This window comes from Micromys minutus, assembly GCF_963924665.1.
Source record: "Micromys minutus genome assembly, chromosome: 1".
Taxonomy (NCBI): Eukaryota; Metazoa; Chordata; class Mammalia; order Rodentia; family Muridae; genus Micromys; species Micromys minutus.
Genome location: NC_137969.1, coordinates 200,052,102 through 200,123,421, shown reverse-complemented (window position 1 = coordinate 200,123,421; position 71,320 = coordinate 200,052,102). Strand labels below are relative to the sequence as shown.

The 71,320-nt window shown below is 44.5% G+C and overlaps 1 protein-coding gene and 3 pseudogenes across 4 annotated transcripts; 1 reads left to right on the top strand and 3 right to left on the bottom strand.

Moving 5' to 3' along the window:
• The first annotated feature begins 15,981 nt into the window (after positions 1-15,981).
• On the top strand, positions 15,982-44,966 carry LOC308413275 (sorting nexin-6-like). Its single transcript, XM_080908196.1, has 11 exons — positions 15,982-16,076; positions 18,748-18,869; positions 21,192-21,315; positions 26,194-26,289; positions 28,180-28,285; positions 31,192-31,267; positions 34,277-34,316; positions 37,014-37,100; positions 38,812-38,971; positions 39,046-39,131; positions 43,622-44,966. The coding sequence occupies exons 2-11, from the start codon at positions 18,826-18,828 to the stop codon at positions 43,673-43,675; spliced, it is 873 nt and encodes a 290-aa protein (XP_080764322.1). The 5' UTR covers positions 15,982-16,076; positions 18,748-18,825; the 3' UTR covers positions 43,676-44,966.
• Positions 44,967-48,555: 3,589 nt separating this feature from the next.
• Positions 48,556-48,847, bottom strand: LOC308423029 (cytochrome c oxidase subunit NDUFA4-like; annotated as a pseudogene). The gene has a single exon. The product of its transcript is annotated as a cytochrome c oxidase subunit NDUFA4-like (transcript).
• A 7,384-nt stretch (positions 48,848-56,231) lies between these two features.
• On the bottom strand, positions 56,232-56,599 carry LOC308430565 (cytochrome c oxidase subunit NDUFA4-like; annotated as a pseudogene). Its single transcript has one exon. The product of its transcript is annotated as a cytochrome c oxidase subunit NDUFA4-like (transcript).
• Positions 56,600-64,025: 7,426 nt separating this feature from the next.
• On the bottom strand, positions 64,026-64,350 carry LOC308423718 (cytochrome c oxidase subunit NDUFA4-like; annotated as a pseudogene). Its single transcript has one exon. The product of its transcript is annotated as a cytochrome c oxidase subunit NDUFA4-like (transcript).
• Positions 64,351-71,320: the final 6,970 nt, after the last annotated feature.

Genomic DNA, 71,320 nt, shown 5'->3' with positions numbered 1-71,320 from the left:
AGGAGGGCATGGCAAGTCGAAAGGTATTGAAACAGGGAGGGCTTAGAACTGCAGGCTGAACAGTTTGGACGGTTACAGCGCGGTGGTGGAGGGCGGAGTGCTTGCTATGCAAGATCAGTGATCTGAATTTGAACCCCAGCAGTTACATTAAAAAAAGGTGGACATGAACATGGTACCATGAACCTATAATCCCAGGACTATAGGGATTATAGGACTATAGGAGAGGCACCGACAGGAGTATCATGGGGTTTGATGGACAGACAGCCTAGCCAATAGGTGAACTCCAGGTTCAGTGAGAGACCCTGTCTTTAGCAATGAAGAAGAGCATGGTAGAGGAAGATAATGCCCTTCAACCTCTGACTGTTTCCACATGTACACAGACATGCAACACATGTAGACAGCCATAGCTTGAACACATGAATTATTGAGCAGAGTATCCTTGCCACCATCCACATCTGTGCTGTATGATGACATCTGGAAGCAGTGTGCAAGAAGGTAAATGACAGAGACGGGAGCATAAGAAAAACTAGGAGGTATTCCATAGTATTCTGGCACACTATATTTTGGGATTCTATAAACCCCACCCCACAGTTACCTGGCAACAGCCAGGTATGCTCCACTCCAGTGACCTGGCACTATAAAGGGGGCTGCATGCCCCTCCTCCTCACTCTCTTCTCTCTCTTTTCTCTTATTCTCTTGCTCTCTTGACCTCTTCTCCTCTTCCTCTCCTCTGCCCTCTGCCCCTCCTCTTTCCATTCCCTTCCCCCTCTCTCCACGTGCTCATGGCAGGCCTCTTCTACTTTTCCATTCCTCTCTTCTCTCTCTCTCTCTCTCTCTCGCTCTCTCTCTCTGCCTTTACTACCCTCTTAACTCCCCTCCCCATGCCCTGAATAAACCCTATTCTGTATTATACCATCATGTGACTGGCCCCTCAGGGGGAAGGGATTCCCAACATGGGACCCCTAGAGGCACCGCCCTTGCCCCCCGCACCTTACCACACCTCGGTGGAGCATATCCCCCCACTCTCTTCATCTTTTAACTAACTCTATAATCCTAGCACTGAGTCGGAAGGATCACAAGCCTGAGGACAACCTGGGCTACACAGTGACCTGGAAAGACTTGGGAAAAGAAAACTGATAATTGCAAATGGCCAGAGAAGAGGCATGAACGGTGACTACTGTGGGAGTGGAAAGTGGGACCAATCCAAACCATACTATGGAAATAAACAAAGAAAACACACACAAACCACAAAAATAATCCAGGTGTGGTAGTAGGCACTTATAACCCTGGCATCTGGAGGAGCTCTGCAAGTTCAAGGCCAGCTTGGTCCACACAGGTCACATTGGCCAGTCAGAGGTACATGTCTCAAAAAAACTATAAAGTGAAAGCATGGCCTGTAACTTTATTTTTTTTTCCAAATCCTATTTTTAAAGACTTTATTTAATTTATGTATATGAGTACACTGTTATTGTCTTCAGATACACCCAAAGAGAGCATTGGATCCTTATACTGATGATTGTGAGCCACCACGTACCCCTTAATGATGGTTCTTAAATGCTTTAACCTTCCTTGTAACCCACAGCCCACCAGAGGTAGTGGGAAAGAAAGGATACAGAGGAAGTGGACCTGTTTAGGAAGGTTCTTTGGAGCAACACCCATCTGTGTTGTCTGGAAATCGGCAGTTCAGTTCACAGTCAGCAGGCGTGGCAGCTCGTTCCACTCACAAACACTTCACGGATTCACCAGCAGTGCAGTTCTGCAGAGTCCGATTAGCAACAGTGGTGACACAACCTAACAGAGACAACCTGGCCTCAAGCCTCTCCTCGAGTTAGCAGGAGAGATAAACAAGAACCCCAGAAGTTGTTGGCTGTGCCTCTCTCAGGGAAGCAAAGATCAGCAAAGACGTGAAACCCACAAGCGTTGCACATCGAGCTGCACCAGCCAAGCTCTGTCTCTATCATTCCATGGAGTCCTATTTATACCCTCCAAACATCACGTGTCCTCCACGTGCCTTGCCTGGACACAGCTCCTGCCTCAGCACGTGCATCCATCCAATCAGCCTTAGAAGTCCTTAGAAGCAGTAACAAACTGTAATACGACACCAGAAGTGTTTCAGTGCTTTTCTCTCTATGGAGTCCTGACAAATGCAGCTCAACTACGCAGTGTAAAGCAGATCAGTACATGTGCGTTGTTAGGAAAGAAGCTTTCGTCACCTGTCCTTTCATGGGCTTGCTTTAGCAGAGCATCCTCTCTCCTGTGTCTGCTTCAGCCAAACGTTCCTTCATGTGTTTTCCCCAGCAAACCACCATCCAACCAACTCTCCAAAGAACCCTTAAAGTTTCTGCTTCAATGGTCTCTCCAAGGCATGGTTGAGGGGAGGTTCTTATTGTAGATACAAGGGAGGGCACAGGCATCTGGAAAAGTCCAGAACAAGGAGAGAAAGTAGATTGAACGTGAGCAGCAAACTGGACCAGGCCATGAAAGGAAAAAGGGGGAATGGGGAGAGTGAAAGAGGGAGGGAAGAGAAAAACCAAAAGAGAGGGGACCAAGAGAGCACATAGTCAGGATGGCAGGGCTATGTAGGAATGGAAAGTGGGGAGGGGAAGCCCGTGAGCTGGAGATGTTTAGGGTAGGGTTGGGAAGAGCTGAGAGGAGCCAGGCTGCCAGCATGGGCCCTGTAGCAGGTGTGTGAGCTGACAGACTGGTGGCCAGCATACACTTTGCTATGTTAATAGGTACCACAGTTAGGCTTTTTTTTTTTTTTTTTTTTTGATATGACATTTAAACTTTCGTTGATGATAAGAAGCAATTTAATCTCTCTGTAACTGTTTCATAGCTGAAATTAGAGTGTCATTGTTAGGGCCCAGGAAGGCTGAGATGCTGGTAAGGCCAGGGGTGGGGAGAAGATTCAGGACAGGGCATGGATATATACATGCATATGTGTAGGAAGGGAGGTGGAGAAAAATGAATCAATTGCAGACACAGTGGCATTTGTTTGGATGCGAGGAGTAAGGAGATGAAGGCTATGAACAGGACAAGGAGAAACCTGGCTTGAACCTTTCAAAGTGACAGTGCCATTAGATGGAGCTTTGTTTGAGTGGCCCTTTGTAGAAGTGAGGCGTGGTAAGTTAGAAATGACTATTTCTTATATTTATTAGTTGTATGTGTGCGTGTGTTTGTGTGTGTGTGTGTGAAAGAACAACTTGCAGTACCTTTCTACCTGTGGATCAGACCCTATCTCTGAGAGAGGGAAAGGGAGGGAGAGGGAGAAGAGAAAGAGAGAGGGAGAGAGAGAGAGAAAGTTTATGGATGAATGTCAGCTGCAGTACCATTCTATCTTGTGGGTCAGTCCTAGGAATTGAACTTAGGTCTCCAGGTCTTAGCAGCAAGTACTTTTCCTCACTGCTAAGCTATCATGCTGGCCCAAGGGATTATTTTCTTGAAGTGTCTGTGGATACTGGTTTGGTGCTATTCAGCTGGACAGTTAGATCAGGTCTGGGGATCGTTCTTAGTATAATAAAGACAAGGAACACTCTTGTAATGAGAACAGCTCTGTTTTTATAGCACTCGTCATTAGCACCCCAAACTGAGGTAGTTATTACTTCCCCTGTAGTAAAAACTTGATTATAGCCCCTGACTGCTTACTTTGTGAAGACTCATGGTTCCTAAAACTTCCACAGGCAATATTGTATTAATGGTGATTAATCATCATGTAACTTAATACAAAGAATATTTACTGTGACTTACTGAGAGTGTTTGTACAGTTTTTATGGGCCCTCGGGGCAAGGGAACTGAACCGTTCTCTGGGTGGCCCCGGGGCATTACTAAGCCTGAGCTCCCAGCAGTGAGTGGCGACTATTGCTCCTGGGCGATCCTTCCTCTCACCTGGAGCAAAGGATCCTTGCGTCCTTTCCCGTTCAGGGACAGCTTCTCCTCCTAGAGCAGGCAGGGGGCGGGGCTGGCCTCGGCTCCGCCCTCGGCCCCACCCGCGCGGCCGGCTCGGTTCGTGGCCTTGCTTGTGCGTCTGCGCGAGCCCTGGACTCGAAGCAGCCATGATGGTGGGTGTTCACGGCGGCGCCGAACTCGGGGCGCGCGGTGGGGGTGGCGGGCGCGGGGACAGCGCGGGCTGGGCGCTAATGTCTCTCTTTGTGTCTCCCCCCTTCCCTTTCTCCCTTTCGGTGTGCTGGGCCCGTCGACCCCGCAGGAAGGCCTGGATGACGGCCCCGACTTCCTCTCGGAGGAAGACCGCGGAGTAAGTTGTGTCTTCTGTCGTCTAGGACCCTCGGTCCCTCCCCCGCCATGGCCTGAGGAGGGGTCCCAGGCTGCGCAGCCGCCCCGCGTCGCCCTTCCGACCTCCGTGGGCGCCCCGCCCTTCTTGCAGCCCTTCTTCCCTGGGGTCGGACGCTTCTCGGTTCCGCTGGTCCCGTGGCTGCTTTCTCGCCTTGGGCGGGCGAGCCAACCCTGTGCTGAGCTTGCTTTTCCCAGGCCCCGCTGCAGGTGGGGTGGCGAAGGTAGTGGCCGGCTTGGAACGCCCCCATCCTTGACTCTCTGGGCCAGGAAACCCATTTTCAGACCTTCCCAGTGGTACCGTCAAAATCTTCTTTCTGTGGTTTTCTGGAACCTTGTTTCTCCTTTCTCTGCTGAATGGTTTGGATTTGGTCTAAATTTACTCTTTTGTAATGATTTTTGGTTTTTTTTTTTTTTTTTGCAACCAGCAAATCTCAGTAGTGCCCTAAAAGATTTTGCAAACTGATAACCTTCAGTATCTTTACTTTTTCTAGTATATTCCTCAACCCCCATCCTTTTCAGGGTTCTCTCGGTATTGTTTCCCGTCTCTAGCTCGATTAAGGTACGACTTACAAAATAATAATTTATATAAAGATGTACAGTGTGATATTTTGAAGCATGTAGAGGTTGTGAAATAATTGCCACTGTCAAGTTAATTAGCATAGACCTCACTCAGGTACCTTCATTTTCTTTTTGATGAAAACACTTGGTCTACTCTCAGCAGTTTCAAGTATACATTATTAATCACTTCACTGTACATTAAGTATCCAGAACTTAAAACTGAAAGTTTGTATCTTTTGGCCACTCCCCCTTCCTGCCCCTTGTTTAAAGGTCTGATTTCCAACTTCACTCCCCCCCCCATCGCTCCATTTGTCTTAGTGAAGGCTAACATGTATAGAGTGCCTTGTACAGGTTCAGGATTGAAAAATACTGCTACAGATATGTGACTGTCACTAAGCAGAGTTTAATTGTCACCATTTTATCATTCAACAGCTCACACTTTGTGGATGATAGGTACATGCCACCCAGCCTAGTTTTTCTTTTGCTTTTACTCATTTGTCCTAAATAATGTGAGAGGAGAGATCCAGGTGTTAGAGGGTTTGGGAAAGATGAGAAACATTGCAGGATGTTGTTGGTAGGTGCATCTGTGTGCAAGTGCCTGTAGAGGCTACAGTGTCAGATCCCAGAGGCTGGAGTTACATACGGGTGGTTGAGAGCAGTCTCTGAAGATGCTGGGAACTAAAGTCAGGTCTGTAAGAGCAGTGTGCTCTAGCTACTGAAGTCATCTCACCAGCCCCTGAGGCAGAGTTTTTAAAAGTTAGTATCATAGAAGAGCACGTACTACTTCGGATCAGCCTCCTTCCTGTGAAGAGTCCCCTTCTGCTTTCCTGTCATATGTGTATTCCATTGCAGAGAACAGCTTCTGTTTATACATGGGTTCTGGGATTGAACTTGGGTTGTTAGCTAACACTTCCTAAAGCCATCTTGCAGGCCACGGTTGGGGTTTAATAATGATATTTGATACAGGCTTAAGCATAAGGGTTAGAAAAGAGCCATTCTCTCAGAAAAAGTCACACCCAAGAGCATGGGATAGAAGTTTGTCTAAGGTGTCTTTAAAAGACTTGTGGGATGAATATAGACTCATCGAGGGGACTTGAGAGTAGCAGCCATATGCTTCTGTAAATGATAAATTAATTCCCTCAGTTTACAGAGCAGCATCATATGACTTCTGGTTTAACTAAAAAACAATGTTTATGTGTATTAATTACAAAACTCTGTGTGTGTGTGTGTGTGTGTGTGTGTGTGTGTGTGTGTGTGTGATTTTTTTGGATAAGATGATTAAAATTTATTAATTGTATTTTGGGGTTTGTTTATTTGATGTTTTGAGACAGGGGTTGCAGCTATGACTGGTCAGGAACTCAGATAATTGCTTGCCTCTGCCCCTCAATACTAAAGTTAAAGGCATGAACTACTGTTTCGCTTAGTTTGGAATTTAAGAGAAAAGGAGCGGTGTTGAAAATCAGTGGTGAGTGTAAGACCTTGGCCTTGACCCTTGGTACTGGAAATAAAATAGGAGAAACTAGCACCTATTGATGAAATGAGATAAGTCTTAGTTCAGTTAAACTGACTATTCTAAAAGCATGTAGGCTTTGTTTAGATTTTAAAGGTCTTTTGTAAGTCAAACCGTAAAAAGCGAACAGGAATTGTTCAAGTGTTAATTTTTTTGTTTGGTTGGGTTTTTTTGAAGATATATTTATTATATTTATTTTAGTACACTGTAGCTGTTTTCATACAGACCAGAAGAGAGCATTGGATCCCATTACAGATGGTTATGAGCCACCATGTGGTTGCTGGGAATTGAACTCAAGACCTCTGGAAGAGCAGCCAGTGCTCTTAACCACTGAGCCATCTCTCCAGCCCCCAGTTTTGGCTTTTCAAAACAGGGTTTCTCTGTGTGGCCCCAGCCATGCTGGAGCTTGCTCTGTAGACTAGGTTGGCCTCACACTCAGCTCTATCTCTGCCTCCTAATCTCTGCTGGGATAAAGGTCATGTACCACCACAGCCTGGCTAAAGTGTTAATATTTTTAAATATTTTTTAACATTAATGATTTGAAAAGTGGGATGTTTTCTAACGCATACTTCTGTTGGCGGCTTTCCCTTTGTAAAATTTGTGTACAGAACTGAAAGTACTTCAGTGATATGTCTGAGAACTTTTCATGTCACAGAATTAGACAGCAAAGAACATTACTGCCCCGGGGTAATTGTGGAATGCTGTGAATGAAAATGGGTACTTCTTTTTAGTAAAGCAAGTGTCAGTTTATTAAGGAAAAGAGAATAGAAGAGGTTTCAAGGAGGTATACTCTAAGTGGAAAAACAAACACAAAGAGGGCACAGGTTGGAGGTCTGGTCCAGTGGTGCAGCTTGCCCTGCAAAGTTCTGTGGCTGGGTCAAACTTCCCTCTCCTAAGTGGAAAAAGGCATGAGTTAGAAATTGTGTTCTGCAAGCATGGTTCCTCCGAGGCTGAAGACCTGAGTTCAGTCCTGGGTTGCAGATGATGGAGAGAAAGCCAGTTCTCACAAAGTTGTCCAGTTACTGACCTCCACATGCATTCCGTGGCTTGTCTCATCCCTTAGTTAGAAAAAAAGTAAAATGTTTAAAAAAAAAGAAAAAGAGAAGAAATTCTGAATCTCTAAAGAAACAAATGCTTTAGATGTGCTGGTGGCTGTGTACACTGTCCAGTCCTTACTGTGGGGACTGGTGAGTCCGCAGTTAAGGCTGGCCGCTGTGTTAAGCACTATGCAGACTGTTCAGTCTGTATCTGAAGTCTAGTTTTTCTCTCCTTTTACATTTATTTGGGTAGAGTGAGTTTGTAGCAGGTCATGGCGTTGACGGCACAAGCAGGAACCAATCACAGGTCTCCTGGAAGAGCAGCAGACATGTGGAGCCACGCAGCCATCCCTCCAGCCCAGTGTACAGAGGTCAGAAGACAACCTTCAGGAGTCGGTTCTGTGCTAGACAGTGGGGCCCTGGTTAAACTCAGGTCAGCAGCCCTGCACAGCACATGGTTCACTTACCGAGCCCTTTCTCTCTGGCCCTAACAACGCATGAAGAAGTTTCTTGTTCACTAAAGTTTGATTACTGTTGCGCCATTAGTTTGCAGTTTCCTCATTTTAGGAATAGAAATGTCTAGCTTGTTTAAATTTGCATGTGTCATGTCTGTCTTTTTAGAAGTAGATCCCAGCGGTCAGAGCTTAAGGCATTGCAGTTTTTGTTAGATCAGCAGTTCCCAACCAGTGGGTTGTGAGTCCTTAGTGGGAAATCTAAGAACCCTTTCACAGGGTCTCCTAAGACTATCAGAAAACACAGAACTTTTAGCCTCACCTCTTCAGAGGTTACCACGACAAAAAGAACTATATTAAAGGGTCAAGGCATTAGGAAGGTTGGGAACTACTGCTTTAGATCATTTTGCTCAGCCTATAGAGAAGGGACTCTCTTTTACCCCTCTTCTCATTGTATTTGTTTGTTTGGGTGTTTTTGTTTTTGGTGGGGTGCACATGTGAGGTCAAAGGACCACTAGTGGATGTTGGTTTTCTTCTACCATGTGGGAACTCATGTTCTTGGACTCCTTCACCCACTGAGCCATTGTACCAGCCTTTCTCTCCCCACCTTCCTTTGGTTTGTTCCTCACATAGGGCTCCCTTTTCTCCTCCCCCTCCCAAGTACTGGGACTGCCTGTGTGCACCATCACATCCAGCTTTTTGAAAAGGAGTCTGAAAGAAAAGTATAAAGTGAGCGTTTGATCTAGGTTACAAAAAGAGACATTAAAGATTCAGAAACAACACAGGCATGTAGAATAATGAGATAAAAGTGAAGCCAGTGTTTTAAAGGAAATCTTTGAAAGCAGACGCAGGGTTTCATTTTGGTATTTTTATCAGGACAGGCTCTGAGGACAAAAAGAAATTGTTTTATGGAGACTAAAAAAAAAAAGGCTTAAAATAGTATATTTGGTGACACATACAGTAATGCATGTTCTTGAGAGAACTGAGGCAAAGGGATGGCCGGGTTAAGAGTGTGAGACACACTATCTCAGGGTGTTCCCTACCCTCAAAAAGTTAATCAACAAAACCTCACAGCATTACAGCTAAAGCCTAAGCCTTGTTTTCTTTAGCCCCACCTCTTTAGAAGTCACACAGAAATGAAGGACAGTAACATAACATTTAATAAACAAATGAGTTCTTTGAACTATGTTGCTGTGCAGTGCTTGTCTGAGTGAGGGCCTAATTCGATTAGCATATGCTTTCAATTCTAAATGGCATGCTGTTTTAAAACAACAACTTCAGTGGGTGGGGCAGCTGCATCTTCTGACTCCCATCTTAGTGGTGTCATATTCCAGCTGTGCAAAGAGCTCAGTCACACTCTGGTCTTCCAGTCAGAACAGTCAGCTTAATTTTACCTTGGAAATATTTGCTGTATCTTTTTTAAAAATTGTAAAACTTTTATGTATTGTTAATTGATGTGTGGAGGTCACGAGGACAACTTCATGAAGTTGATTTTTCACCTTTACACAGGCTCCAGAGTAGCTCACCAGTCTCTCATTGTCGAGTGGGGCTCTGTTTTGCTTTCTGTTGTGACACAGCACTCATCAGAGCCACCCTGGGAAGGAGAGACAATCCGTCATTGTCAGGGAAGCCAGGGCAGGAGCTCAAGGCAGGAACTGAAGCAGAGCTGTGGAGGAATGCTGCTTGCTGGCCTGTTCAGTGGCTTTTACTTAACCACCCAAGTTCACCTGAGTCGGTTGGCCAGTGGGCTAGTCTGATAAAGTCAGTTCCTCAGTTAAGTTTGTTCTTTTCTAGTGACTCTTAACTTGAATTGACAAAAACCAGCATAGGTGGCAAGTGCTGTCATCCACTGGCATCTCATTGCACCCCCCCCCCCCCCACCGTTTTCTCTTCTGCAGGCTTGGTGTTTCTCTGGATGGTAGCAGAGCTCACCGCTGCTCCTCCATCCTTCTGGCTTCCATTTCCCCTCATTGTTTTCTCACCGGTTCATAATTAAAATCATTAAATCATTTCATTTCCCAAAAGGACTTTCCTGTACCCCATTTCTTTTGGAGTTAAGTCCAGACATCTTATGCTCTATTTAGCACAGTTGACAACCCTTTGTGGCTGACCGGCCCATACCTCTTCCTCCCCACAAGCTCTGTCTGCCTGCCTTTGAAGCGCTTCTGCACTTTGTCTACTTGGTATATGCAAGTTCAGTGCTGTAACGGGCTCCTCACACATTTTCTTTGACTGGACTCTTAAAACCTGGGACAAATATTTGCATTATATGTGTGCCTGTATAGTATTTACACAGATTCAGAAAGATTAAAGAACTGGTTGTGGTCATATATAGCTTGTAGGAGCTGTTGTCAGTCACACTATTGAGTTCTAGTTTCTGGACTCCTAACTTTTTTGTTGCCAACAAAATTAGCTAATTCCTGAATATTGAGTGGAATATTGTAGAGTCTGAGAGAGGGAGGGAGGAGAGATGAATGGATTGTGTGTGTGTACACGCACGCTCATTAGTTTTCTGTAGAGTGCCTGACCTGCCTGAGGCACGGGTTGTGAAGGCAGTTATGGGGAGAAGACATAAAACATAATAGCAAAAACTATAGGCCCTGAGGAGTGCTTAGGGGTTTTAAGTTATAGACACTGATGGTGTTGTAGCTTCTAACATGGAGAGCAGATTGATGCCTCCTTTCAGAAAGGCAGCAGTTGGAATATTAGTGAGGTATTAGAAGAACAGAACTGAGGCTAAAGGAGTCCGGGGATGGAGAAGGCAGTGAGTTCCAAACAAGATTTATTTTATTTTAATTACATGTTTGTGTGTGTATCTTTGTACACATGAGGCTGTAAGAATATTCTAGATCCCCTGGAGCTGGAGCGAGAAGCAGTTGTGAGCCTCCTGACTTATGTGTTGAGAACTAGACTGGAGGCTTTTACAAGAGCAGTGAATGCTCTTAGTAACGGAGACATCTCTCTAACCCCTATTTTTATTTGGTTAAAACAAGCATTTTATTTCTGTAAAAGTTAAACATACATATAACTAAAATTAGCACACATTCTAGACTGTTGTGTGTATACATATGACTGAAATTCAACTTGTGATAATTATGATGCTCACTTAATACCAACAAATGTTGCCAACTTGATTTTTGAAAAATTATAGACTCAGCAACATGAACATAATATATACAGAAATTATGGTCCGATTGATACACAAAAATATATGAAAAAAGTTTATTAGCATACATAATAGGTTTTATTATGTCATTTTTTTTCTTTTTTTAAAAAGATTACATGTATTTATTTTGTATGTAAGGAAGGAAAAGGACACACACGTACAGTATTCCTGTGGAGATAAAGAGTAACTTGTAGGAACCAGTTTTCTCTTTCTACCATGTAGGTACTAAGGACCAAGCTCAGGTCATTATGCTTGGTAGCAAGGGGCCTTATCTACTGAGCCATCTCTCTGGCCCACTTTAGTATTTTGATACATATATTTAATGTTTTTTTAATATATTTGCCATTAGTTATCCTCTCTTGTATCCCTACTCAACTCCCAGGACCTCTTTCCTCTTCCCAACTAGTCCCTCCCTTCTCCTTTCATGTACAAGGTGATTTCTATTTAATTTCTTTATTTGAGGGCTTTCTGAGACAGAGTCTTACTATGTAGCTTTGGCTAGCCTGAAATGTGTCATGTAGACCAGGCTGGACTCACATAATCCACATATCTGTCTGTCTGTCTGTCTGTCTGTCTGTCTATCTATCTATCTATCTATCTATCTATCTATATGTGTGTGGGTTCTCTGCATGTATGCCTGCATGACAGAAAAGGACAGCAGATCCATTTACAGATGGTTGTGAGCCACCATGTGGTTGATGGGAAATTGAACTCAGGACCTCTGGAAGAGCAGCCAGTGCTCTTAATCGCTAAGTCATCTTCCCAATCTTTAGTTTAATTTTCTATTAAAGATTTATTTTTATTTATTTTTGTTTTTTTAAGACAAAGTGTGTATGTGTGTAGTCTTGGTTGTCCTAGAACCAGCTCTATAGATATGGCTGGCCTTGAACTCACAGAGATCTGCTTGTCTATTCTTCCCAAGTGCTAAAGTCAAAGGTATGCACCACTGCTGCCAGGCTTATGGATTTATTTTTTATTTAATGTGTATGAATAAGTATTTTACCTGCCCGTATGTAGTATATTTTGTGCATTTTGGTACCTGTGGAGGCAAAAAGAGAGTGGCAGACACTTGGAACTGGAGTTAAGAGCAGTTGTAAGTGGTCATGTAAGTACTGGGAACTGAACCTGGGTCCGAGAACAGCAAATGCTATTAACTGCTGAGCCAGTTCTTTAGACAAAGTGTATAAGGCAATTTTAGGGGCTAGCAATATGGTTTAGCAAGTAAAGGTGTTTGCTACTAAGCTTTATGACCTGAATTTAATCCAGGACCAGCAAGGCGGGAGAAAACTATGAGAGTGGTATGAGGTAGAAGAGTATACACACACACACACACACACACACACACAAAACATAAACACACACAAATAAAAATATAGTAAAAGGAAATACATTTTTTAAAATACATTTTTTAAAAGATTTATTTTATTTATGTGAGTACACTGTAGCTGTTTTCAGACACACCAGAAAAGGGTATCGGATCCCATTACAGATGGTTGTGAGCCACTGTGTGGTTGCTGGGAATTGAACTCAGGACCTTTGGAAGAGTAGTCAGTGCTCTTAACCACTGAGCCAAGTCTCCAGCCCTTAAAAGTATACTTAATTTGTGCATGTATGAGACCTGGTAGTAGTGATAGTCAGGAAATACCTTGCTGGAGTTGATTCTGTTTGTACAAGTAGAATCTAGGAGTAGAACTTGGTCATATGGCTTGGTGCCAAGCCTTTATACCCACTGAGCCATCTTATAAGCCTAGGAAAGAAAATTTTAATTATGAACATTTAGCAATCTTGCTCATGAATTTAGCTCCCCACCCCACCCTCCCTTTAAATAAACATAACTTTGTTTATGAGACAGGGTCTTACTATGTAACCCAGGATTCCTCTAACTCAGAGATCTGCTTGCCTCTGTCTTTGGAGTGCTGGGATTAAAGGTATGTCCACCATGGTCATCTTAGTTTTATTTAGTTTTTGTTGTATAGTCCAGACTAGCCTCAAACTCACAGCATTTCTCCTGAAGGCTGGGATTTGTTTTCCTTAGAATACAAAGCTTTGGGTTCCCTTGGGGTATGGTACAAAGACTTTGTAGTGGTAACTTGCTCGTATGTTCTAGAGATGACAAGGACCCATGGCAGGACTGAAGTAGGCCAGAGTCATAGTGGATTAGAGATGATGTCAGGTGAGATATTAGAGTGCCTGGTGGGTTGCTATAGTGACATTGGCTTTTCCAAGTGGAAACCTTTTTGAACTCAGGAATAATATCTAGTGTAATGAGAGTGTAGCGGTGGGTTTATAAGGAACATATTACTGAAGGGCAAACAGACATAAGAGACCAGCAAGAGATTGCAATAATTGTTATTTTTCTCCCTCACATCCATCTCTATACATTTACCAATGCTAATGCTTTTCTAGCAAAAGAAACTGATTAATTTTTTAATATTTATTGTGTGTGTTTACACATGTGTATGACAACTTGCTGAAGTCAACTTTCTCCTTCCGGTATGTGGGTTCCAGGTATCAGACTTAGGTCATCAGGTGACAACAAGCACATCTACCCACTGAGCCATCTCTCCATCCTGAAAATGTCTTTTTGTCTAAGTAGTTGACACGTGGAGAATTAACCACCCAGCAACTGATCAGTGTCTTTTTCTTTTTGTGTTCTGGTGCTTAGAGCCTGGTTCATGTACAGCATTAGGTTGGCTTCAGCTTTAAGTGTGTGTGTGTTTGTACAAGTACCCTTAAAAGCCAGAAGAAGGTGTTGGACCTTCTGGAGCTGGAAGAATTATCAGTAGTTGTGAATCACAATGTGTGTGTTAGAAATCAAATTTTTGTCCTCTATTCTCTGGGAAAATGGCACATACTCTTAAATGGCTGAATCATCTCTCTATCCCAAAATCTTTATAAATTTTTATTTTATTTGTATGTATTTTTTGAAGCATGTAGTCTTACTATGTAGACCAGGCTGGCCTCAAATTTCCAGAGATCTGCCTGGTGCTGCCTCCAGCCCTGGAATTCAAGGTGTGCACCACTTCCCTGGCCTTTTAAGTTATTTTTAATGATACTGTACTTTTTGTCGCCTAACTTGTGCGTCCTTGTCTTTCTTATGAAGAACAACACCAATGTTTAACCCACTCTGTCTCTAAAGTACAAAGTTTATTGGTCTAAAATAGATTAAGCCAGTTAAAGTATAGTTAGAAATTTCCTCAAACTAAACTAACTAGTTTCATAATTCAACAGGACAGAAGTCAGCATGACTGCCCTGACACCCAGGACCTTCCCTCCAGAGTCCTATAGGGTCTTATTCTTTCTCTTTCAACTTAGAAGTAGCTGCCAGCAATCTTATGGGAACAGCACTGCTCTGAGCTTTGCAGTCATGTTGCCTTCCCTTAGTTGGATGAGTTGTTCTTGTTTTGAGACAGGATCTCAAAACCATATAGCCCTGGCTGGCTTGAAACTTAATCTGTCGATCAGGCTGCCTCTGACTCACAGAGCTTCACCTGCTTCTTCCTCCAGAGTCTAAGGATAACCATGCAAAGTTGTTTGTCCTTGAAGACTTAAAAGACTCTGGATTTATGGCTCAGAGGTTAAGAGCCCTGACTGCCCTTCCAGAGATCCTGAGTTCAATTCCTAGCAATTGCATGGTGGCTCACAATCATCTATAATGGGATCTGATGCCCTCTTCTGGTATATTTGAAGACAGCCACAGTGTACTCACATACATAAAATAAATAAGATTTAAGGTAAACTCTTAAGTGAATCACATCTGCAAAATCCTTTTGGCCATATAAGACCCATTTACAGATTGTGGTTATAGATACCTTTTGGAAGTCATTAGCCAGCCTGCCACAGTAATTATTTTAAAAGTGGCTTGAACATGAGTTAAAAAACAAACCAAAAAGGAAAAAGAGTCCCTATGTTGGTGGTGGAGGTCAAGATGGGGTTTAGCTATCTTGTATTTGCCATTCTGCCTCAGCCTCCTTTTTGCTAGAACCACAGGAGAGTGCAGGCCTGTTTTTATGTTGTCGTATTAGAAGAAGAATGAAATTACTTAAAAGTATACAGAACTAAGTTTGGTATTATATATCTTTCATTCCAGCCCTCAGGAGGCAGCAGGAAGAGAATCACAAGTTTGAGGTCAACCTATCTGTCTTTTTAAAAATGACTGAAAAGGTCCTTGGTTAAGACCACATAACGGCCAGTAATGCAGCTCAAAGAGGGCCCTACACCCCCCCTAACCTTCTTGGGCTTCTCCATACACACACACACACACACACACACACACACAGATAAAATAGAGACGTTTTTCTTTATGTTGTATTTTCTCTTTTTTAGCTTAAAGCAATAAATGTAGATCTCCAAAGTGATGCTGCTCTACAAGTGGACATTTCAGACGCTCTTAGTGAAAGGGATAAAGTCAAATTCACTGTTCACACAAAGGTAAAGTGGGTCTTTGTATTTTGTGTTACTTTAGAAAGGCTGTTACTTTTGTCATATGTTGATTGGAACTTAGATCTTAAATATATTGGAAAGAGTTGTAGGTCTTAATTGACTACTATTTTAACAAACAAGATGTGGAAAGTTATTGGTTTTTTTTTTTTGAACTTGGAACTGCCTATGTAGACAAGGCTGGAGAAGTTACTTATTTAATGATTTCAGGAATTATCATAGAACCTAGACATAAGTTCTATTTCTGCCTTCGTCTGTGTGTGTGTGTGTACACACGTCTAACCAAGTAGCTTTGGCTGTCCAGGAACTCATTGTGTAGACTTGGCTCACCTCAACTCCTGGGTCTGCCTACCTCAGCCTCTGGACTGCTGGGATTAGCGAGCACCTCCACACCCAGCTAAAAAATAATTTTAAGGGATGATAGCAGTACAATATATAAGTGCCTATTAACTTGTTTTTCAAAGATCTGAGGATAATTTTACTTTTATTCAAGAAAATTGCTGTCTTTACAGAGTTCATTGCCAAATTTTAAGCAAAATGAATTTTCAGTCGTTCGACAACATGAGGAATTTATCTGGCTTCATGATTCCTTTGTTGAAAATGAAGACTATGCAGGTTACATTGTAAGTATGTGGGGGGGGGGTGTTGTTTTCTTTCTTTCTTTCTTTCTTTTTTTTTTTTTGATGTGCATGTATCTAGGTGTTGTGTGTGCAGGTACCACAGAGGCCAGAAGATGCCCTAGAATTTAAGTTACGTTAAGTTGTAAGCTGCCTAGCATGGGTGCTAGGAGCCAAACTCAGGTCCTATAGAGGAGTACCAAACTGCTGAATCACCTCTCCAGCTCTAAGTTTATTTTCAGTGATGTGTATGTGTATCTGTGTGTGTGCGCGCATGTGAGTACAGGTGCCTGTGGAGGCCAGAGGCATCGGATGTCCATAGAGCTGGATTTATAGGTGGTTGTGAGCCAGCCAACAGTATCAGGAACTGATCTTGAGTCCTTTGCCAGACACTGATGTCTTTACTGCTAAGCATCTCCCCAGCCTGAGTTTCCATTTTCTAAGAGCATTTCAGTAACTGATGTGACTTACAAGATGGCAGCTGTGAGGCCTTGGCTTACTACCTTTTACCCTGGGCTGTATGTCTTACTTTGAGTCTGTTACATTTCCTACTGGATCTTGAAATCTTTGTTTTTTTTAAAGTAGAGTCTTGCTGTGTTACCTAGCCCCTTCCTTGCCTGGAACTCACAATGTAGTCCAGGCTGACCTTGAACCTGCAACAGTCTTGATCTGCCTGTCAAGTTCTAGGATTATAAACAGAAGCCCTTCTGAGCTTGGATAGATACTGATGTATTGGAGTAGGTAATTAATGAGGAAATGTTTTCTGGATTTGGGGCTTTGAGTGGTCAGATATTTAAAGGTTAGAAGGTTCCTGAAGACATTGTGATCAAGAGTAAGTGGTTATTCTTCCCCAGTTGTTGATTTATGAATTTCCTGAGGTCACCACGACTTCATTGTGTCACCATCCTGAGACCGGCACCCCCTTGATGTGTGTAGCTCAGATTTTGGTGATGAGCAGTAGTACCTTCTTTTTGCATTCTAATCCCATCTTTTCCCTCAACCTCTCATATGATGGTGCCTTTTTTTCTGCTTTCTCTACCAGGAGGCTAACTATTCCTCATCAATTAAGACTATCTTGGTTATCCTTAGACTCTACGCTCCCCGTGGTACCTGCTGTATAGAAGCTGTTTAATGTGTATATCCTGAACTGTATCTGATGCTGTCTGACTCTGTCCCTTCTCTCAGAGCAGTTTGTTGTTGTTTGTTTTGTTTTTGTTTGTAACTCAGGGAGACTGGAGCGATGGTTCAATAGTTAGGAGCACTTGCTGCTCTTGCAGAGACCCAAGTTCAGTTCCCAGTACCCACATGGCAGCTCACAAATATCTGGGAACTGCAGGGATCCAAGCCTCCTTCTGCCCCTATGGGCACTAGACATGCATGCGGTGTGCAGACATAGAGGCAAAACACCAATGCACATCAAGTATTTTAATTAAAAAATTCAATGCATATTTATTTATTTAAGTGTTTTTAAGAATTATTTATTTCATGTATGTAAGTATATTATAGCCATCTTCAGATACACCAGATGAGGGCATCTGGATCCCATTACAGATGATTATGAGCCACCATGTGGTTGCTGGGACTTGAACTCAGGACCTCTGGAAGAGCAGTTGGTGCTCTTAACTACTGAGCCATTTCTCCGTATTTGGGTTTTTTTAAGATTCAAAATAGATTTTTTTCATGCAATATATTCTAATCATGGTTTCTCTTTCCTCAGTGCCTCCCAGATCCTCCCCAACTCCCCATCCATCCATCCCCACACCGATTCATATCTATGCACAGTCCAGTTGTGACTCTCTATATTTGTCCCCATCAGCTTCTCTGATGGCTGACCAAGACACTAATCTGCTTCCCAGAGCACTGCCACTGTTGTTGAAGCAAGATTGTTTGCAGCCAAGGCTGGCCTTTGGTTTGCTGTATAGAGAGCACAAGCTCTCCTGTGCTGGGATTAAAGGTGTACAGCACCATGCCTAGCCTTTCAATGTGTCAGAGCTTTTACCCCAAGCCATCTCTCCACCCTTTGAGGACTGTGCTAAAACAAACAAACAAACAGGCAAGCAAACCAAGTATGATGGGGACTGGCCACTTGGAGGGGTGAGGCAAGAGGGTTTGGTTTTTCAAGATTGGCTTATTCTATATAGCTCACTCTGTGAGCCAGCCAGGCTGACCTTGAACTTACAAAGATTAACCTACTTCTTCCTCTGAAGGGCTGGGTTGAAGATGTGTACCACCACTACCAGTAGAACCCTTGATTTCTAGAACTGGAGACCTTTTCTATCTGAATTTTGAAATCTCTGATATTCAGTTTATTTTTATACTTTGGCATTATCAACACAGTGTTGTATTTTGTTTGAGTCAGGGTTTCACTTGTAATTAAGGCTGTACTCAGAGGTATTAGGGTCGGCCTCCAATTTGCAGCCATCTACTTCAGTCTCCTGAGTGCTGGAGCCATCATCCTCAGATACCGTGGCACAGTACTGACAGAAGGGGACTGGGGCTGCTGAGGTGAAGGCCTGAGCCCAGGTCTCAGAGGGTGGGAGAGGAGAACCAGGTCCTGCAAGTTCAGTACACATGCTAGGATTAGTGTGTACCCATGTACACACACACACACACACACACACACAAGTTTAAAAACATGGAATTGTTCCTTAAAGTTAGTTATTTGGTTTTGTTTTAGATCCCACCAGCACCACCAAGACCTGATTTTGATGCTTCACGAGAAAAACTGCAGAAGCTTGGAGAAGGGGAAGGGTCAATGACAAAGGAAGAATTCACAAAGATGAAACAGGAACTAGAAGCGTATGTGATATTTTTTGTTGTTGTTGTTGTTGTTATTTTTATTAACTGTGCTCTCTGATACCCATTTTACCACAGTGACTGAAAAAGCCTGGGTAAGTCATAATAGTCTGTTAATGACCATGATCAGAGCCTCTTCAGGAAAAGTATACTTTTGTCTCCATTGTCAGATCTTAAATTATTTAAATAGACTTTGAAAATTGAGGTTTTAAAACCTTATTGAAGTAGTAGGAAGGCAATATGACTTTAATACACATTTTCTAAAAGTTATAAGGCCTCAGTCATACTAGCCTACAGGCGTGGTGGTGCATGCCTTTGAACCCAGCACTTGGGAAACAAAAGCAGGTGTATCTCAGATCAAGAACAGCCCAGTCTACACAGTGAATTCCAGGCTGGAGGAGGCTACATAGTGACTTCTTGTCTAAACAAAACAAAACAAAACAAATCAATCAACCAAATACAAAGAGCCTAATTATAGTAGCACAAGCCAGCTAGGTCTGCTGTCAGAAGCCTTCAATCCCCGCACTGTGGAAGCAGAAGTAGTCAGATTTCTGTGAGTTTGAGGCCAGCCTGCTCCACAGAGTGAGTTCCAGGTCAGCCAGATCTGTTACAAACAAAAATAGTCTCAAAAACAAGCAGGGGTGGGGGAGTAGCACAGACCTCTAATCCCAGTACTTAGATGGTAAAGGCAGGAGGGTTAGGAGTTCAGGACCAGCCTCATCTATATAGTGATTTTAAAGCCAACCTGAGCCACATAAAATCCTGTCTGAGAACTACAACAGTAATGAAGTGTGCAGTACATATATTTCATTTCCTTTCCTCTGCCAGCTCTAGGTGACTTCAAGACTTAGGACCACACTAATGAGGATAGCTAGACAAGTTTGGTTTTTTTCTCATTAATTTCTTTTAGGGGGCTGGAGAGATGACTCAGAGGCTAGAGTGCTTGCAGCACTTGCTGAGGACCAGAGCATGTCAGATGGCTTACAACTGTAACTCCAGCTTTGGGGTATCTGACAGCCTCTCTGGTCTCCCTGGCACTCGAACACATGCACACAAAATTATTTTTATATACACTCAGACATATTAAGTCCTTGAAATTTTAATAACTTTTAATATATTTAACAAACAGTTTCGTTCTCTTTTGAACTTGGTAGTCTTGGGAGCAGTGGAAACTTACTTTAGTTTTTATGATAGTAGGCATTGTCATCATGTGTGATCTTAAATCCCAGAGCATTATCAGCTGCCTGCAACAGAGGTACTTGCCAGCCACCTTTCCAGATCAGCACAATGTGGCCATCTCTCCCTTTGTGCATTTTGTTTAAGTTTGCTTTCAAGCATCTAATCACAGTGCTACTAAACTTCTTTTTAGAATGCTGAGTAAGTTATTTTGAAGCAATAAATGAGCAAAAGTAGATTGTTAAAATGTAAAGTGACACATTAGAATTCTGTCAGTTCTGGGAGCAGCAGTAGTCCCATAAGATAGAAGGTAGAAACTAGCAGAAGTGTTACAGTTGAAGCCTCTGGCTTCCTTGTGGCCCTGATCACGGTTCTTCTGTGGATAGCAGAACACTGGGTTTGTCCTGCTGCCCCCTGCATCCTCTGCACCCTTGTTTATGTCTTCACTGAGTGACCCGCCCTCCCAGAGGTCACACTGCTCCCAACACTGACCCTGCTGGGGTGCTGGTACGTAAAGCTTAGCTTCTTGCACGAAGTAGAAGCAAGAATATCAGGCTTTTCCCTTGATTGGTTCCCACCACTGCATGCACACACAAGCACACACACACACACACACACACACACACAGGCATGCACAAACTCATGCCCACGTGCACATATGTAACAAAGCTGTTATGTGCTTGAGTTCATTGATAATACAACTTAAACACATTTTTTCAATGTAGTGTCATAAATAGTTGCTCTGTGGTGTATGTATGTGAGAATAATATTAATGCTAAAAAATGATTAATGAGATTGGGTATTTTTTTTGCAAATATATTTTCAGGTTGTAATATATAAAAATTGTGTTGTTAAGGTGTATCAAATAATTACTCTATACCTAAAAATCAAATATCCCAACCTAACATTAACTTGCATAATAGAAAAGTTTGTTAAGATTTGAGATTTTAACATTTAGATACAGTAAATACTAAAATAGCATGAGGCTTTCTCAGAAATAAACCTTAAACTTATCGGTTCAACTAAAAGTTTTGATATGGATGATGTCTTTGCATTTTTAGTTTTACAGTTGGAATGCTCCAGATACTGGAGCACGGGATGACTTTCTAGTTGGTGCATTGTCTACTCTTAATTTTGTGTTGTTTCTAGTGAATACCTGGCAATCTTCAAGAAGACAGTTGCGATGCATGAGGTGTTCCTGTGCCGCGTTGCAGCACATCCTATTCTGAGAAAAGATTTAAATTTCCACGTTTTCTTGGAATATAACCAAGATGTGAGTGTCAAAAGAACGCAGCAATGAAAGTTGTTGCAGCTGTCTGTTGTTTTTGTAATGGTTTGGAAGGTGGGAGAGGAGCACTGCCCTGGTCCAGCTGGGCTTGATGATGGCATCAAATGCTTTTTTTGTTTGTTTTTGGTTTTGTTGTTGGAGTTTTTGTTGTTGTTGGTGGTGGTGGTGGGTTTTTGTTTTGTTTTGTTTGTTTTTTTCCATCGAACGCTTTAAAGTGAGGGAGCGTTAACTTCCACCACATGAGAATGTGGGACCTGGAAGTCACATTGCAGTTGCCAATGGGCACCTTTAACTGCAGAGCAACTGCAAAGTTCAAATGCTTTGATTTTTCAAGGCAGTTAAAGTGCCACATTTTCAGTAGCAGAGTTTCAGTAGAGTTTAAGTGGACCAGTTAAATCAAGTTATAAATTGAACTTCCATAAACTGAAAGCCTAAAATCAAAAGCTTTATTTGCTTCTCTGAAACAGAAGCCAAAGAATTCCAGACTCTGTGTAGCCCTGGATGGTATAGGATGTCTGATGTCTCTTTCCCCACCATGATTGCTGTGATTATAGGCATGTGCTACTGTGCCTAGTTTGAATGGTTTGGGAGATAGAACCTAGAGATTTTTTTAGCCTCCCTGAACTGAGCTACATCCCCAAATTTTTTTTTCTTTCTGCTTTTTAGTCTTTATTTCAGGCTAGCCTCAAACTCAATACTGTATCTGCTTGCTTACTTAGTACTTAAAATTACAGGCATGCATCATCAAAGCCAGACTGAAATCCAAACCTTTTTATTTTTTTTAAGCCATTTTGATACTACAGTAAGTTTCAGGGCCTGTGAGATACCTCAGAGAAGACACCTGATGTGAGCTCTATTCCCTGAGTTTCATATAACCTTTTTCTTAATACCAAGCCCCCAGCTGCCCTGGGCCAGATAGTTTGATATTCAAGTATTCTAAGTTTTAGTTATATTTATTAACCTAAGGCCAAATGCTTATTTTTGAGATGAAAGAAGTTTCTTTTGGACAGGCAATAATCCCAGGACTTGGAAGCAGAGGCAAGTGGATTTCTGTGAGTTCATGGCCAATCTATTTTACAGAGTGAGTTCTAGGGTAGCCAGGGCTACACAGAGAAGCTGTCTTGAAAAACAAAACAACCATAACAACTAAATAGAAACTGAGGGAAGTTTCTTCTGTAAATTCAGCTAATGATGATATTCAATTTTGGTGGCTCTAAGTATACTGTTTGCTCTTAAGTAAAGTATGCCAATATGAAAGCAAAATGTAATTTTAAAAGTACTTATAAGAATAAATAACTGTGGCTTGGAGAGATGGCTCAGCAGTTAAGAGCACTAGCTGCTCTTCCAGAGGACCTGAGTTTAATTCCCAGCAACCACATGGCAACTCACAACTGTCTATAACTCCAGACCCAGGGGATTAGACACTCTGAACAGACATACATGCAGGCAAAACATCAGTGCACACGAAATAAAAATAAAGTTTTTAAAAAGTAAATAATTGTAAAAGGGTAAAGATAGAACTGAGATGTAGGTGCTCATCTGGCATGGGATACTGGGTTCTTGAACTCCCAGCTCTGCTGGCTGGTCTAGAACTTCATACATAGGAAGTTGGCCAGATTGTCTCCTGAGTGCTGGGATTAACGGGGCACGCCATTACACCTGACTCCAGCACTTTTTAAAGAATTTTTAATTATTTATTTATTGTATGTGGGTACACTTGTGGAGGTCACAGGATGATTTGTGAAAGGCCTTTCCTTCCACCGGAATTGAAGGCAGGTTGCTAGATTCAGTAGAAAGTTCCTTTACCTACTTAACCATCTTCCTGGTTTGATAATGTGAGTTTGTCCTTTAATACAGTTTGTTACTCAAGCCTTTCATTTTGACCAATATTTGAAACAGCTGTTGGTGACATTTGAGTTGTCAGAGAAAGGAAGTTGTACACTTTTTTTTTAAACAAAGCCATGTAGTAGACTAAGAAGAAGCAGGTGGCTCTCTCAGGGCCAGGCTGGGCTGTGCAGAGAGACCTGTCCCTCCGCACTAAAAAAGGAATAGAGATTAGGTTTTCATCTTATTTTGGCCTTTTGAAACAGGATCAGTTAGCCTCAAACTTGCATAATCTTCCTGCCTGGTGTTCCCAGTATTAGGATGTAGGCACACATGACCACCACACCTGGTTAGAGATTAGATATAGTTAGCATCTTCTAAAATACTGACCATTCAGTGTACCTTTCATGGTGCTCATTTAGAGAGGCAGAGCAAAGAGAATGATTTATTTTGCACTTCTGTATGTTTTTAGACAGTCTCCTTATGCAGCCCTAGCTGTCTTGGAACTAGTTTATAGACCAGTCAGGTCTCTTAACTCAAAGATCTCTGTGTTGCTCTGGCTGTTCTGAAACTCATTAATACAGACCAGGCTAGCCTGGGAGAGATTTATCTGCCACTGCCTCCCAATTCGAGATCAGAGGTGTATGCCACCACACCCAGCTCAGTTCTGGGTTTGTTTTTCTTTGCTGTTGGTCTTTTTGTTTGTGAGCCTGCTGTGCCATCTTTTCAGCCCCCCCTTTTTAAATAATTTTATTAGTTGGGTTTTTTTCTTTATGTTTAAGGTTTGTTTCTCTGTTTTTAACATTATATTTGTAGCACTTTTCCCTTTCCTTTCCTCTCTCCAAAACTCCCATGTACTCTTCCCCAGTCTCCTTCAAACTCATGACCTCTCTTTTTTTTTTTTTTTTTTTAAGATTTATTTATTTTATGTATATGGGTACACTGTAGCTGTCTTCAAACACACCAGAAGAGGGCATCAGATCCCACTACAGATGGTTGTGAGCCACCATGTGGTTGCTGGGGTTTGACCTCAGGACCTCTGGAAGAGCAGTCAGTGCTCTTAACCACTGAACCATCTCACCAGCTTTCATGACCTCTTTTTGTCACTCGTGGTTGTTGCAGACATCTGTGTATTTGCATATTATACATGTATTTTTAGACCTGTTGAGTTCATATAGTGTTACTTTATGTATGTTTTCAGGGCAGACCTTTGGTTGATGTGCTGTTCTCTAGGGAGAGCCACTTCTCTGAGCTTTACACAGTTGTCTTAGTTGGGGTTTCTATTACTGTAAAGAGACACTATGACCACATCAACTTTTATAAAGGAAACTTCAAATGGCTCTGACTTACAGGCTCAGAAAGGCAGGAAGCATGGTGGCATACAGGCAGACATGGTGCTGGGAGTTCTACATCTGGAAGAGAAAAATGACACTGGGGCTAGCTTGAGCATCTAAAAACCTCAAAGCATACCCGCAGTGACACACTTCCTCCAACAAGGCCACACCTAATGCCACTTCCTAAGCATTCAAATCTATGAGCCTGCGGGACTCAAATTCAAAGCACTGCAGTTGCCTATAATTCTTTGTGTAGGGTTGAGGCCTCGTGGGCTTTCCCCATCCAGTTTGGTACATTCATTGTATTTCATGTCATAATTGGGCAGTCAAGTTGGTAAGATTGGGGTGGGGGTGGGGCTTCTGGAGTTACTAGAAAACACAACCTTATAGCAAACTCCCTGATCCTCTGGCTATTAAAATGTTTGTACCCCACTTCTGAAATGTTGTACCCGTTAGGATTGGGCTTCACAGTTCTATATTTTGATTGGTTTTGTTTTTCTATAGTGGTCTCCCTCTATTACAAAGATGGGTTTGCTTGATGAAGGGTGAGAACTACAATTATCTATAGATATAAGAACATGTTTATAGGGCTGGAGAGATGGCTCAGTGGTTAAGAGCACTGACTGTTCTTCCAGAGGTCCTGAGTTCAATTCCCAGCAACCACATGGTGGCTCACAACCATCTGTAATGGGATCTGATGCCCTCTTCTGGTATGTCTGAAGAGAGTAACATTGTACTCCCATACATTAAATAAATAAAGCTTTAAAAAAAGAACTTGTTGTTAGGGACTATACTGGCTTAGTAAATTAATAGTGAAGTTGTAGATTCTCCTGCAATAACCATGATTTCATTAGCTCTGAGTGTTAGCTAAGTTTTCAGTACCAGGCATGATCCCTCTTGTTGAATTGGTCTTAAGTTCAATTAGAGAGTTGTTGGTTACCTTCAAAATATGTGTGCCACTACTGGACCCATAGGGTTATCATGCCATGCTGGCTGTTGATGTGGTTCATAGGCATCAACAACTCAAAAGGCTTCTCATGTTTGGTGTGGGGATTTTTGTTAGTTTTGCCCAGTAATCATTCATGCTGTTCAAAGTTATCTTTTGTCTTCCTTGTACTACTTTAAGTTGCTAACCCCAACACAAGACAAGAAGTCCTGTTCAGAGTAAGGGGAATAAGAAATTTGCCTTGGGCTGGAGAGATGGCTTAGTGGTTAGGAACACTGACTACTCTTCCAAAGGTTCTGAGTTCAGTTTCCAGCAACCACATGGTGGCTCACAACCATCTGTAATGGAATCTGATGCCCTCTTCTGATATGTGTGTGAAGACAGATACAGTGTAGTCATATAAGATAAATACATAAATCTTTAAAAAAAGAAATTTGCCTAATGTATTTCAGAGCTAGTATAGAGTCATTACAATGTGTTATTGTTTACTATATTTCTTTTTTTAAAGATTTATTATATACAGTGTTCTGCCTACATGTATGCCTGCACTCCAGAAGAGGGCCACAGACCACATTACAGATGGTCATGGGCCACCATGTGGTTGCTGGGATTTTAATTCAGGACTTCTGAAAGAACAATCAGTGTTCTCAACCTCTGAGCCATCTCTCCAGCCCACGCTACATTTCTTATGTATAAAGGAATTAATTTTACTTACTTTTAAAATTAAATTTACTTACTTTTTTAAAAATTCTCTTTTAGTTGAGTGTTCGAGGAAAAAATAAAAAAGAAAAACTCGAGGATTTCTTTAAAAACATGGTTAAGTCAGCGGATGGAGTGATTGTTTCAGGAGTAAAGGTAAGATTTATACTTGATAAGCAGCGTTAGTGGAGAATATAAGCTTTGTTTTGTAGCTAGGCTCTTACTGTATAGCCCTTGTTAGACTGGAATTCACAGATCCACTTGCTTGTTCCTCTCAGATTCTGGGATTAAAGGTGTGTACCCCTATACTTGGCTGCCCTATGTATTTTATGAATGCTCTGGAGGTCTGACCATGAGTCAGCTGGGTAGAGGAGAGAGATAAGGGAAAATGTCTGTAAAGATGGACTTTAAATCCCATGCTCATGTGCCTTCAGGGTGCAAGACAGAGCTGTAGGGTGGGCTGCCACCGAGCACTTGCTCTTGCTTGCAAATGTTGGGGCAGACCTGGCTTGGGTTTAGTTAGATGCCAGCTAAGGTTTCAGTAGTGTCTTCAAACAAAGTATGATCTGGGAAAACTGCCTTCTGAATTTGTTTATCTTCAGATGAAGTAACATCACTTGGTTCATGGGATTGTGGGAAAGATAAATAGTTACTAAGTAGTAACAGTTTCTTTTTTCTTAATGATGTTTTTAAATGGTAGGAGAATTTACTTGTCTGGCATCTTTTTTCTGTAAATGTTGCAATATCAGTAAGTATTAGGATAAATAATGCTTCTGTTTCATTGTTACTGCCCGCTTTTGAGTCTTCAGGAAGTTTGTGTGCCATTTGTCTTACTGTCCGAGCTGGTGCTGACAGTCCAGGTGCTGACTGCTCACCCATGGAGTCTGCGCCCTCTCCACTGCTGCTGTACATCCATAGTTAACGTTTTTCTTAGCTAGTAAATATAAACCACTATTAGCTAGAATTCTGGTCATCAGTGGACATTTTTGAACATGTATAATATATTCATTTGAGGCTGTGCTTACAGTCTTCATTATAACCCTACAAGTTAGGTATGTTTATCCTCATTTTCTTTTCTTTCTTTCTTTTTTTTAAGATTTATTTATTTATTTATTTAATGTGAGTACACTGTAGCTGTCTTCAGACACACCAGAAGAGGGCATCGGATCCCATTACAGATGGTTGTGAGCCACCATGAGGTTGCTGGGAATTGAACTCAGAACCTTTGGAAGAACAGTCAGTACTCTTAACCACTGAGCCATCTCTCCATCCCCTTATTCTTATTTTCATGGTTAAGAAAAGTGGTACGTTTGAAGTGATGGTTAAATGGCACTTTCTTTAGAGTAGACTCTTGCTCAGATCCTGTTGCTATAAATGCTAAATTATATCAGTAACTCAAAGAACAGTTGCTAGAAATCACAAATAGTGAGTTTTTTTTAAACATATATCTAGCCTTTTTTTCAAGAAGAGATTGGGGACTGGAGAAATGATTTGTTCAGTGTTAATACCACTGGCTGTCTTCCAGTGGACCCACGTTTGATTCTTGGTATCCACATGTCTGCAATTCAGTTTCAGGGGATTTAATGCCCTCTTTTGTCCTCTGTGAGCACTAGACACACAGGTGGCACGCATTCATGCAAGCATAACACCAATACACGTGAAAGAAAAATAGGTAAATGTTAATAAAAAAAAAATGAAAGAAAGAAAGTGATGTTTAGTTGTATTGGTGTCCCAGAGCTCATTGGGGGTTTGTCTAGACAGCCCGAGTGACTGTAAAGTGTGTAATAGACGAGGAAAAATAGCTTTCTCATTTATAGATACCAGAACTTCCCCACTTTCCTCTCGAGCGTTTGTTCTCTCATCCTGCAGTGATGTCTGTGGCAGCAGACACTGTAGCCTTCGGCTGTAAACCACGGCCTGTCTGCTAAAGTCTCCCTGTGCATTGGGTAAAGCAGAGTGCTCCTTCCTGACTGAAATGACAGGTTTTAGATCACAGTAGAGCAAGCATTCGTAAACAGCTTTCTCATCTCTTTCCTCACCCCAAAGGACGTGGATGACTTCTTCGAGCATGAACGAACATTCCTTTTAGAATATCACAACCGAGTTAAGGATGCATCTGCGAAATCTGACAGAATGACAAGATCTCACAAAAGTAAGGCTTCTGTGTTAAAGCTGGTTTTTAAAGATTTGTTTGTTTGCTGGCCATGGTGATGCATGTCTTTAATTCCATCACTCAGAAGGCAGTCTGTTAGTTCAAGACCAGCCTGGTCTATATAGTGAGTTGTAGGACAGCCAGGCTTGTAGAGAGACCCTGCCTCAACTGCCCCCCCCCCAAATCTGTGTGTCTGTGTATGCCTTGGTGAATGCATGTGCACCGTGGAGGCCAGAAGAGGAACTAGAGCTGTAGGTGGCTATGAGCCACCTGATATGGGTGCTGGGACCTCTACAGGACCAGCAGATGCTCTGAACCACTCCCTCATGTCACTCACTACCCTCTAAACTTAGATTTTAACTGAGATAATTATAAAGTCAACATGTTACTTACAATTCAAAAGTCTGAATATGTAACAGTGGCCTATGACATTCAGGCTCCTAAGTGTCTTCTTTGAGTCAGAATGTAGCTGTTCTTGAAATCACTATGTAACCAAGAATGTCCTTGAGACTCTGACCCTCCTGCCGTCGCTTTGCCTAAACTGAGATTACAGGTATGTGCTCCATGCAGTTTATATGTGGTGCTGGCCATCAAACCCAGTGCTCTGTGGATGGTAAAAAGCACACTCCCAGTTAAGCCACAGTCCTAGCCTCCACTGTTGTGACCCACTCTGGCCTCTTCCCGTCTCAGCTGTCCCCAAGACCTTTTAAAGATGTGTCTGTTTTAATGGTATATACTGGTAATCCCGTTGCTTGAGGGTCAGTCTGGACTATGTAGCAAGTGAGATGAGATGGCTCAGTGGGTAAAGGTCCTCACCGTACAAGCACAATGATTTCAGTTCAATCCTAGGAACCCACATAAAGGTGGACGAAGAGAATCAGTTCCATAAAGTTGTCCTCTGGCCTGCACACTTGTGCTGTGACATGTCTGTACCCATACTCAAAACACACACATCACACACACTTAAACAATAATGTTTAATTTCTTTTTTATTATTTTTTAAAGATTTATTCATTTATTTTATGTGTGTGAGTACACTGTAACTGCCTTTAGACATACCAGAAGAGGGCATTGGATTCCATTACAGATTTTTTTTTTGAGCCACCATGTGGTTGCTAGGAATTGAACTTAGGAAGGACCTCTGGAAGAGCAGTGACCTTAACCACTGAGCCATCTCTCCAGCCCCTAATGATAAAGTCTAAATAAATAAATTTTTAAAGACGAGAAAGGGAAGGAATGAATTGAAGAAAATATTAGTGATTTGTATTAATTTGGCCAAATAGATGGTGCCTAAAGAGAAATTATGATGAGTGTGTATTTCTAGTTGATAATCACAAAATAAAACAAAGCAGGTCATGGTAGCACCTATAATCCCAGAACTATGCAGGCAGAGGCTTGAGGACTGAGTGAGCCTTGGGTCACCTCATAATAACTTCTGGAATTACAGATATGCACCATAAAACCTAATTTAATAGACATGTTGAGGCTGGAGAGGTAGATCAGTGGCTAAGAGCACTTGCTGTACTTCTAGAGGGCCTAAGTAAGTTTGATTCCTGTACCCTTGGTGGGCAGCTCACAATCACCTGTAACTCTAACTCCAGGGGACTTGAAGGAGATGTGCACTCAAGAATACATACCCTTACACACATACACATAATTTAAAATGTTCTTAAACTGTAAAAAATATAGAGCAGTTCTAATTTCAATAATCAAGTGTTAATTTTTGCAGCATAAGTATAATGTAAGGATTATTGTTTTGTTAAGAGACAGACACTAGTAAAAACACTGCTACTGTGTTCCCAGAGAGCAGTCTTGTTTATCACTAGCTAATACATGGTTATTACTTTGTGCTCTGTTCTCGTGTAGCATGTAATTTATATTCTAGACACTTTGTAATATTGAGAAACTCATTAAATTCTCCACATGAATTTTGGTATGGGTACCATTGTTATTCTCATTTCCATATTAGGCTGCTGGCATGGGGATGCACCCGAGATCATAGAGTGGTTGCATGATGTACTGCATTTCTTTCATGCTGAACTAGAAGAAGCACTTGTGTATATATATATATATATGCCTCTCGCAGCAAGTGAGCTGCCTGTGAGGGAAATCCCTGGGATTGTGCTCAAATTCAGTCCTTTGCCATGTAGCATCTGTGAATGTCTGTGTGTGTCCCCTATGTATATCAAATCTCTTGTTTCTAATTCCTACCTGTCAGGCCTTCTCAGTGACTTTCATCTTGGCTAGTATCTAGTACCATATCATTGTGCCTTTTTCTTGGTTGGCCATTCTGCCTTTTCAGTCTTTCTACTTTTAGACTGTAGATAGCAGACTTTTCTGGATAGGTAGAGAACTCTAAAATCCTTTTTATGTTGATTTTGCCACCTTTTGGCATAAATACTTAGTGATATTTATTGCCCAAATTCTTGTGGTTTGTAAGACCTTGACCTCCAGAATGCTTCCGTTTTTTCCGTCTTCTTTGCTCCCGTTTGTTTCCAGCAGTAGAGTCACACATGCTCTCTGGTGTGTTGTTCTCCATTGCTCTGACCCTTCTTCATGCAGTTCCCTTTTGTCAGGGTGTACTCTCTTCCCCTGGTAAAGAATTGCTCATCTACAGTGTGTGTGTGTGTGTGTGTGTGTGTGTGTGTGTGTGTGTGTGTGTGTGTGTGTGTGTGTGAGATATGTGCATGTATGTGTATATATACACTTGTGCTCCCATCCATCCTAAAGCAGTTTTCACATGTCCGATGTTAACCAGTGTACTATATTACAATTGCTTGTTCCTTTACTGGGTGTCTTATATTACTTTTTGCAGATAGGTGATCAGTAAATATTTTAAGATCAACAGGTTTAAAAACGTTATTAAATATAAACTTGTATTTTAATTCTTAAAACTTTCTCCGTAGGTGCTGCTGATGATTACAATAGAATTGGGTCTTCGTTATATGCTTTAGGAACTCAGGATTCTACAGATATATGCAAGTAAGAATGTAGTGTTATATAAGTAATATATGCAAGTTAAGAACATTAATATAAGTAAAGCAGACAAAGGGCTTTGCTGACAGCAAAGAAAATGGTACTTGTAATTTCCATAGGCATTTTAGGATATTTTTATCAACCCTATTTTTTATAAACTGGATTTTGTTGTTGATGTTGTTGTTGTATTTTTTTTCTCTTTTTTTATTGGATACTCTGTATTTACATTTGAGATGTTATCCCTTTATCCCACCCCACTCCATCCCCCCTCCCCCTCCAGTTGCCTTCACAAAAGTGTACTTCCTTCTGATCCTCCTCTGTACCCCATAAACTGGATTTTTATTATTATAAAATACTTGGTTTCTTTTTTGTCTTCCTATTATTTTAAAATGTTCAACATTTCAGGCTGAGCATGGTAGTACATCCTTTAATCCCAGCACCTAAGAAATAAAGGCAGGCAGATATCTGTGAGTATGAGGCTAGCATGATCTACATAGTTCCAGGCCAGCTCAGTCTACAAAGTGAAACCTTCTCTATAGATAGATAGATAGATAGATAGATAGATAGATAGATAGATAGATAGATAGATAGATAGATAGATAGATAGATAGATAGAATGAACCTCTTGATAGACATTGGATACTTCAAGTTTGCTATATATTTCATTGGAAGTCAGACTAAATTTTTTTATAATGCCTTGGTTCCCTCTACCCACCCCACCCCCCAGCGGTAGGGCCAACCCTTAAAATGTTAAACAATTAAAGTACTGTACACTGAGCTAAATACCCAGTGCCCTGCCTCCCACTCCTGACACCCTTCTCAACACTTTGTCACAAGGTCATATGTAGCCCAGGCAGGCTTCAAACTTACTATGTAGCCAAGAATGACCTTGGATTCTGGATTTTCCTGCTTCTGCTACCTGAATGCTGGCTACTGGGACCTACAGGCATGTACTACCATTCCTTGTACTGACATGAAAATTTAAACATTTCTTTAACATTTATTTATTTTGTGTATGTATGTGTGATAGGGATGTATATCACAGCACATCATAGAATTAGAATTAGAATTAGAATCTGGATGAAGTTTGGTATACATGATACCTTGTCTCAAAAACCAAACTGGGAGTAGATGTGATATACATTTTGTCCTATTACTAGTGTCTGGGGCAAAACAATTTCGAATTCTAGGCTAGCCTGGACTACATAGTAAGACCCTGTCTCATAAAACCAAGAAGGAGGGGGGAAAGTTAAATCTTGGGACTGGAGAACTGGCTCAGTTTGGTTCTCAGCATATATGTTTGTGGCTTACAGTAATTTTAGTTCCAGGAGAGCCAACATCTACTTCTGCACATATATAGAATACTCACACAACATACCTACATTCAAATTTAAAAATTTAGGGGGCTGGTAAGATGGTACAGCAGTTAAGAGCATTCTTCCAGAGATCCTGAGTTCAATTTTCAGCAACCACATGGTGGCTCACAACTATCTATCTATAAGAGAATCTGGTTCCCTCTTCTGGCCTGCAGGTATATATGCAGCAGAGCACTCATACATTGAATGAATGAATGAATGAATGAATGAATGAATGAATGAATGAATGAATGAATGAACAAATAAATAAATAAATTTAAATTATATATATTTACATTCAACCAAAACACCCACATGCATAAAAATAAGTAATTTAAGATATATATATATATATATATATATATATATATATATATATATATATATATATAGTATGTTCTATATGTTTTTTCTTTTCATTTGTATATATGTGTAGGCCTGTGAGTGTATGACAGCTGTGTGCTAGTGCCCTCAGAGAACAAGGAGTGTGTCAGTTCCCCTGGACCTGCAGTTACAGATAGTTGGGAATTGCCTGACCTGGTGCTAGAACAGAACTCAGGTCCTCTGGTAGAGTAGCCAATGCTCTTAACTGCTGAGCCATCTACTACAGGCTCCTCCCACTTCAACCCTCTTTTTGTTGAGATAGATTCTTAACTATGTAACTGGTAGTCTTATAACTCAGAGATCTGCCTGCCTCTGCCTCCCAAGTGCTGTGATTTGAGGGTTGAGCTACCACACCCAGCCTAGAGTATTGAAATTTGATGTTTAGACTTGCCACACTACCTATTTGAAAGTGAATTCTGAGAGAGCAATTGCTTATTTATTTTTATTTTCAGAACAAAGCTGCTATCAGAAGTGCTAAACTGGCCTGTAGTTTGGTAGTAGAGCCCTTGCCTAGTGTGCAATTTTCTTAAATGCCAAAAATAACCAAACAGTTTTTTAAAATATTTACTTATTTTATGTATATGAGTATGCTGTAGCAGTCTTCAGACACACCAGAAGAGGGCATCAGATCCCATTACAGATGGTTGTGATGTGGTTGCTGGGAATTGAACTCAAGACCTCTTGAAGAGGAGTCAGTGCTCTTAACCACTGAGCTATCTCTCCAGCCCCAAACAGTATTATCAGAGGATTCTAAAAACTGTTCTGACTACAGTATTTCTCATTAATTGCTTGCTTTAAATTTTTTTTAATCTGTTTTTTGTTTTTGGAAACAGTGTCTCACTCTCACTGTATCTCTGTAGATCTTTGTAGACCACACTGGCTTGGAACTCACAAAAATCCACCTGCCTCTGCCTCTTGAGCTTTGGGATTAAAGGTGTGCACCACCACACTTGGCTATCTATCCATTTGTTTGGAAGACACGCACTCGTATGTGTGCATAAGTGTAGAGATCAAAGAACAACTTGGGATTTTTTCTCTCCTTAACACCATATAGATTCTAGGAAATCAAAATAATACTATTCTGGGTTTTAAATAAGCAGCTTCTTGTTATAAGTGCAGGTTTTGTTACTGTTGAAGTCTTCAGTTAACAAGACTCAGATGTTTTATGTGATGAAACAAAAATGTCCTTTATTAATATGGTTTGGAGTCATTATCTCTAAACAGAGTGAAAAATTAATCAAATTATGCTTCTGATGAAAGTATTTTTCCTTTGCAGGTTTTTCCTCAAAGTTTCAGAACTGTTTGATAAGACAAGAGTAAGTACTGAGCTTGAGAGAAGTGCTGCATAGATTGTGCTTGTTTCAACACTGCTGCACTGTTAAACATTGTAGCACACTGTAAAATAGTGTGGCAGAAGAGACCCTCACACTTCTCACACTTCCACACATGCATCCATGCATGGTGGCACAGAGTCAAAATATCAGCTGTGGTAACCTGGGGTCCCAAGGTAGAGCCTCATTGACAGTGGGTACAAGGCTTAGTCAGCCAATGCACAATTAATTCAGAGTTTCAGCTTCTTTTAAAGCAAAGCAGAATAAAGATTTCCCACAGTTTGCAGTTCTCACCAGGTGCTGCTTCTCAAGCCTCCTTGCAGACTGAGGAATCTGTCTGCAGTCCATCTCTTAGATGTGTTGCTTCTTATAATTAAAAACAAAGTTACTTTCTCATGAGGAAAGGATCAGAAGGCCACTTTCAGGCGTGGCTGACTTGGCAGAATGTCAGGATTCTCTGAAGAGAAACAGTGCTCACTCTTTGTCCCCTGCTGGGATGCTCATGTCCCTTCAGTCTGCTCATGCCAGGTCTCTACAGTGACCCATTCCAATAATCCTAGCACCCAGGAAGCTGAGGCCAGAGGATTTTTAATTCAAGACCAAACTGGACTACATAGCATGACCTGTGAGGAAAAAACATCTGACAGGAGTGGTGAGATGGCTCAGGGGCTAGAAGTGCAGGCCTTTGCTGTCATGACCTGAGTTTGACCCTTGGAACCTACATGATGGAAGAAGAAAACCAACTTCTAAAGGCTGACCTCTGACCTTCAATACTAGTACCACATGTGGTTCCATTTTACCACATTTTGTTCCCATTTGAATAACTGAGCATTCAGGATGCTCTGTGAGCTTGCTCACACTGGTGTTTTTTTATCACCTGTGTTTTAGCTACTTGGTAAGTGTGCCTTTAAGAAATAAACAGACTATTTTATTTTTTTAAGATTACTGTTGCTGTCTTCAGACACACCAGAAGAGGGCATCAGATCCCATTACAGATGTTTGTGAGCCACCATGTGCTTGCTGAGATTTGAACTCAGGATCTCTGGAAGAGCAGTCAGTGCTGTTAACCACTGAGCCATCTCACCAGCCCACAGACAGACAATTTTAAGAGTAATTTTAGATATATTTTTTGAGTCATGGTCTAGCTTTGGCTGTTTTTAGACTCTCTGCAGCTGAGGATAACCTTGGAATACTAATCATCCTGTCTCCACCTTTCAAGTGCTGGTATTACATTTGTGTACACCTGTCCTTATTTCAGATGTAGGGAGGTATATAGAATAGTAAGTATAGTATAGAGAAGTATGGAGTAGTAGAAAATGTCACGTACACATTACCAAGGCTCCCTGAAAAACATCATTCCTATGCTGCTTTTTATTTAAAGTTGAATTATTTTTAATATAGCCAGTACTAAAAGGGAAAAAAAAAGGAAAAGCCAGGTAGTGATGGTGCACACCTTTAGTCCCAGCACTTAGGAGACAGAAGCAGGTGGATCTCTGAGTTCAAGGCCATCCTGGTCTACAGAGAGAGTTCTAGGACAGCCAGGGCTACACAGAGACTCTGCCTCAAACAAACAAAAAAATATAGCCAGTAATACTGTTTTTCTCAATGCCACCAAATACAGATTTCTCATTTTACTTTCCAAGTAATTAAGTGACTTTTAAGCCAGGAGACACATTATTAGATCCTGTATTGCACTTAGCATAAAACATCTCTTTGGACAGATGTTTGATGTACATATCTAATCCCAGCACTCAAGAATTAGAGGTAAGTGAATCTCTGAGTTCCAGGTCAGCCAGGGCTGCACAGTGAAACACTCGCTATCTCAGGAAATAAATCAGCAACATCTCTAAGCTAGGTCTGACGGTGCAGTGCATACCGTAATTCCAACACTTGAGAGCAGCAGCAGTAGGGTCCTAAGTTCAAGGGCTTTCTAGGCTTTTGAGTAAGACCCTGTCTTGGGGGTGGAGGGATGAACTGGGAGGAAGAAACTGGTAAGATGACTTAGAAAGTAAAGGCTTTCCAAAATTCCTAAAAACCAATGTAAAGTTGAAAGCAGGAAACCAATTTACAAGAGTTCTCTGACCTCCATACATGTCGTAGTGTGTATGCTTACATACACATATGTACAGTAATAATAATTTTTTAAAAACTACCTTCTCCAAAAGTATACGAGCCAGATGTAATGGGCATGCACTCGGAGGCTGGGGCAGGGGAATCATGAGTTCAGGTCGTCCTGGGCTACATCGTCATCTGTCATCTTTTTGGAGGGGGTGGCCTCTGTGTAGTCCTTGATGTTCTAGAACTTGATCTGAAGACCAGGCTGGCCTTGAACTCAGAGACCCACCGGCCTCTGCCTCAGTGTTGGGATTAAAGATGTGAGCCATCACCACCATTACTTGTCTTCCCATCTTGTTTCAATAGCTCCATCTATTGATGAGCACCTACCAGTGCCATTTCAGTAGATTCTATAATGGTGATGCTAAGAATGGTAGGAAGACCCGTTTTCAAATATAGAAATAATTCTATTCTATAAATTCATTAATGCTATTTGATTTTTCTGTTCATTTCTTGTTGTGATTAAAAAAGACACCCCAAAAGCAGAATGGGGTCTGTAGATCTTCAGTGTTTTTACTTAAAGTAGAATGTAGCAGGTGATCTAATACACAGGTCCCCCTTTTTCAGAAAATAGAAGCTCGGGTGTCTGCTGACGAGGACCTCAAGCTTTCTGACCTATTAAAGTACTACTTGCGGGAGTCTCAAGCAGCTAAGGTAACTGCTGTCATTTCTTCAGATATGATTGGATGGAAAGTATGAAGAGCTGGTTTATGGAGACACTGATTTGTATTTTCACACTGCAGTGTTATGGCTGGGATCCTACTGCTTGGTGGAGTGGACAGGAGGAATGAGTGTGAGGCTATCTTGGGCTTTTGTCTCAAAAGATAAATAAATGCTGTACGAAAGCCAGGCATGGTGGTGCACACCTTTAATCCCAGCACTCCAGAGGCAGAGGCTGGTGGATTTCTGTGTTGGAGGCCAGCATGGTGTGTAAGTTCCAGGATAGCCTGGGCTACACAGCAAAACCCTATCTATTGAGAAAAAAAAAAAAGGTAAAGTGCTCAAATAAGACTTGTATACCTACTAATTTCTGATTTAGTCTAAGTAGGCCTCTGGCTGACTTGAGAACACTCTTTGTAGTGGCTCTAGAGAACCCTGACTAATACACTATTAAATAGACATACCTTGTATTTTAAGGCAACTCACACATTTCCTGCTGTATATAAAAGACTTAGTTATCAAACAGCAAAGACCTAGAAGAGCAAAATAAAACATATTTTAAGACAGATGCATAAAAAGCACTGAGAATACCTTAGTTTTCAAATCATTTGTGGCTTGTGAACTTCCATGGTATGGCATGGTTGTGGGGTTGCTGGGATTAAAGATGGCACCTCAGCTGGCTCAAACGTTGTTCTTGCATTTTTTCTATAACTTAGTTATATCTCCAGCCTAGTTCCTCAATTCTGAAGGCTTTGCTATAAAATGTGGTGGAAATAGGTAACTTTTTAGGCGTAGCTTTAAAAGTAAATCTGGCTGCTGCTCACTTCAGCACATGTATTAAATTGGAATGTGTGGAGAAGAATGGTGTGAGCCCTGTGTAAGAGTGAGTTGCAAATTCATGAATCCTTTTGGGGGGTTGAGTTGGAGTAGTCTCACTGTAAGGCCTTGGCTGGCTTCCAGTTCACAGGGATCTCTCTGCCATTGCCTCCTCAGATAAAAGTCACACATCACACCTACCTCAGAATTTTCTAAGACCATCTGAGGGTTAGCATTTACCTTTTAATAAATATTGTGGGATTAAGGAAGAAAGAAATCAGCTGGGTATGGTAGCTCTTGTCTTTAATCCCAGCACTGGGAAGGCAGAGGCAGCTGTATCTCTTGTTAAATGCCAGGCCAGTCAGGGCTACATAGTGAAACATTGTGTCTCTCAGAAAGAAAAGGGGTTTGGGGGGAGGGTCTAAATCAGGTCTATTGTGCATGCCTGTAGTTCTAGCCCTTGGGAAGTGGAGACTGGGGATCAGGAGTTCTGGGTCATCTTCAGCTTTGTAGTGAGTTTGCAGCCATCCTGGACTATTTGGGACCCTGTCCAGAATAGGTAAATTTATGGAGACAGAAAGCTGATAGTGAATGTGGGTTTTCTTATTGAATGGTGAATAGTGTAAAAATTGGTTCAGATAGTTATTTAGCTCTGTGCACATAGTATAAGCCCTGAGTTGTACATTTTAAATGGGTGAGTTGTAAAGTATGTGAAATCTATTTCAATTAAGCTATTATCTATTTATTAAAAACGTTTAGGGGCTGGAAGCATAATTAGTGATGAACTGTGAGCCCTAGTTCAAGCTCCAGAACAAAGTATTTAGATGTCCCCAGTGTGTGTCACTGCTGAGGGTGGTGTTGCATGCACTGTGAATGTTCTGTTTGGCAGGACCTCCTCTATAGACGGTCTAGGTCGCTGGTGGACTATGAAAATGCCAATAAAGCATTGGATAAGGCAAGAGCGAAAAACAAAGATGTTCTACAGGCTGAAACTTCCCAACAGTTGTGCTGTCAGAAGTTTGAAAAAATATCCGAATCTGCAAAACAAGGTACTGTTGACACACCTTTTGGCTCAGCATGTGCTTTATGGTGGCCATTCTGACTGTTTGATTTTTGTTTACAGAACTGATAGATTTTAAGACAAGAAGAGTTGCTGCCTTCAGGAAAAATTTAGTGGAACTTGCAGAACTAGAACTGAAGCATGCAAAGGTAGTGTCATTAAATATTTAATCCTGGGGCTGGAGAGATAGCTCAGCAGTTAAGAGCACTGACTGCTCTTCCAGAGGTCCTGAGTTCAATTCTCAGCAACCACAGGGTGGCTCACAACCATCTGTAATGGGAACGATGCCCTCTTCTGGTGTGTCTGAAGACAGCCACAGTTTACTCATATAAATAAAATAAATAAACCTTTAAGAATATTTAATCATGTAAATTTTAAATTGAGTCAGTTATAAAATAGATGCTAATCCTTTGATCTACAGGAGATTGACAGCTATCTTTGGATTATTTAGGTGTTTTCTTTTACACTAGTGTGTGTGCACAATGTTTGCATGTATGTACTTGTGGAGGTCAGGACACCTTTTGGGTTTACTTCTTCCTTGAATAAGTTTCCAGATGAATTGAAGATTCGGGCTTACACAGTAAGGGCTCGTACGTGATTAGCACTCTCACTGGTCCTTATTCGGGGTTTTGTTTGCAGTACTAGAGTGGTACCTAGGACTCTGTGCATACATTCCACACTGAGTTACATTCCCATTCTGACATGGGAATTAGATTGTCTGATGTTGTTGAGGCAGCTTCTTAACTTGCAGGCTTAGTTAGTGCTCACTAGGTGGACCAGACTGGCCTTGAACTCAGTGATCTTCCTGCCTCAGCACCTGCTTGGGAGGCTGTACTCTGACCTACACACATGCTGAGACACTCATGCATGCACACACAAAATAATGTAAAAAAATACTGTTTGGTGTTTTCCAGTGCTGGTAATACACACCTGTAGGATGCACTTGAAGAGGCAAAGGTAGGGCCACACGTTCAAGGCTAGCTTCGGTTAAACCTTTGGGGCTGGAGAGATAACAGCAGTTATAAGCAGCACCGGATCAGGTGGTTCATGACTATCCTAGCTCCGTGTTCAGGGGATAGAACATCCCTTTGTGGCCTCTGTAAGCATCTGGATATATGTGGAATACACATACAAATAAAAACATATCTTTTTAAAAACTGAAAATGTCTCAGAAAAAAAATGAAAGCAGTCAATATTCTATTCAGTGGGTGAATGGATGAGCTGTAGTAATTCATAGGCTATTATTCTATTATAAGCAAAAAAAAAGAAAGAAAGAAAGAAAGTCCTAAATAGAGCATGGAAGGTTTTTTTGTTTTGAGACAGGGGTTTTGTATAGCCTTGGCTATTCTGGAACTAGCTCTATAGTACAGGCTGGCTTTGAACTCACAAGAGATCCACCTGTCTCTGCCTCCAAAGCGATGGGATTAAAGGTGTGCCATCACCACCCAGCAAGATAATTTTTTTAGTTATTTTTATTTCATGGCATTGGTGTTTGTATGTACATCTGTGTGAGGGTTTTGGGTCCCTAGAACTGGAGCTACAGACAGTTGTGAGCTATCGTACTGGGAATTAAGTCCAGGTTCTCTGAAAGACCAGGCAGTGCTTTGAACCATTCAGCCAGCTCAGTATGCTTTTTTAAAAAAAATTTTTATTGGATATTCTCTGCATTTACAGTTCACATGTTATCCTCTTCCCCCAATCCCATCCCCCTCCCATTATCTCCATAAAGGTGCTCCCTCTCCCATCCACCCTTTCTCACCTCAGCACCTTGGTGTTCCCCTACACTGGGAAAACGAGCCTTCGATAGACCAAAGGCCTCTCCTCCCATTGATGCCAGAGAATGCTGTCCTCTGCTGCATGTGCATGGGGCCATGGGTCTCTCCATACAAACTCATTGGTTGGTGTTTAGTCCCTGGGAGCTGGGGTGGGTTTGGTTAATTGATAATTTTGTTCTTCCAATGGGGTTGCAACCCTTTCAGCTCCTTCAGTCCTTTCTCTAGCTCCTTCATTGGGGTCCTTGTGTTCAGTCTGATGGTTAGATACTTATTTTTAAAACCCATCAATGTATGTTGGAAAAATAGCTCAACAGGCTAAAAGCACTTGGTTTGTTTGTTGCTCTTTTCAGAGGAACTGGATTTCATTTCCAGCAGCCACATGTGGTTTGTCACTCCAGTTGTAGGGAATTTGAGGCCCTCTGTGGGTGCCAGGCACACACAGTGTGTACATGCAGAAACTCATACATAAAATAAATCTAAGATTTTTTTTTTTAACCCATGGATGGTTCTTGTTTGAATCTACTATTATGCTGGCTTTCGAATGTGATTTTCATTTTTCTTTTCTGTGATGCCGATCAAATCCAGGACTTTGCATATGCTAGGCAAGTATCCTACCACTGAGCTATACCCCATCTTCAAATTGATTCTCTCTCTCTCATTTTTTTCTTAATTTGAGACTAAAAACTTCCAAAACTCATTCTATAATTCAGGCTTGGTTTAAACTCATAGCAATACTTCTGTCCTAACTTCTGGGATTACCAGAATGTGCTATAATCTGTTTGTCTATCTCTTCTGTCTTTCTGTCTCTCTTTTTCTCTTCCTACTGATTCAGAGGCAGTTACTTCCCCAGCACTGTCTGCCCCCAAGCTGCCATGTTCGTTCCCACCATGATGATAATGGACTGAACCTCTGAAGCTTACACCAGCCCCAATATAAATGTTGTCCTCTATAAGAGTTACATGGTCATGGTGTTTCTTCACAGCAAATAGAGACTCTAGCTAACAACCATGTGGGATTACAGATGTTCCACTACACTCAGCTTTTTTTTTTTTAAATACTCTTTTTATTTTATTTATGAGTACACTGTAGCTATCTTCAGATACACCAGAAAGGGGCATCAGATCCCATTGCAGATCCCATGTGGTTGCTGAGATTTGGACTCAGGACCGCTGGAAGAGCAGTCAGTGCTCTTAACCACTGAGCCATCTCTCCAGCCCTACACTCAGCTTTTTATTTCAGTTCCAGGGACTCGACTCAGGTCATCAGGCTTGTGAAGCAAATGCCTTTACCTGTTTCATCTGTCCTGCCTCCCATTCTCTGCACCTCAGGTTTTAAAACGTTGGGGTTTTGTTATGTAGTCTAGCATGGTCTCAAACTGACAGTCTCCTGCCTCAGGCTCCTTAGTCACTGTTCTAATTCTGTGAAGAGATACCAAAACCAAGGCAACTCTTTTTTTGTTTGTTTTTGAAACAGGATTTTTCTGTGTAGACTAGGCTGGCCTGAAACTCACAGAGATCCACCTGCATCTGCCTCCCGAGGGCTGGGATTAAAGACATCACTACCATCCTGCTCAAAGAACATGTTATAAAAGAAAGTATCTAAATGGGGACTGGCGTACAGTTTCATAGAGTGGACTATTCTTGTCGTGGTAGGGATCATGGAAGCATGCAGGCAGTAGCTAGAATAATCTGAGACTTTCACATCCTGATCCACCAGCAAAGAGATTCTGGGTCTGGCTTGGGCATTTGAAACCCCAAAGCCCACCCCACCCCCACCTGCCCCTGTGACACAGTTCCTCTAACAAGGCCACAGTTCCTAATGACATTCCCTAAGTACTCAATTATGAGTCTGTGAGGGGCATCTTTACTCAAACCAGCACACTGGTTGTGGGGGAGTTAAAACAGGATCTCTCTCTTGGCTATACTAGGACTCACATAGATCTATCTGCCTACCTTTACATCCCAAATGCTGGGATTAAAGGTTTGTCTCACCAGATCCCACTCCTGTCTCCTAAGCTTTGAAGCAATGTTCTACAAACCTGTGTGTGAATTCTGTAGAATGCTTTTGTGTGCAATGTTATTGGGTTGGTTTTGTTTTTGGTTTTTTTTTTTTTTTTTTTTTTTTTTTTTACTACTAGTTTAGTGGCCTATTACACAATCAGAAATCAAATTTACTAGTTAACCTTGGACTCAAAAGTCTTATTTTACCTTTGCCAAAAATATGTCAAAGGTGCAGAGAGATGGTTTGGCTGCTGAGAGCATTGCTCTTTCTGCAGAGGACCCAGGTTCTTCAGTTCCAACATCCACCTGGCGACTTAAAGTGGTAGTAATTCCAGTTCCTGAGGATCTGATCTCCTCTTCAGACTAAAAGGGGTACCAGTCACACAGGCAAAGCACTCACACACATAAAATAAAAATAAGTATTTTTTTAAGTAAAACAATCTAAACCATTCATTCTCATCTAGGTAGAAACTTATTTACTGAACAAGTTGGCACTTTGTGTCTTTAAACTGTTATAGAGATGCTTCTAGAATTGTGACATTAAAAGACTTTTTTTTTAGTACAGAATAGAGTTTATTCAGGGCATGGAGAGGGGAGTTAAGAGGGTGGTAGAAGGAGAGAGAGAGAAGAGGCCGGCCATGAGCGTGTGGAGAGAGGGTGAGAGGAAATGGGGAGAGGAGGGGCAAGCAGGGAGCACGAGACCAGGAGCAGTTTTTTTCTTTTGTGGTTTCTTGCTTACTTGCCTGGCATACATGCAGGCAAAACACCCATACACATCAAATAACAATAAAAAATATTTACAGACCACTCTTTCAAGCTGTCAGGATTTTAAAAATTGGTGATTGGTTGTTTCCTCCTTACTAGGGTAACCTCCAGCTCCTGCAGAACTGCCTTGCGGTGTTAAATGGAGACACATAGGCTCCGCTCCACCTTCTGTTGCAAAGGGCTGCCTTCAAATCTGGTTTGTTTGCCTGATGACCTCCGGCATCTAAGTTCACTGGGAACAACAGAAACAGCGGGCACGGTGCATCAGCTCTTCTGAGAGACCGTGGAGCGGCAGGACTCACCGGCCACAGGGCAGCGGCCTGCCACCTCTCACTCCACCTTCCAAGACGCCCAAAGTTTCACCCTCTTTCAGTAGCGTGTCTTAACTGTTTGTTTTGTATGTGGCAGTTCTATGGCTGCAGGCCTCCTTTACCTAAGAATCCTTGTCCAGTTTTAACATTCTCAGAGTACATTGTTCACACAAGATAAAGGTTGCCTTTTGGAATTGCGTTTAAGCATCCTGTTCCCTTGGTTCTTTCATGTATCTGTGTAAAGCATCTTAATGAGACTTACTTTGAATTAATGAACATAGATGTTTTGGGTCAGACTTTATGTAAGCTTTATAAGTATGATCTCTGAAGAAAAGCAGATGCGTTAGTATGTTTGCCTTAAACTTGTGGACTAAACCAATATTGTAAAACGCCCAGGAACACCAGTGGCGTTCTTACTCTGTCTCCTTGTATCGCTCTGGAATTCGGGGTAGCTATAATAAATCTACTCCGGTATTATGCTTTACAGTGCAGGTCTTTTTTTTTTTTTTTTCCTTTTTTGAAATGGCCAAACCAGGTTCACTGAATGCTTTACCTCACATAGAGTGACCCGTCTTCTGGGTGCACTGTTTCAAAATGCAGGAGCACCGTAGTTCAGTGGATCCCTGCCTCCAATTCCCTGGAGCCTGTACCTATCTCAGATAGCCATGAGACATTTGTCAGCCGAGCCACTCGATGACTACGGCTGTAGAATGGCTGGTGTACAGGGAAGGATGTCAGGAAGAGGAGTGTGCCCAGGGATGGGGGTGGGGTGTTGACAGGTTCCTGAGTCCATGGTTCTGTGTCAGCCACCCCTGGTCTTTGACTGGCCCAGACATGATCCACGTGTCCCCAGTCTGGAAACCACAGGGATTTCGGCCGGTCACATTTCTCCAAACCATCCTGAAGATTGCCGGGTCCCGGTCCACCCTGCAGACCCAGCCTCTCAGTGCACACTTTCCTCTCCTCCCTGTGCTGGTTACTGTGCTTGCTCTCTTCACTGACATGCTTCCCCATGCCGTTCCAATGTTGGTTTTCCTATACATCATTTTTTCTTCCTTCGTTCCTTCCTGTATGTGACCTTCACAGGAATACACCCACGCGGTGTCCACCAGTGAGTGAATGCGGGACCAAGGGCCCTCACCAGCTGCTCTTGAAGCCTCAATCCGGTATGGGCAAGATCCTCTTGACTTCTGGCTCCATTCTCTGCTATAAAGGACGTGTTGACCTACCTCACAGGGATGTTGTGAGGATTAATAAATGCTGGTGCCGGGCTTCAGAAATGTGAAGGTGCTGTGTAAACGCCGGGAGGTAGAAGGACTAAGCTTAGGACGGTTCTCTAACCCTCGGGCTATTTTGTTTCATTCAAGGTGGTCTCTTTTAGAGGGAAAGAAGTGGCTATTCCGAAATTTTTTATTAGATTTTTATTTATTTTTATTTCATATATAGGAGTGCTTTCACCTACTCATCTGTGGGCCCCATCTATGCAGTGCCAGAGAAGGCCAGAAAGGAGGAGGTGGGGTAGAAGAGAACATGGGATTCCCCCAGAACTGGAGCTTCAATGTGGTAGATGCTGGGACATGCACCCTGGGTCCTAGGAAAGAGCAGCCAGTGTGCTCAGTCACAGAAACACCTCTCCAACCCCTAAGTTCTATTTCTAGATGAGTGTATGTAGTGTGTAAGGGTAGAGACCTAGGTGAAGGTCTGAGTAGGGCTTCTGGGACTCAAATCTCTCCTTCCAGCCCATGGATTGTGGGGATCTAACTTCAGCTGTCAGCCAAGGGGCAAGTGAGTTTACCCCCTCCCCAAGCTGACTTGAGCATGCCTCCTGGGGTTGGGGTAGTAGCAGCTGCATATACTAGCTTGGGGGCCTTGTGGAGGCCGAATGGCCTAGAGTGAGCACACAGTATGCAGGGCTCTCTCACCAACACCCGGCTAGGCAAGACCCGGAAGTGATCTCTGAAGACAAGGGTAGGGCGGGTATGGCAGTACAGCAGGAGTGCCTCAGGAGTCTGACCCCAGCCTTGTCTCCATAGAAACTTCCAGGCCAGCCAGGGGCTACATAGATGTTGCACCTTCCCACCCCACCCAAAAAGGGTTTGGAGCAGTAAGCAGGGTTGCTCAGAGGATAAAGTTACCTGCTGTCAAGCCTGAAAACCTGGGTTTGATCCCAAGACCCCCTGGGATGGGAGGAGAAAGTCAGAAGTCAGCCTCTGAGCTGGACACTCCTGCTGAATAATGTCCCACAGGATTAGGTTTAGTTTATGAAACCCAAAGCAAAGACCAGCATGCACACGTTCATTGCGATGTCGATGTCCGGGGCATGCCAAGTAAGCTTTGTGCCTGTGGAGCAGGTCATTGACTCTGCTGGACCCCTGTGACCATACCACCCACTGGACTCACTCCCATTGAGGCAGACTTGTCTACCTACGGTCCTGGGAGTCTAGGGAGAGGTGACAATAGCAGTTGCCAAGCATGCAGTGTTCCAAGCCCAGAGGCAGAGTTTACCTTCCTGGTTGGGGAGGCCCAGGACATGAAACCAAGCCCTCAGTGCCCTGGGAGAGCAGTGGGGTTGGGCAGGAGTTCAGAAGAGTTTGGCAGTGAGTGTAAAGAGGAACACCCTCACCCCACGACTCGCTGAAGGGACCAGTATTTGGCTCCAGACACCCCAACAGCCAAATTCTCAGCACAAAGGAGACACGTGTCCCAGAGGGACAAAGCGCAGGGAATAAGAGGCAGACAGGAGATAGAGGACAAGAGGGGAAGGGATACTGAGCGGGAGGGAGCACAGAGTGGGAGAAGGGGACAGACAGAGGGTGGGGGGCACCAAAGAGGACTGACTCCTCTGGATAGAGAGGAAACAGCCTCGACCCACTGGCAAATGGCAGTTTATAAGGTAAAACGGGAAAGCCCGAGTTCAAATGAGGTGTTTCAGATTGATTGGAGGAGCTGATTGGGGTAGTCAAATGGGGGGGGGGGGGCTTTTAACTGCTTGTCTTAGTCAGGGTTTCTATTCCTGCACAAACATCATGACCAAGAAACAAGTTGGGGAGGAAGAGGTTTATTCAGCTTACACTTCCATATCGCTGTTCATCAAAAGAGGAAGTCAGAACTGGAGCTCAAGCAGGTCAGGAAGCTGGAGCAGAAGCAGAGGCCATGGAGGGATGTCACTTACTGGCTTGCTTCCCCTGGCTTGCTCAGCTTGCTTTATTATAGAACCCAGGTCTACCAGCCCAGGGATGGCTCCACCCACAATGAGAAAATGCCTTACATCTGGATGTCATGAAGGCATTTCCCCAACTGAGGCTCCTTTCTCTGTAATAACTCCAGCTTGTGTCAAGTTGACACAAAACCAGCCAGTACACTGCTGGACTTGGAACACTTTGATAGCTGGACCCTGTGGTGGTCAGCCCCAGGAGGAGGAAGTGACCAAATAACCTTGGTGGCTAGCGTCAGGAATGTAACCTAAGGGTATTTTAGCAAGGCAGAGGGACTGGGGAAAAGACAAGGCCTTCTTGCTTGCCGGGCTCCGGCTGCCTAGAGTCCCTTCACCGGCTGAATTATTATGCCAGGGAGGCTGAAGGGTTGGGTCAAGTGGAGCACAGCACAGAACACGGGTTGAGGCGATCTCCAGCAGCTGGACCTTCAAAAGCTACTGCTGCTGTCCGGTAAGGGATTCGTCTATTTAGGGGGTGGGGGAGGGACCCCAGAGAGAGGCCACCTGCCCAAGAGCCTATGCCACTCTTGAGGAGGACCAGAGTGAGATCATCAGCATCCACTTTGGGCATCTCACCACAGCCCGCAACTCCCACTTCCAGAGTATCCGATACCCTTCTCTCGGACTCCTCTCCACACCGTGGAGAAGAACTTCTTAAGCTGGAGGCAACGGAACTCAGAAGAGCTTCGGGAAGTCCCTGAAACTGACCAGCCCCACTAGCCCCCACCCCCACCACACCTTGCCAGGAGTAAACAGTAAAGGCTGCTGAGTTGTCACCCTCGGAGAAGCGAGCTGCAAAGGATCTCTGAGAGCAGACCGCAGAGGTGTAGATCGACTAACTGAACTGAGCGCCTGGAGATGCTCTCCCAGCTGCTCCACAGCGGGCCGCAGGCTGTGCGGTGCGCTCCGGGTTCCCAGCTTTCTCTTCTGAGCTGTTTCCCAGGCCCGGGAGGGCTCTGGAGGTGCAGCTCATAAGAGCAGAATAACAACTCTGAGATCGGATTGTCTGTGGATAAATGCCTACCCCAAAAGCTTTGGGTCGTTCCCACGAGCTTGTAAAACTCAATGATCCATTCATTTCCTTCTAAATCCTGCCACCGGGCTCGTGACGTTCCTCGGGATCACGTGACCTTCCTCCATCCGCATTCCGGTCGGTCGATCAGCTGTATCCCAGGATCCTCTCTCCTGCCGGAACTCCTGAGGCCAAAGCTTATGGGTTCACTCTCCATGTTAGAGAACCTGACCTAAGGTTGAATGCATTTAACTAACGGGCGGGTACGTAGCACCAGTTTCCAGGTTAGGCCCCCAATAAGACCTGCGTCTAGCACTAGTTTCCAGGTTAGCCCCCAACAAATCTGCACCTCCAGGTTACAAGGCTGCGCCTGACACCTCACTTTTTTTTTTCAAGTTTCAGAGATTTATTCATCAGTGTAATAAACTCCAAAAAAAAAAAAAAGTCAACATGATTTCATGCAGAGTATTTCCTGCCTTAGTGGAAAAATGTGCAGATGGCTTCTAAAGACCTTCATTATAACAGCTTTACAGGGAACTTCACAGTTTAGAAGTCTGGGCCTTCTTTCTTCAGCTTGCTGCAGTCCACATTCACTGAGTAGAACTTACATTGTTCACTGGGACCCAGTTTGTCCCAGGGCTCTGGGTTATTCTTCCTGACCCAGCTGAGCCTGGATTGAACAAGGCCAACAACCCAGTGCTGCTCCAATTCCCCCTGCTCCGATAAACACGAAGAGAGGAATCAAGCTGGGGGTGCTTCTTGGCTTGCCCGAGGATCTGGCGGAGCATGTTTGCAGCACAGGCCTACCTACACGGCGAGCAGGAGATTAGGACACACACACTTCTGCAGCCCGGCTGAGCGGACGTCAAAAGTCACCCAGGACCTCCTACCTGAGGAAGAGAGCAGAAGTTGAGTTCAGGGTTTGGCTCCCAGCAGCAGCCAATTATGTCAAAGGCTGTAATGGCCCCCAGTCAGATTCGTACCAGGAGAGATACCCCCTTCTTGCCTCTAGAAATGCTTGCCTGAAATGAAACTGGGCTCCGGCCGCGTCCTACTCTCCGTCAGAGACGGTGACGTGGCCCAAACTCGAGCTTAAATACCCAGCCCCTGATGCGAGTGCATCGGATTCGGCTCCTCCGTGGTCCTTTCCGCGGTCAGGGCCGTTTCCTGACGCAGCAGTCCCACCTCCTGTTTCCCGCCTAAGCAACGGGCCAACAGCTTTTCTCAGTGACGGGTCATTTTCTCAGATGCTTTCACAGAGAAACCAAGAGTCTCTCTACACAGCTGTCTTTGAGCCATCCCTGTTTCTGGAAGTCACCGATCGCCGTATTCCCGTAGGCAACTCCGATGAAACTCCTTGTCCACCGAACTGGAGCTGGACTTTGGTGGTATCCATACTTTTGTCTGCTGTGGGGCCCCCCTACCTGGGGTTCTTCGCAGACCTGTCTGTTGCGTCTCCCCAGGAAAAGTCTTGTCCCACAACGACTCGTAATTGAAAAACAACAAAAGCAAAACAGAAACTTGTGAAGGGAGGTGAGGTGAGAGCCCCTGTACTTTATGTTGTACAGAGGGGCGTGCCCACCCACATCCATCTTTTTCCTTTGTAACTCGGGGTGCGGAAGAGGTGTCTGTTGGGATTTAACCTTGACTTGGATAACTAAAACTGAGCACCCCAGACAGGAAGGACTTCCCCCCCCCCCCGTCCTACCCAGAGAAGACCCACGGGAGAGAACTGTGTTCTGGAGGCCTACTGCCAAGACCTCTCCGCCTGATTTTCAAGTAGAGCAGTTGGGGAGGCAGAAAACTTGGAACAGGGGGTTTGATTTTCAATTCCTGGCAGACGCTCTCCCTGGGGACTGACTGGTGTCTTAACTGGTCAGAGCTGTGTGTCGTGTGTGTGTGTGTGTGTGTGTGTGTGTGTGTGCGTGTGTGTGCGTGCGCGCGCACGCGTGTCCGAAGTTTGGGGAGAGGGATGATATGTGGATCCTGGAGACCAGAAGCAATGAATCCCATGATAGCAAATCCTATCGCTGTACCCATGGAATTCTGGAATTCTTTTCTGTCGGGTTTGGTACATCGTTTAACCAGCCGAATTGAGTCCTTTACAAACTGCCGAGTTGGCTCAACAAACTGCATTACCTGATCTATGTTTGTGGGATGGCGGTTTGAGAGGGCAGAGAGAGACTGGTAGCTTAGGAGAGACTTGAGCCCCGGCCATTCAAGAGGCTTAGTACTAGGAAACCTTTGTGAAATTAACACAAACTGCATAAAAGGTTTAGTTTGTAAAGATCCGTGTTAGGAAGTTGGGCTGGAGAAGTGGATCAGCTCCTCCAGAAGTCTCAGGACCACATGGTGGCTTACAACCATCCTTAACAGGATCTGACGCTTTCTTCTGGTGTGTCTGAAGACAGCAATAAATAAACCTTTTTTAAAAAAATAAAGAAGTTGGACATCTTAATCAGTACCAGGTGCGGGAAAACTTATCGTGGACTGGCAGTCCTGAGTGCTAAGGTATAAGGGACCAGTAAAGAAAGCAACCTGCCTCCACAGCCATTTCTTTGGTTTCTGCTTCAGCGGGTTTCTACCTTGGTTCCGTCAGAAATGTAGAACCCTTCCTCTCCAAGTTAGTTAGTTAGTTGCCTTTGGTCCTGGACTTTTATCAAAGCAATAGAAACCCTAAAATAGGCATCATGTGTTGTGACTCAATTAATTTCATTAGACTTGTCTGTAAGGAATTAAATTTAATGTAATATGGGAGGTGAGGGGTCTCCCCTCTAATAGTATTGTTTTGTTACATTATCATGTTGTCAAGTTGCCTTCTAAATATATTTACACCCAAGGATGTGTGTTGCTTTCAACTGTCTGGTCAGAGAAGCGTTTTTCTGCAGCACATTAATGTAGTAGTTACTGCAGAGATCCACAACTGGTCAAAATGCAAAGATTGAGTAACAGCGCTCAATTACAGGTTCTGCTCCCACCCAAGATTCTGGGAACTTGGAAGAGGCCAGTCTTCTAGAACTGTCAGTGAGAGGAGAGCTGTGAAGTGCTGTCTTCTAGACAGGACACAGCTGTCACACATATCACCTCACTGAAGCTTGGTTACCAGCACAAGGAGGCTGAAGGGATAGCTCAATGGTTAAGAACACTTACAGAGGACCAGATTTTCCTTCCCAGCAATGAGTAAGGCAGCCTGTAACTCCAGTTCCAAAAGCAGAGAAAGAGTATTTCCCAAGACAAGCTGACTATAGACTAGTTAAATCAGCTCCCAGGTTCAGCAAGAACCTTAGTAAATACAGTAGAGAGAAATCAAGGAAGATACCCTATCTCAACCTGTAACTTTTGTTCACACTGCAAACACATGCACTTGCATGCTCCTACATGTAAACATGCATGCATACCACACGTCATATCTACATGCTTTTTGCTTTTTTAATTCTCCTGGAACTCAGTGTGTGTGTGTGTGTGTGTGTGTGTGTGTGTGTGTGTGTGTGTGTGTAGAGGCCAAGGGAGGGTGGTAGATCCTCTGGAGCTGTGGTTATAGGCAGTTGTGTAATGCCTGACATATGTGCTTGGAACTCTAAAGTTGGGCCATCTATAAGAGAACCAAATACTTGTAAGCAGTGAGCAAGCTATTTCTCCAGAATCCAAAACAAAATTAAAAAATTAAAGCTTGCTTCGTGATGATGGCACATGCCTTTAATCCCAGCACTTGGGAGGCAAAGGCAGACCAGTCTCTGAGTTTGAGGTCACCCTGGTTCATCAACTGAGTTCCAAGAGAGCCGGGGATAGAATTCCCAGAGAGAGAGAGAGAGAGAGAGAGAGAGAGAGAGAGAGAGAGAGAGAGATTATGTCTTGTCTACCACACACCCCACAAATTAAAACTTTCTCAGGCCAGAGGTGGAGGTGCACACCTTTAATCTCTGCACCTGAAAGGCAGAGGCAGACAGATTGGCATTATCCTACTCCAAGGATAAACTTTCCATCCGGCTTAATGACTTCTGCCAGTAGAGGTATGAGTCACCACAACATAGCTAAACCGTGACACTTTAAACCTGAGGTATAGGAAGTAGGGGGCAGGGAAGATTCAAAAGGTAAAAAAAGCATTTGCTTCACAAGCCTGATAACCAAGCCTGGAACCCAATATTATGCTTTGCACAGAACAGGTCTTTCTTCCTTTCCTTTCTTTCCTCCCTTCCCCTTCTCCTCCCTTTCTTTCCTTTTCTTATTTTTTTTTAGATATTTATTTATTTTATATATGTTAGTACATTGACACACTATCTTCAGACGCACCAGAAGAGGGCATTACAGATGGTTGTGAGCCACCATGTGGTTGCTGGGAATTGAACTCAGGACCTCTGGAAGAGCAGTCGGTGCTCTTAACCACTGAGCTCCAACCCCTCTTTTTTTATTTCTTTTGAAATAACTAGTCAAAGTTCACCCAATGCTTTACCACACATAGAGTGACCGGATTATCTAGATGCAGCTGGACAGAGGCAGACAACACTTATTTCCAAAATGCAAACGCATGATATTTCCCTGGATCCATCCCTGGCTCAGCCGGTGAACAGTGAGACAACTGTCAACCGAGCCACTGAGTAACCATGGCAACCTAGTGAGTGTCGTAGAGGAAAAGCTTTCTGCTTTTATGAAAGGAACAGCTCTTGCCTGTGAGGATCCCCTGTGAGGATGAAAAGTGGGGTGTAAACAGGTCACTGAGCTGGCGGTTGTGTCAGCTGGGTCTGGTCTTTCTGATGGGAGCAAATGTGATCCCAGTTGCTCCCAGTCTAAAGTTGTATTGGATGATGGACTTTTCTTTTTTCTTAGTCCTCTCCTATTTGGAAACTGCTGAGAGCCATGCAGGAGAAAAGACAAATGGCTTCAGAACTTATGGAGAGCTGCCCACTGGCTAGCACAGCTACAGTGGGGACTCCAACTCTGTTGGCTACCATGTTCTGAGGATGCCGGGCTGTGATGGAGCTCTCTGTTTGCTGCCCTCACTTCCCTCTTAACCTAAGGATCTTATGCAAACTCCAAGGAGGGGCTTCCAGAGCGTCACTGGGCAGTATTTCTGGTACTCACAATAATCATGCTTTATCTCTTTCAGGCACTGCTGCTGGAGAAGATTAATGAATGATTGAAAGAACTCAGAGGGGGCTGGAGAGATGGCTCAGCGGTTAAGAGCACTGACTGCTCTTCCAGAGGTCCTGAGTTCAATTCCCAGCAACCAATGGAGGCTCACAACCATCAGTAATGGGATCCGATGCCCTCTTCTGGTGTGTCTGAGGACAGCGACAAGTGTACCCACATATATGAAATAAATAAATAAATCTTAAAGATTATTCTTTTAAGATTTTTATAAGATTACATATAAAGAAAGATAAAATAATTAATCTTTTGTTTGTAACTGTAACTTGCTGTCTGCCAGTAAGATAAACTGGCTGAGAAAATGATCTTGCTTGCTTACACTTTGTTAATCTATAACAAGTTGCTTAGTTATGAATGTTCATGGATTCTAGGGAATATTTTGTTTTCTTTACCTGTACTGTGTAATGTTATTTCTTGCAAAGGTGTTGAGGAACACAGTTTTTTCATAGTCATTCACTAGAAGAAAACTAAAATGTAATCACATTGTAACTTTTTACTGCTTGAAAGATTTTGCTGAGATATCTAAGACATGGGAGAAAGAATAAAGTTGTGTATGTATGTGTAAAGTTTGTATAAAAATGCGCTAGAACTTTGTTCCATCCATCAAATCTATATGTACATATGTATGCATGTATTTGTGCATGTGTGTGTTGGAGCTTGCTTAATCCACTAATTGTGTGTATATGTTTGTATGTGTAAGTGTGAAATTCTGGGTGTCTATTTGTTGGAAATTTGTTTCATTCACCCACCAGGAATGAGTGTATATGTGTATGTGTGTATATGTATGTGTGTGAAATGCTTGCTGGAGCTTTGCTTTATTCATTCTATGTGTGAATATGTATGTGTCTGTATGTATTAGTATGTATAAAGTTACTAGAATCTGCATTTTCTTTCATCCACTCATTGTCTCTCTCTGTATGTGTGTGTGTGTGTGTGTGTGTGAACTTTTTCCTTTCATTTTCTTTCTCGCTGGCCCGAGTTAAAAAAGTTCAGAATTTATCGCAGGCCACAGGGGTGTAAACCCCAGTAAATTAAGCTTAGTTCCCTATGAGAAAAGTCTGCTGAGTAATTTCTCCATCACTAGCCGCTTTAGGCAGCAACCCCAACAGTATCAGGATGGACACATTGTTCTAAGCACTGACCTCTGTGGGTTGCCATCCTCCTTTAACCCACCCCAGAAAATCATGAGGACTTAGGCCGGTCACCCTTCGAATTGGCTCCTACCTTGTTTACATTTCTCCAAAGGATCCTGAAGATTGCCGGTCCCGTTCCACCCAGCAGGCCAAGACCCAGACCCAGCCTCTCAGCACAAACTTTCCTCTCCTCCTCCCTGTGCTGGTTACTGTGCTTGCTCTCTTGACTGACATGCTGGACCCCTGTAACCATACCACACACTGGACTCACTCCCATTGAGGCAGACTTGTCTACCTACCTACAGTCCTGGGAGTCTAGGGAGAGGTGACAATAGCAGTTGCCAAGCATGCAGTGTTCCAAGCCCAGAGGCAGAATTTTCCTACCTGGTTGGGGAGGCCCAGGACATGAAACCGAGCCCTCAGTGCCCTGGGAGAGGAGTGGGGTTGGGCAGGAGTTCAGAAGAGTTTGGCAGTGAGTGTAAAGAGGGACACCCTCACCCCACGACTCGCTGAAGGGACCAGTATTAGGCTCCAGACACCCCAACAGCCAAATTCTCAGCACAAAGAAGACACGTGTCCCAGAGGGACAAAGGGCAGGGAATAAGAAGCAGACAGGAGATAGAGGACAAGAGGGGAAGGGATACTGAGCGGGGAGGGAGCACAGAGTGGGAGAAGGGAACAGACAAAGGGTGGGGGGCACCCAAGAGGACTGACTCCTCTGGATAGAGAGGAAACAGCCTCGACCCACTGGCAAATGGCAGTTTATAAGGTAAAACGGGAAAGCCCGTGTTCAAATGAGGTGTTTCAGATTGATTGGAGGAGCTGATTGGGGTAGTCAAATGGGGGGGGGGGGCTTTTAACTGCTTGTCTTAGTCAGGGTTTCTATTCCTGCACAAACATCGTGACCAAGAAACAAGTTGGGGAGGAAGAGGTTTATTCAGCTTACACTTCCATATCGCTGTTCATCAAAAGAGGAAGTCAGAACTGGAGCTCAAGCAGGTCAGGAAGCTGGAGCAGAAGCAGAGGCCATGGAGGGATGTCACTTACTGGCTTGCTTCCCCTGGCTTGCTCAGCTTGCTTTATTATAGAACCCAGGTCTACCAGCCCAGGGATGGCTCCACCCACAATGAGAAAATGCCTTACATCTGGATGTCATGAAGGCATTTCCCCAACTGAGGCTCCTTTCTCTGTAATAACTCCAGCTTGTGTCAAGTTGACACAAAACCAGCCAGTACACTGCTGGACTTGGAACACTTTGATAGCTGGACCCCGTGGTGGTCAGCCCCAGGAGGAGGAAGTGACCAAATAACCTTGGTGGCTAGCGTCAGGAATGTAACCTAAGGGTATTTTAGCAAGGCAGAGGGACTGGGGAAAAGACAAGGCCTTCTTGCTTGCCGGGCTCCGGCTGCCTAGAGTCCCTTCACCGGCTGACTTATTTTGTCAGGGAGGCTGAAGGGTTGGGTCAAGTAGACAGCACAGAACACGGGTTGAGGCGATCTCCAGCAGCTGGACCTTCAAAAGCTACTGCTGCTGTCCGGTAAGGGATTCGTCTATTTAGGGGGTGGGGAGGGACCCCAGAGAGAGGCCACCTGCCCAAGAGCCTATGCCACTCTCGATCAGCTGTATCCCAGGATCCTCTCTCCTGCCGGAACTCCTGAGGCCAAAGCTTATGGGTTCACTTTCCATGTTAGAGAACCTGACCTAAGGTTGAATGCATTTAACTAACGGGCGGGTACGTAGCACCAGTTTCCAGGTTAGGCCCCCAATAAGACCTGCGTCTAGCACTAGTTTCCAGGTTAGCCCCCAACAAATCTGCACCTCCAGGTTACAAGGCTGCGCCTGACACCTCACTTTTTTTTTTTCAAGTTTCAGAGATTTATTCATCAGTGTAATAAACTCCAAAAAAAAAAAAAAAAAAGTCAACATGATTTCATGCAGAGTATTTCCTGCCTTAGTGGAAAAATGTGCAGAAGGCTTCTGAAGACCTTCATTATAACAGCTTTACAGGGAACTTCACAGTTTAGAAGTCTGGGCCTTCTTTCTTCAGCTTGCTGCAGTCCACATTCACTGAGTAGAACTTACATTGTTCACTGGGACCCAGTTTGTCCCAGGGCTCTGGGTTATTCTTCCTGACCCAGCTGAGCCTGGATTGAACAAGGCCAACAACCCAGTGCTGCTCCAATTCCCCCTGCTCCGATAAACACGAAGAGAGGAATCAAGCTGGGGGTGCTTCTTGGCTTGCCCGAGGATCTGGCGGAGCATGTTTGCAGCACAGGCCTACCTACACGGCGAGCAGGAGATTAGGACACACACACTTCTGCAGCCCGGCTGAGCGGACGTCCAAAGTCACCCAGGACCTCCTACCTGAGGAAGAGAGCAGAAGTTGAGTTCAGGGTTTGGCTCCCAGCAGCAGCCAATTATGTCAAAGGCTGTAATGGCCCCCAGTCAGATGCGTACCAGGAGAGATACCCCCTTCTTGCCTCTAGAAATGCTTGCCTGAAATGAAACTGGGCTCCGGCCGCGTCCTACTCTCCGTCAGAGACGGTGACGTGGCCCAAACTCGAGCTTAAATACCCAGCCCCTGATGCGAGTGCATCGGATTCGGCTCCTCCGTGGTCCTTTCCGCGGTCAGGGCCGTTTCCTGACGCAGCAGTCCCACCTCCTGTTTCCCGCCTAAGCAACGGGCCAACAGCTTTTCTCAGTGACGGGTCATTTTCTCAGATGCTTTCACAGAGAAACCAAGAGTCTCTCTACACAGCTGTCTTTGAGCCATCCCTGTTTCTGGAAGTCACCGATCGCCGTATTCCCGTAGGCAACTCCGATGAAACTCCTTGTCCACCGAACTGGAGCTGGACTTTGGTGGTATCCATACTTTTGTCTGCTGTGGGGCCCCCCTACCTGGGGTTCTTCGCAGACCTGTCTGTTGCGTCTCCCCAGGAAAAGTCTTGTCCCACAACGACTCGTAATTGAAAAACAACAAAAGCAAAACAGAAACTTGTGAAGGGAGGTGAGGTGAGAGCCCCTGTACTTTATGTTGTACAGAGGGGCGTGCCCACCCACATCCATCTTTTTCCTTTGTAACTCGGGGTGCGGAAGAGGTGTCTGTTGGGATTTAACCTTGACTTGGATAACTAAAACTGAGCACCCCAGACAGGAAGGACTTCCCCCCCCCCCCCGTCCTACCCAGAGAAGACCCACGGGAGAGAACTGTGTTCTGGAGGCCTACTGCCAAGACCTCTCCGCCTGATTTTCAAGTAGAGCAGTTGGGGAGGCAGAAAACTTGGAACAGGGGGTTTGATTTTCAATTCCTGGCAGACGCTCTCCCTGGGGACTGACTGGTGTCTTAACTGGTCAGAGCTGTGTGTCGTGTGTGTGTGTGTGTGTGTGTGTGTGTGTGTGCGTGTGTGTGCGTGCGCGCGCACGCGTGTCCGAAGTTTGGGGAGAGGGATGATATGTGGATCCTGGAGACCAGAAGCAATGAATCCCATGATAGCAAATCCTATCGCTGTACCCATGGAATTCTGGAATTCTTTTCTGTCGGGTTTGGTACATCGTTTAACCAGCCGAATTGAGTCCTTTACAAACTGCCGAGTTGGCTCAACAAACTGCATTACCTGATCTATGTTTGTGGGATGGCGGTTTGAGAGGGCAGAGAGAGACTGGTAGCTTAGGAGAGACTTGAGCCCCGGCCATTCAAGAGGCTTAGTACTAGGAAACCTTTGTGAAATTAACACAAACTGCATAAAAGGTTTAGTTTGTAAAGATCCGTGTTAGGAAGTTGGGCTGGAGAAGTGGATCAGCTCCTCCAGAAGTCTCAGGACCACATGGTGGCTTACAACCATCCTTAACAGGATCTGACGCTTTCTTCTGGTGTGTCTGAAGACAGCAATAAATAAACCTTTTTTAAAAAAATAAAGAAGTTGGACATCTTAATCAGTACCAGGTGCGGGAAAACTTATCGTGGACTGGCAGTCCTGAGTGCTAAGGTATAAGGGACCAGTAAAGAAAGCAACCTGCCTCCACAGCCATTTCTTTGGTTTCTGCTTCAGCGGGTTTCTACCTTGGTTCCGTCAGAAATGTAGAACCCTTCCTCTCCAAGTTAGTTAGTTAGTTGCCTTTGGTCCTGGACTTTTATCAAAGCAATAGAAACCCTAAAATAGGCATCATGTGTTGTGACTCAATTAATTTCATTAGACTTGTCTGTAAGGAATTAAATTTAATGTAATATGGGAGGTGAGGGGTCTCCCCTCTAATAGTATTGTTTTGTTACATTATCATGTTGTCAAGTTGCCTTCTAAATATATTTACACCCAAGGATGTGTGTTGCTTTCAACTGTCTGGTCAGAGAAGCGTTTTTCTGCAGCACATTAATGTAGTAGTTACTGCAGAGATCCACAACTGGTCAAAATGCAAAGATTGAGTAACAGCGCTCAATTACAGGTTCTGCTCCCACCCAAGATTCTGGGAACTTGGAAGAGGCCAGTCTTCTAGAACTGTCAGTGAGAGGAGAGCTGTGAAGTGCTGTCTTCTAGACAGGACACAGCTGTCACACATATCACCTCACTGAAGCTTGGTTACCAGCACAAGGAGGCTGAAGGGATAGCTCAATGGTTAAGAACACTTACAGAGGACCAGATTTTCCTTCCCAGCAATGAGTAAGGCAGCCTGTAACTCCAGTTCCAAAAGCAGAGAAAGAGTATTTCCCAAGACAAGCTGACTATAGACTAGTTAAATCAGCTCCCAGGTTCAGCAAGAACCTTAGTAAATACAGTAGAGAGAAATCAAGGAAGATACCCTATCTCAACCTGTAACTTTTGTTCACACTGCAAACACATGCACTTGCATGCTCCTACATGTAAACATGCATGCATACCACACGTCATATCTACATGCTTTTTGCTTTTTTAATTCTCCTGGAACTCAGTGTGTGTGTGTGTGTGTGTGTGTGTGTGTGTGTGTGTGTGTGTGTGTAGAGGCCAAGGGAGGGTGGTAGATCCTCTGGAGCTGTGGTTATAGGCAGTTGTGTAATGCCTGACATATGTGCTTGGAACTCTAAAGTTGGGCCATCTATAAGAGAACCAAATACTTGTAAGCAGTGAGCAAGCTATTTCTCCAGAATCCAAAACAAAATTAAAAAATTAAAGCTTGCTTCGTGATGATGGCACATGCCTTTAATCCCAGCACTTGGGAGGCAAAGGCAGACCAGTCTCTGAGTTTGAGGTCACCCTGGTTCATCAACTGAGTTCCAAGAGAGCCGGGGATAGAATTCCCAGAGAGAGAGAGAGAGAGAGAGAGAGAGAGAGAGAGAGAGAGAGAGAGATTATGTCTTGTCTACCACACACCCCACAAATTAAAACTTTCTCAGGCCAGAGGTGGAGGTGCACACCTTTAATCTCTGCACCTGAAAGGCAGAGGCAGACAGATTGGCATTATCCTACTCCAAGGATAAACTTTCCATCCGGCTTAATGACTTCTGCCAGTAGAGGTATGAGTCACCACAACATAGCTAAACCGTGACACTTTAAACCTGAGGTATAGGAAGTAGGGGGCAGGGAAGATTCAAAAGGTAAAAAAAGCATTTGCTTCACAAGCCTGATAACCAAGCCTGGAACCCAATATTATGCTTTGCACAGAACAGGTCTTTCTTCCTTTCCTTTCTTTCCTCCCTTCCCCTTCTCCTCCCTTTCTTTCCTTTTCTTATTTTTTTTTAGATATTTATTTATTTTATATATGTTAGTACATTGACACACTATCTTCAGACGCACCAGAAGAGGGCATTACAGATGGTTGTGAGCCACCATGTGGTTGCTGGGAATTGAACTCAGGACCTCTGGAAGAGCAGTCGGTGCTCTTAACCACTGAGCTCCAACCCCTCTTTTTTTATTTCTTTTGAAATAACTAGTCAAAGTTCACCCAATGCTTTACCACACATAGAGTGACCGGATTATCTAGATGCAGCTGGACAGAGGCAGACAACACTTATTTCCAAAATGCAAACGCATGATATTTCCCTGGATCCATCCCTGGCTCAGCCGGTGAACAGTGAGACAACTGTCAACCGAGCCACTGAGTAACCATGGCAACCTAGTGAGTGTCGTAGAGGAAAAGCTTTCTGCTTTTATGAAAGGAACAGCTCTTGCCTGTGAGGATCCCCTGTGAGGATGAAAAGTGGGGTGTAAACAGGTCACTGAGCTGGCGGTTGTGTCAGCTGGGTCTGGTCTTTCTGATGGGAGCAAATGTGATCCCAGTTGCTCCCAGTCTAAAGTTGTATTGGATGATGGACTTTTCTTTTTTCTTAGTCCTCTCCTATTTGGAAACTGCTGAGAGCCATGCAGGAGAAAAGACAAATGGCTTCAGAACTTATGGAGAGCTGCCCACTGGCTAGCACAGCTACAGTGGGGACTCCAACTCTGTTGGCTACCATGTTCTGAGGATGCCGGGCTGTGATGGAGCTCTCTGTTTGCTGCCCTCACTTCCCTCTTAACCTAAGGATCTTATGCAAACTCCAAGGAGGGGCTTCCAGAGCGTCACTGGGCAGTATTTCTGGTACTCACAATAATCATGCTTTATCTCTTTCAGGCACTGCTGCTGGAGAAGATTAATGAATGATTGAAAGAACTCAGAGGGGGCTGGAGAGATGGCTCAGCGGTTAAGAGCACTGACTGCTCTTCCAGAGGTCCTGAGTTCAATTCCCAGCAACCAATGGAGGCTCACAACCATCAGTAATGGGATCCGATGCCCTCTTCTGGTGTGTCTGAGGACAGCGACAAGTGTACCCACATATATGAAATAAATAAATAAATCTTAAAGATTATTCTTTTAAGATTTTTATAAGATTACATATAAAGAAAGATAAAATAATTAATCTTTTGTTTGTAACTGTAACTTGCTGTCTGCCAGTAAGATAAACTGGCTGAGAAAATGATCTTGCTTGCTTACACTTTGTTAATCTATAACAAGTTGCTTAGTTATGAATGTTCATGGATTCTAGGGAATATTTTGTTTTCTTTACCTGTACTGTGTAATGTTATTTCTTGCAAAGGTGTTGAGGAACACAGTTTTTTCATAGTCATTCACTAGAAGAAAACTAAAATGTAATCACATTGTAACTTTTTACTGCTTGAAAGATTTTGCTGAGATATCTAAGACATGGGAGAAAGAATAAAGTTGTGTATGTATGTGTAAAGTTTGTATAAAAATGCGCTAGAACTTTGTTCCATCCATCAAATCTATATGTACATATGTATGCATGTATTTGTGCATGTGTGTGTTGGAGCTTGCTTAATCCACTAATTGTGTGTATATGTTTGTATGTGTAAGTGTGAAATTCTGGGTGTCTATTTGTTGGAAATTTGTTTCATTCACCCACCAGGAATGAGTGTATATGTGTATGTGTGTATATGTATGTGTGTGAAATGCTTGCTGGAGCTTTGCTTTATTCATTCTATGTGTGAATATGTATGTGTCTGTATGTATTAGTATGTATAAAGTTACTAGAATCTGCATTTTCTTTCATCCACTCATTGTCTCTCTCTGTATGTGTGTGTGTGTGTGTGTGTGTGAACTTTTTCCTTTCATTTTCTTTCTCGCTGGCCCGAGTTAAAAAAGTTCAGAATTTATCGCAGGCCACAGGGGTGTAAACCCCAGTAAATTAAGCTTAGTTCCCTATGAGAAAAGTCTGCTGAGTAATTTCTCCATCACTAGCCGCTTTAGGCAGCAACCCCAACAGTATCAGGATGGACACATTGTTCTAAGCACTGACCTCTGTGGGTTGCCATCCTCCTTTAACCCACCCCAGAAAATCATGAGGACTTAGGCCGGTCACCCTTCGAATTGGCTCCTACCTTGTTTACATTTCTCCAAAGGATCCTGAAGATTGCCGGTCCCGTTCCACCCAGCAGGCCAAGACCCAGACCCAGCCTCTCAGCACAAACTTTCCTCTCCTCCTCCCTGTGCTGGTTACTGTGCTTGCTCTCTTGACTGACATGCTGGACCCCTGTAACCATACCACACACTGGACTCACTCCCATTGAGGCAGACTTGTCTACCTACCTACAGTCCTGGGAGTCTAGGGAGAGGTGACAATAGCAGTTGCCAAGCATGCAGTGTTCCAAGCCCAGAGGCAGAATTTTCCTACCTGGTTGGGGAGGCCCAGGACATGAAACCGAGCCCTCAGTGCCCTGGGAGAGGAGTGGGGTTGGGCAGGAGTTCAGAAGAGTTTGGCAGTGAGTGTAAAGAGGGACACCCTCACCCCACGACTCGCTGAAGGGACCAGTATTAGGCTCCAGACACCCCAACAGCCAAATTCTCAGCACAAAGAAGACACGTGTCCCAGAGGGACAAAGGGCAGGGAATAAGAAGCAGACAGGAGATAGAGGACAAGAGGGGAAGGGATACTGAGCGGGGAGGGAGCACAGAGTGGGAGAAGGGAACAGACAAAGGGTGGGGGGCACCCAAGAGGACTGACTCCTCTGGATAGAGAGGAAACAGCCTCGACCCACTGGCAAATGGCAGTTTATAAGGTAAAACGGGAAAGCCCGTGTTCAAATGAGGTGTTTCAGATTGATTGGAGGAGCTGATTGGGGTAGTCAAATGGGGGGGGGGGCTTTTAACTGCTTGTCTTAGTCAGGGTTTCTATTCCTGCACAAACATCGTGACCAAGAAACAAGTTGGGGAGGAAGAGGTTTATTCAGCTTACACTTCCATATCGCTGTTCATCAAAAGAGGAAGTCAGAACTGGAGCTCAAGCAGGTCAGGAAGCTGGAGCAGAAGCAGAGGCCATGGAGGGATGTCACTTACTGGCTTGCTTCCCCTGGCTTGCTCAGCTTGCTTTATTATAGAACCCAGGTCTACCAGCCCAGGGATGGCTCCACCCACAATGAGAAAATGCCTTACATCTGGATGTCATGAAGGCATTTCCCCAACTGAGGCTCCTTTCTCTGTAATAACTCCAGCTTGTGTCAAGTTGACACAAAACCAGCCAGTACACTGCTGGACTTGGAACACTTTGATAGCTGGACCCCGTGGTGGTCAGCCCCAGGAGGAGGAAGTGACCAAATAACCTTGGTGGCTAGCGTCAGGAATGTAACCTAAGGGTATTTTAGCAAGGCAGAGGGACTGGGGAAAAGACAAGGCCTTCTTGCTTGCCGGGCTCCGGCTGCCTAGAGTCCCTTCACCGGCTGACTTATTTTGTCAGGGAGGCTGAAGGGTTGGGTCAAGTAGACAGCACAGAACACGGGTTGAGGCGATCTCCAGCAGCTGGACCTTCAAAAGCTACTGCTGCTGTCCGGTAAGGGATTCGTCTATTTAGGGGGTGGGGAGGGACCCCAGAGAGAGGCCACCTGCCCAAGAGCCTATGCCACTCTCGATCAGCTGTATCCCAGGATCCTCTCTCCTGCCGGAACTCCTGAGGCCAAAGCTTATGGGTTCACTTTCCATGTTAGAGAACCTGACCTAAGGTTGAATGCATTTAACTAACGGGCGGGTACGTAGCACCAGTTTCCAGGTTAGGCCCCCAATAAGACCTGCGTCTAGCACTAGTTTCCAGGTTAGCCCCCAACAAATCTGCACCTCCAGGTTACAAGGCTGCGCCTGACACCTCACTTTTTTTTTTTCAAGTTTCAGAGATTTATTCATCAGTGTAATAAACTCCAAAAAAAAAAAAAAAAAGTCAACATGATTTCATGCAGAGTATTTCCTGCCTTAGTGGAAAAATGTGCAGAAGGCTTCTGAAGACCTTCATTATAACAGCTTTACAGGGAACTTCACAGTTTAGAAGTCTGGGCCTTCTTTCTTCAGCTTGCTGCAGTCCACATTCACTGAGTAGAACTTACATTGTTCACTGGGACCCAGTTTGTCCCAGGGCTCTGGGTTATTCTTCCTGACCCAGCTGAGCCTGGATTGAACAAGGCCAACAACCCAGTGCTGCTCCAATTCCCCCTGCTCCGATAAACACGAAGAGAGGAATCAAGCTGGGGGTGCTTCTTGGCTTGCCCGAGGATCTGGCGGAGCATGTTTGCAGCACAGGCCTACCTACACGGCGAGCAGGAGATTAGGACACACACACTTCTGCAGCCCGGCTGAGCGGACGTCCAAAGTCACCCAGGACCTCCTACCTGAGGAAGAGAGCAGAAGTTGAGTTCAGGGTTTGGCTCCCAGCAGCAGCCAATTATGTCAAAGGCTGTAATGGCCCCCAGTCAGATGCGTACCAGGAGAGATACCCCCTTCTTGCCTCTAGAAATGCTTGCCTGAAATGAAACTGGGCTCCGGCCGCGTCCTACTCTCCGTCAGAGACGGTGACGTGGCCCAAACTCGAGCTTAAATACCCAGCCCCTGATGCGAGTGCATCGGATTCGGCTCCTCCGTGGTCCTTTCCGCGGTCAGGGCCGTTTCCTGACGCAGCAGTCCCACCTCCTGTTTCCCGCCTAAGCAACGGGCCAACAGCTTTTCTCAGTGACGGGTCATTTTCTCAGATGCTTTCACAGAGAAACCAAGAGTCTCTCTACACAGCTGTCTTTGAGCCATCCCTGTTTCTGGAAGTCACCGATCGCCGTATTCCCGTAGGCAACTCCGATGAAACTCCTTGTCCACCGAACTGGAGCTGGACTTTGGTGGTATCCATACTTTTGTCTGCTGTGGGGCCCCCCTACCTGGGGTTCTTCGCAGACCTGTCTGTTGCGTCTCCCCAGGAAAAGTCTTGTCCCACAACGACTCGTAATTAAAAAACAACAAAAGCAAAACAGAAACTTGTGAAGGGAGGTGAGGTGAGAGCCCCTGTACTTTATGTTGTACAGAGGGGCGTGCCCACCCACATCCATCTTTTTCCTTTGTAACTCGGGGTGCGGAAGAGGTGTCTGTTGGGATTTAACCTTGACTTGGATAACTAAAACTGAGCACCCCAGACAGGAAGGACTCCCCCTCCCCCCCCGTCCTACCCAGAGAAGACCCACGGGAGAGAACTGTGTTCTGGAGGCCTACTGCCAAGACCTCTCCGCCTGATTTTCAAGTAGAGCAGTTGGGGAGGCAGAAAACTTGGAACAGGGGGTTTGATTTTCAATTCCTGGCAGACGCTCTCCCTGGGGACTGACTGGTGTCTTAACTGGTCAGAGCTGTGTGTCGTGTGTGTGTGTGTGTGTGTGTGTGTGTGTGTGTGTGTGCGTGTGTGTGCGTGCGCGCGCACGCGTGTCCGAAGTTTGGGGAGAGGGATGATATGTGGATCCTGGAGACCAGAAGCAGGATCTGTGGACTGGAAAACACCGATCACAGTGCAGGTCCCACATAATGACAGAGAGCCAAACTAGCCGTACTCACTGGGTTTGTGGGTCAGCTTGACATCAGAGAGGAAGAAGGGACCTCAGCTGAGGAAATGCCTCTATGAGATCTCAATCAGTGATCCGTGAGCCATTCCTGGGCTGGTGGTCCTGGGTTCCATAAGAAATCAAGCCATGGGGCGGGAGGGATGGCTCAGCGGTTAACAGCACTGACTGCTCTCCCAGAGGACCTGAGTTCAATTCCCAGCAACCACAGGGTGGCTCACAGCCATCAGTCATGAGGTCTAATGTTCTCTTCTGGTACCTCTGAAGACAGCTACAGTGTACTTATGTATAATAAAAAAATAAATCTTGAAGAAGAAGAAGAAGAAGAAGAAGAAGAAGAAGAAGAAGAAGAAGAAGAAGAAGAAGAAGAGAAAGAAAGAAATCAAGCCACGTGAAGCATGTCAGTAAGCCGCACTCCTGCATGGCCTCTGCATCAGCTCCTAAATCAAGCTCTGTTTGAGTTCCCATCCTGACTCCCTCCCTCCAATGATGTACAATGATCTGAAAGTGTAAGCGAAACAAGCCCTTTCTTCCCCGACTTGCTTTTTGGCCATGGTGTTTTTGTGGAAGAAATAGAAAAACCTTAACTAAGACAGTAGTCTGGGAGTGAATATTAAAAGGAAGGGAGAGAGGGAGACTAAAATGGAGGCAGGGAAGGAAAGGGGAAGGGGAGGGAGGGAGGGAGGGAGGGAGGGAGAGAAAGGAAAAGGAATAGAAAAGGAAAAGATAAATCACTTCTTCAGTGTATACCAATGGTTCGGGGTCAGTTAAAGGGGCTGGCGAGGGAGAGCACAAGATGGCTGTGCAGGTAAAGAAGCCGCTTACAGTTAGTTAGAGCCATGCCTAATGAATGACCTAAGAGGAATCCGCCCCCACCCCACCCCACCCACCCTGCCACCATAAAAGTAAGTTAGGCAACAGGATGAATAGGTCCAGACCATTCTCTTGCGTCTGGCTCGCAATGTTTAGGGTACAGGCGTGAGCCTCCGGAGTCAGTGTAGCAATGTTTTCTGTTTGAGAACTTGTAGCGAGTTTCCTAGGGCTGAGAATGTAGCTCAACAGGGTAGAGAGACTTGCTTGCCTTGGCATGCACAGACCCCGGAGGGTCATCCAGGGCCATAAAGAAACCTTATTTATTTCATCCCATACGTACGTAATGTGCTCGAAGCCACTGTGTGCCCCTCCAAGTCTCCTGCAAGCCAGGGGAAGAAAAGAAAAGGGGGGAGGGAGGGAGGGAGGGAGGGAGGGAGGGAGGGAGGGAGGGGATGGAAGAAAAGAAAACCACGCCTCAGGCGGGGCGTACGCAAATGAGGCGTGCGCAATGGCTGCCGGTCCGGAAGAAGCCGAAGGAACAGATCGCGCGTGGTATGGTCCTCACGAGCGCGCGTGACTTCGGTGAGGAAAGAGCATGCCGACCGAGGTGTGGAGGGCATGAAGGCGATACGGTCGCGCGGAGGTGGCGACCGTGCGTTATAGAGGAGGGCGTGGTGAGGGAGATGGTGTTGTGGAGGCGAGCAACTCATACTTACCTGGCAGGGGAGATACCATGATCACGAAGGTGGTTTTCCCAGGGCGAGGCTTATCCATTGCACTCCGGATGTGCTGACCCCTGCGATTTCCCCAAATGCGGGAAACTCGACTGCATAATTTGTGGTAGTGGGGGACTGCGTTCGCGCTCTCCCCTGATGATTCTGGTTTCTAAAGACAAAATGTTTGGCTCTGAGCCAAGTTGTGCTTCCTCTACCCTTGCAATGATGCTATGTTACTTTTCAGAAAAAGCACAACCATGCTAGCTTTAGGAGGCCTAGGTATTAACTTCTCTGCTCGGATTTGACGTTCTGTTCTTCACAGTATTCTTCGTAGGCCCAGGTCACAACTCCTCGGTTAGGCCCCGCCTACCGATGCCTTTCTGGTCAAGCACCTCTGCTATTTATTCCTGAGGTCTCCGCGTCAGATGACTGCCACCCAGCCTTGCAGTTCCTGTGCCCACTCTTCCTCTGGCCTCTGCACACACGTGGTATGCATACACAAACACGTAGATATCTAAACCACGAAGAGGGGTGCTTCCTACCGATAGAAAGAACACTTTCCATGAAGTGCATGTGCCAGCCTGGGGTTGCTGAGAGACAAGACCACCCCCCCTCCCACAGGCTGATTGAAATGATCCCAAGATAAGGGAATAAATATACCCCTCTTTTCGGGGTTGGTCAGGTGGCAGTTGCTTCTCCAAAGATGTAGTGAGCAGAGAGAGCCCGGCCAACCCTGGGGACTGGTTGAGCACAGCTGAACCTGTCCACACCCTCAAACCCCAGACCTTTGAGGCGGCACCTTTGTTATCTTTAAGGCGGGGCACCGGGGCTGCTTCTAGCTCAGCGATGCCTGGTTCGAGCTCCTGGCATCCTTTCTGCAGAATCGAAACAGTTCTAGGTGCTGGGAGTATATATATTCGGGGAATATTGAAGTCTCAAGCCTTTTGTAGAGAACCACACCCCAGTTCTTCTGACATGCTGGTTTCAAGTTTGAAGCACCGGTTCCGTGTCTTTGTTATTCATCTTGGTAGCAAGTAAAGCAAGTGTCCCAAGGTAACTGTCACCAAGTCTGGGCGTCCAGTGCCTCGGTTTAGAGGCACTACAGGGGTCACGGTACCTGGGGACTGTCAAATCTGCTACTGGTCAAAAGTCTGATCCCGGGGTTTTTCGATCGAGCATTTTTATTTCTTTAATTCGTTGGTGCTGTGGATCGACCTCACACGCTAGGCACGTCCTCTCTCTCCGAGCCATATATAAGCCCCTACCCAAGCCTTTAGTTCTTGTTCTTCAGCGTTTTGAGACAGGGACTCACTGTGTAGGTAGCTCTCTCTGGCTGTCCCGGAACCTGCTCTGAGAACCAGCCTGGCCTGGAACTCCCAGAGATCCCACTGCCTCCGCCCCCTGAGTCCTGTCTGGGATGGAGCCAACCAGCAACATCGTCTAGCACAGAGTCCTAGCCTTTTCGTTGAAATTCCAGGAGCAGGCCGCACTCTTGTCTCTGCCGATTCACGATATGCTCAACAAAGTATGTATATTGTTGTATTATATGTATTATTTTTTCTACAAACGTGTCATGAACATTGTCTTGTTGTCATGATAAAAAAAAAAAAAAAAAAAAAAAAAAAAAAAAAAACAGAAAAGTCAAACGTGGATCCCCAAAGTCGAGAAGGCGACGATAAGTTCCTTTGCCTCCTTGAAATCATCAGCATGGGGCCGTTATACGCAATAGTGCGATTCATCAGGAGGTTTTCGTTCTCGTACGTACGCGATGTATTTCAACCGGCCCGTGACTCTGGCCACGCCTCCTGTCTCCTTCACAGTCTCGCAGATCCTCTTCCTCTTCCCAGCCGTCCTCCTCCACTTAATTTTCCTTTTTTTTAAACGCAATGTGTATTCCTACGAACTCCATACCAACCTGTGTGAAAGGACCTGTGCACGTCAGAGGAGGATACTGGATTCCCTGGAACTGGGGACGTGCTGGCTTGGGCTAGACACAAATTACTGTCCTGTGAGAAAAGGGAAGCTCTCAGTTGAGAAACTGTCTCCAAAAGATCATGCAGGAAAGCGCCAAGCGCATTTTCCTAATCAGTGGTATTATGGGAAGGCCCAGCCCAGTGGGGGACGGTGCTACCCCTGGTCTGGTGGTCCTGGGGGCAGTAGGAAATCGTGGTATGCACAGATCTCCGGATGTGTGTGATCCTCAGTACGGACGATGGCATACACGCGGGATCAGAAGTTTTAGGGTCTTCCTGGGCTCCCGGCTGAACAGTGCGCTCGAGGTCACCCCATCCCTGTCTCCGTCTCTTGCGCGTCGGAAGAAGAAAAAATAAATAAATAAAGAGAGCGAGAGCCGGACAGAGTCAGCTGAGCGAGGGCGGGGCGTACGCAAATGAGGCGTGCGCAATGGCTGCCGGTCCCGAAGAACCCGAAGAAACAGGTCGCGCGTGGTATGGCCCTCACGAGCGCGCGTGATTTCTGTGAGGAAGCAGCATGCAGACCGAGGTGTGGCGGGCGTGAAGGAGATGCGGTCGCGCGGAGGTGGCGACCGTGCGTTATAGAGGAGGGCGTGGTGAGGGAGATGGTGTTGTGGAGGCGAGCAACTCATACTTACCTGGCAGGGGAGATACCATGATCACGAAGGTGGTTTTCCCAGGGCGAGGCTTATCCATTGCACTCCGGATGTGCTGACCCCTGCGATTTCCCCAAATGCGGGAAACTCGACTGCATAATTTGTGGTAGTGGGGGACTGCGTTCGCGCTCTCCCCTGGTTTTGCTGTTACAAAATTAGGTTCCATGATGGTAGCCCCGGCCTTACAATATACCAAGCAGCCGTGCAGCTCTTTCTCAGCACGCTCCTCCTGTCACATTCCTCCACCGATGCTCCTAGGAATACAACGCTCCTGATATCATCCCTCCCGTGCTTCCCATTGGCAACCAGCATCAGAACCGGAAACTGTATCAAGGAGCGAGCGGTTAATACCCGGGTTTCTCGCCGTACCTGGAGTCAGTTACTCATCCTTGCTTGGCTCACCTCTGGATGCTCCTATTGAGGCTTGGAGCCAACGACCCAGCCAGACCTTTCTAACTAACTGTTGTTTGGAGCAGGTCGGTGGGTGAATGGTTGACAGACCCAAGTTTCCATCGGGAGAGAACATCTGTAGGCTGAGCAAGGCATGAATGAGGAGCATGCCAGTACACGCAGCAGTCCCTGTCCCTTAGCTGATGTACCCGGACCAGGCCCTCGCATGTTGACTCAACCTCCTCCTCCTCCTCCCCCAGCCCCCTCCTCCTCCTCTCCTCCTCCTCCTCCTCCTCCTTGTTCTCTTTCTCCTCCCTCCTCCTCCTCCTCCCCCCTTCCCCCCTCCTCCTCTCCCCCCCAATCCTCCCCCCTTCTCCTCCTCCTCCTCCTCCCCCCTTCCCCCCCCCCTCCTCTCCCCCCTCCACATCCTCTCCCCTTCTCCTCCTCCTCTCCTTCTCCTCGTCCTCGTTCTCCTCCTTCCCCCTCCTCCTCCTCCCCCCTCCTCCTCCTCCCCTCCCTCCTCCTCCTCCTCCTTCTCCATTTACAAGCACCAAAAGTACTGAGTTATCTGTCTGTCGCATTCCCACAATCCTCAGAGACAAGTAAGAATGAGTGACTGCTCGGGCCAACAGCAAAACCAAAACTGCAAACGCAAGGCAAAAGTGAACCAAGCATTCCCTCAGAGAGGTCAGGAGATTTCTGCACGAATATCGCCGGAGGTCCTTGCCGGGTGGGGACCCAACTCCTCAGGCCTTCCCATAAGGAGAGCAGTCTGCATTGCATGCATGCTCCTTTCTTTCCCAGCGGAGCCTTGTTCGGTCACCACCGGGTTTGGTCTGGTCTGCTCTGGTTTGGTGGCCGGGACCAGGTATGTGTCTCAGTCAGGGTTTCTACTACTGTGACGAAACACTAAAGCAACTCGAGGAGGAAAGGGCTTATTCGGCACACAAAGTGACGTGTCAGAGAAAGACTTGACCAAATAGGATATGCCCATCTCTCATGAGGACAGGGAGAAAAGAGAGGCTACTTAAGAGTGAGCCATGCCGAGAGGAAAAAGGAGAGGAGAGAGGGCGGTTTAATTGGGACAGTTGTACCGAGACAGGTTGCAGAGAGAATGAAG

Coding starts and splice junctions, on each gene's coding strand:
- LOC308413275 (XM_080908196.1), top strand. CDS start 18,826: ATGACAAAGGAAGAATTCACAAAGATGAAACAGGAACTAGAAGC. Junction 38,972..39,045: donor ATCCGAATCTGCAAAACAAG/GTACTGTTGACA, acceptor TTTTGTTTACAG/AACTGATAGATTTTAAGACA. Junction 39,132..43,621: donor TAGAACTGAAGCATGCAAAG/GTAGTGTCATTA, acceptor CCTCCTTACTAG/GGTAACCTCCAGCTCCTGCA.